Genomic DNA, 71,025 nt, shown 5'->3' on the forward strand with positions numbered 1-71,025 from the left:
GAGTAGTTCCTGAGAGGGAGAGGGCACTCTGCAAAGTTGCCGTTCCTCAGCAGTTCCTGCATTGTCTGCCCCCTGGTGGTCAGTGTGCATTATAGCCACTAGCCGGTCGGCTGGTTGCTTAGACTTTTATATATATAGATTGTATATTTCATGGTATATGGAATATCTACTTATGGTTCAGATAAAAGGCCATTGATCTAATTTTTATCCATTAAAAATAGTTTTAAAGAATTGCATGTACTAGGCTCTGAAGTTGCAATGATTGAAGATAGAAATGGTCATGGTCCTAATGTAGTCACAGCTTAGTGGAGGGAACAGACATTCAAATAACTTAAAGAGCATTTGTCTTCTGGTCAAGATGGTGGGGATAGGTAAATGCAGTACTCGAATCCTCCCACAACCACATAAAATATACAGCTAAACTCAGAACAGCCATTTAGAACCACCTGAGGACTAGCTGAATGGAAGTCCTACAATTAAGTATATAGAGAAGCCTCCACATCAAAACTGGTTGGAGGGGGAGAGGTGCAGAACGGAATAGTCCCACATCCATGTGTGGAAGATAAGAATTGGGAGAGGTATCTCACTGTCCCCGTTGATGAGTGAGGGGTGCCAGCCCCACACCAGGCTCCAAGCCCACAGTTCCAATGCCAGGAAGAGAGGTCCCTACAAACTCTAGCTGTGAAAACAAATGGGGATTGCGGCTGAGTAAGGTGGAGGCTACTGGACTCCCAGGAAGTTCCTTTTGAAGGGCTGAGCACAGACTTATTCCCTCTGTGTTCCAGTGCTGGGGCAGCAGTTTGAAATAACACCTATATTTCTTGCTAAGTGCTCCAGGCTTAGACTTAGCAGCAGCCAGGCCTTGGTTTGCAGCTTGGCCTCTCCTGGGTACCTCCAAGCCCAGCACAAGAAGTAGCTGTCTGCAGATCACTTTGTAGCTCATGCCAGGTGGCCCTGTGAAGAACATAGGCAGTGGCTGACCTTTGCCTATACATCCTGGAAGGCCCCATAGCCAGAACACCCAGTGGATAGCTTCATTTCATCTCAAAACACTCAGCCATCTCCACAAGTGACACATATCAAGGGGTGGACTCAGCTGGCACCAGAGCCCAGCTGAAGTAAGTCCTGCTTTGTGAGGTGGGCTCCTGCCCAGCTGATCCTCCACAGAGGATGCTGCCAGTCATTGCAGCTGTTTGGCCTTGGAAATAAATCCCTCCCATTGACATGCCAACAGCAATCAAGGCTCAAGTACAAGAAGAAGGTGTGCACAGCTGACATGGTTGGGGAGTGCACTTGGAATGCCCAGCTCAGCTGAATGGGGTGGCTGTACTATAGGACCCTACTGGTAAGCTACTATATTAGGCCACTCTGCCAAAACTGGGAGACACAGCAGCTCTATCTAATACATAAAATCAAATACAGGGAGGTTTCCAGAATGAGGGGACAAGCAGGTTCCAAATTAAAGAACAGAACAAAAATCCAGAAAAAGAACTAAACAAAATGGAAATAAGCAATCTACTAAATTCAGAGTTCAAAACACTGGTTATAAGAATGGTCAACAAACTTAAGTGAAAAGTGTTTGAACTTAGACCTTCAACAACATAAAAAGGACATGGAAAACATTAAAATGGGACATGGAAACCAAAAAAAGAACAAATCAGAAATTAAGGATACACTAACTTAAATGAATAATTTACGTAGAATCAACAGTAGAGTAGATAAAGCTGAGCCATTTGGAGAATAAGTAAGCAAACAAACAAACAAACAAACAAAAAACTAATCAGTACAGCAAAAAGGGGAAAAAATGAAGATAGTATAAGGAGCCTCTGGGATAACTATAATACTTCAAGTGTACCAATATTCACATCCTTGGCATCTTGGGGTGATGGAAGTTGAAGAGAGAGAGCAAGAAATTAAAAACCTATTTAAAAAATAATGTCAAAAACTTATCTAACCTGGTGAGATAGACACACAAGTCCAAGAAGCACAGAGAGTCCCAAACAAGATGAAACCAAAGAGGCCCACACCAAGACACATCATAATTAAAATGCAAAATGTCAATGAGAAAGAGAGACTCTTAAAAGCAGAAAAGGTATTTAGTTACTTACAAGGGAGCTCCAACAAGATTGTCAACTAATTTCTCAGTAAAAACTTTGGAGGTGAGAGGTATTGGCAGGAAATATTTAAAACGATGAAAAGCAAGGACTTAATAGCCAAGATTACTCTACCCAGCAAAGCTATTAGTTAAAATTGAAGGACATGCAAAGAGCTTCTCAGACTGGAAAAATCTGAAGAAGTTCAGCACTACCAAACCATGAAATGTTAAAGGGTCTTCTTTACAAAGAAAAAGAAAACAAACAAAAAGTAAGATAAAAAATATGAATACCGTTAACTATCACCAAATATAGCTAAAGTTCATTTATACAGTGGAATACCAGGCTGTAAAAAAAAAGGAAATCTTGCTTTTTGTGATGCAAGGATGGACCAGAGTGTATTATGCTAAGTGAAATAAGCATGGTAGAGAAAAACAAGTATCATATAATTTCTCTTATATATGGAAACAAAATAAACTAATAAGCAAAATAGAGATAGACTAATAGCATCCTGGCAGCTGTTCAGAGGGGAGATGTGGTGTTGGATGGCTGGGTAGGGGGTAGGAGTGGAGGGATTGAGCAAAAAAGAAAAAAGAAAATCATGAATTTAGACAACAGTGTGGCAATTGCTGGTGAGGGGGGAGGTAGAAGAACATATAAAGGTGATAAATGGTGATGGATGGAGCCTTGACTTGTAGTGGTAAACACACAATTAGGTATACAGATAATGTGAAACTGTTCACTTGAAACCTATGTAATCTTGTTAATCAGTGTCACCCCAATAAATTTAATAAAAAGAAAAAAACACAATTGAATAAAAAAAATAATGGAAACGGAAACAGATTGGTAGATACAGGGAACATTTTTATGGTTGACAGGGGTTGGATGAAAAAGGTGAAGGGATTAAGAAGTACAAATTGGTAGTTACAGAATAGTCATGGCGATGTGAAATACAGCATAGTAAATAGTGTTCTAATCATGTATGGTGTTTGATGGGTATGAGATTTATTGGGATGATCACTTAGTAAATTATATAATGTCTAATCCCTGGGGTGTATACCGGAAGCTAATATAATATTGTATGGCAACTGTAATTGAAAAATAAAAAATGATTTAAAAAAATATTTAATTACAATTGTGATGAATGTCATGAAGATAAAAGTATAGTTAGAAGGGGAAGTTGAGTGATAAGTGCATGATTGCCTTAATATTTAAAGTTTGCATGATAAAAGTCATATCAGTCCTTTCTGAGAGATATCTGTGAGTTTTATTTTTAAAATATATTTTTATAATTTCAGAGAGGAAGGGAAAGGGAAACTAACTTTGCAAAATACAAAGGTAATCCAGGAGAGATAAAAATACCAAAGATGAGAGAGCATCATTGATTGGCTGCCTTCTGCATGCCCCACACTGAGGCTTAAGCTCACAACCTCAAGCAGGAATCAAACTGTGACCTTTTGGTTCATAGGCCAATGTTAACCCCTGAGTGAGCCACACAGTGTGGCAGTATCTAGGAGTTTTAGATATTATACTTGTAGCTGGATCAGGGAAGGAGAGAGGGTGTGGAGGAAATTGATGTTTATAGACCCTTTACTGGGTACCAAGCACTATTCTTGTTCCTTCCTTCCTTCCTTCCTTCCTTCCTTCCTTCCTTCCTTCCTTCCTTCCTTGCTTCCTTCCTTCCTTCCTTCCTTCCTTCCTTCCTTCCTTCCTTCCTTCCTTCCTTCCTTTTGGTATTATTTATTTATTTATTTATTTATTTATTTATATTTTATTGATTTCAGAGAAGAAGAGAGAGAAACATCAATAATGAGAGAGAATCATTGATTGACTGCCTCCAGCACACCCCATACTAGGGATTGAGCTTGCAACCCGGGCATGTGCACTTGACTAGAATCAAATCTGGGACCCTTCAGTCTATAGGCTGATGCTCTATGCTAGGGGTGTCGAACTCAATCAGAGAAGGGGCCAAAATCTAAAATCCAGCCTAAATCGTGGGCCGAATGGTTTACTGAACAGTCATAAACTGTCATTGTGATGGAAACGCAGCGGAGTGCAGTGATGACAGCGCGGTGCGGGCCACATTGCAAGGCCTGGTGGGACGGATTTGGCCCGCGGGCCTTGTGTTTGACACATGTGCTCTATGCACTGAGCCAAACCAGATAGGGCTGTCATGCATTTTAAATGCATAGTTTTAATAACAGTCCTGAGATAAATTATTCCCATTTGCACATGATGATACTGAGATATACAGAGAAGTCAAGTTAACTTCTCCAAGGTCTCTAGTAACTGCAGGACTGAGCTCAGACCCTGCTGACCCCACCATGCAACTTGAGCTTCTTTAGCTCTCCTAGTAGATTCTTCACAACCAGTAGCTTTCTTTTGCCTTAGGCCAGTGGTCGGCAAACTCATTAGTCAACAGAACCAACGATTGAAATTTCTTTTGAGAGCCAAAATTTTTAAACTTAAACTTCTTCTAAAGCCACTTTTTCAAAATAGACTCGCCCAGGCTGTGATATTTTGTGGAAGAGCCACACTCAAGGGGCCAAAGAGCTGCACGTGGCTCATGAGCCACAGTTTGCCGATCTTAGGCCATGATCTTAGGCCAATACACTTCAGAGACAATTTCTTTAAATATATTAGAGAATATTATCACACAGGTCAGAGTTTCCTCTATTTATTGGCCCTCAAAGCCAATGGAAAATGAGACATAATTTGCATGTCCTAAGTGACTAGAAGAAAGTTAACATTCTTATGATCACTTGAAACAATTTTACTTGAAAAAAGTTTATAGATGTCAGAAAAACAAACCTTGCAAAAACAGAGGTAATCCAGGAGTATGGTTTCTTTGGTGTTAACCAGGGAAAATGGCCAATTCAATAAGTACTCTTTTAGTTCTGTGTTTTTATGCAATTCAGAGTCTTAAAGTAAATGTACAAAGTCTGGCTTTTAAGAAAATATTAAATTAAATGAAAAATATTTCCAAATAATGCAGGCATGGGAGGCTGAACTATTATATATATGTATATATATATATATATATGTATATATGTATATATATGTATAAAATGCAAGCTTTTATTCCTGTAATATTCTTTATGAATATAGATATGATTCACAGAATAGAAAAGACTGACACAAATATAGGAAAGGAGAAAAAAACTGCTTTCAGGTGCAGAATATTGAATGCATAATTCAACAGTTAAAAAGAATAAATTTATGGGCAGCTGATCAGTTAACATTATTTGTGGCTTCCTGTGGTTAAATGATTTAGCTAATTCCATTCTCTTTTATGAGCCACAAACAACATTCATTTGCCAATATGAGAATTAAACTGACACACTCAGCAAATGGGTCTAAAAACCAACTAATAAAAGTGGAAGTTTGTGAATATTAGCCTATCAGTGTCAGTTTCATGCTTCATACAAAACACCAAGCCTACTTCCCAGAAATCTCTATTCCATTGGTATTCATTTGGTATTGGACATTAGTTATTTACTTATAAAATATGTACTCATTACAAAGGTTTGTGAGTGCAGTTGCATTAATTATTCATCCTAAGATTCTGAAACCTGTTGGAGGATCTGAAAGGTAATTTCAGCTACTGATGGGAAATGTTCCACATGAGAGCCCATCAGCAAGGTTTCAGGAAGTGGGTCATGGATTTGAAGGTAGCATCCAATCAAGCACTTTTATCATTTCCCTTAAAATTCTTCACCATTTAGAAAATTAGAAGAGATAATTATGAAATTAGATACCTCTTTTTCCCCCCTGAAAAATGCACACAATACATTAAAAATCAGTCAAAGTACATACATTTATATCTTATTTACTCTCTTCTTCTCCACCGTATTCCCTTGAGTGACTATAGACTAAGAATTGAAGTGTTATAGAAATCAACTTTGTTTTACTATTTCCATTTTAATAATAGAATAATGGCATTCCATAGTTTAAGTATAGCCTATATCAGTGCAGAAATCTAGGTATAAATACAGAAAAAGTAGAAGATTAATTCATTATAAGAAATGTTTTATTTCTGAATGTTTAATATTATTTTCCATGGTACTTGTTTAAATATTATGATCTCACTGCCTTAATATGATTTATTTGTATTTTTTGAAAAATTTTAGTTTACTCTAAAATATTAGTCATTTTCACATAAACATCACATAAACATAAATATATATAATTGTTAAAATCAAAGTAGTCCTGGCTGTATAGCTCAGTTGGTTGAGCATCATCCCATGTTGGTTGCATGTTCAATTCCTGGGTAGGGCATATGCCTGGATTGTGAGCTCAATCTTCAGTAGGAGGTGTGCAGGAGGCAGCTGATCCATATTTCTCTCTCACATAGATATTTTTCTTTCCCTCCCTCTCCCTCTCTCCCTCTCCTTCTCTCCCTCTCTCCCTCTCCTGCTCTCCCTCTCCCTCTCCCTTTTTTCCTCTCTCTTTAAAATCAGTGCAAACAAATTAAAAAACTCAAGCTATTCAGAACTATAGTAAGAAAAATGCAAAAACTTTTATTATTTCTCCCACCTCCATTTACTTCCTGAGAGGTAGCACTCTCTGCAATATTATAAGCTTATTTTCTCTCTCCTTTCTATTCATTTATGTACTAACACACATGCGTATGTATTTCTTTTTGTAAAAAAAAAAAAAAAGGATAAAATACTTTAAAAAATTTAATTTATTAGAATAACCTCTCATGAAGGGATGATTATTTGCTTATAATCATTATGAATTAATTCTGTTTTCTTTTAGTTTCAGTTGCCTAGTGTAAATTTGTAGAGGTCCTTCCTTAGTGATGAATCTTGTCATCTTTTGTTCTGTGGTATATCAAATGCAAAATGCTTGGAATGTATTACTGGTTTACATTTTTACTTTGTAATTAACAATAAAGATATGTTTGCATTTCCTAATTAGATGATCGGTGAGGGCATAGTCTAAAAGTAGAGTGAAGTGCATAAATACACACTATTTGTTATGCAAAGAGAAGAAAGGATATATAATAAGAAATCTCTCACTTCCTTGGAAGACATAGTGAACTAAAAATGAGCCCTGATATTTCAAGTGAGTTACAACCCTTTTGTTAAAATGCAAAGATGCTACTTTACATATAAGGGGGATATGGGGAGGGGAGAAGGAGTAGGTTTTAACAAGATTTTTGTCTTCTTTTTTTTTTTTTTCCCCCCCTGCAGAAAGCTTTATTGTTTTATTTGGTCCAATGCAAGGGAGAGGGCTTCAGGGTGGGTAAAAGAATGGCTAGTAATTTAGGGAGGAGGTTCAGGTAAAAGCCAAACATTAGGGGGATGCAGAGGGGCCCCTCAAAAGCCTCGGGGCTTCACAAGCTCCTAGTCCTGCTTGAGGGTGAGTTTTTTAAAGAGATACTCGCTCAGCCCAGCCTGGGGGCCGGCCAGCCTGTGCAGGTGAGTCAGGTGTCGCCCATCTTCTTGATGAGCTTCCCCCTCTCATCCTGGAAGTGGTTCTCCAGGAAGTCACAGGGAGGAGCATCTGTGCAGGTAGAACCCAGGGCCTGCAGCTCCACAAGGACCTCTTCAGGCTCTTCTCCAAGCCCAGGGCGGCGTCCATGGCGTCTTGAGTGTTGCCTAGTTATCTTGGGAGTCTTGAGCACGTCCTGGGAGAGAAATCAGCCACCGCACTGGTTTTGCAACTTTCAGTGATGCGCCTGCCCTCAAGTTTCTTCTCCGCCAACTTGTTAACTTGTGGAAGAAGGCGTTCTGGTAAAACAGAAGCCCAGAGAGAGGTAGGTGTGGGAGGCCTGCAGATGCCCTGTGGCCAGGGGGTTGACTGCAGCCTCCACCTCAGTTGAATAATTGTGAGGAATTTGGGAGCTCGTTGTTTGGCAATAAGGAGTTAAGGTAGAAAAAGACAAAATGGTATGTGGGCTGGTCCTAGAGGTGGTTCTGAAGGTGGCGACTGGATAAGATGCAGGAGAGTGGCCAGGACTAGAAGAAGGGGTGTCCCTGGGTCTGTTCTGTCCAAACACTGTTGAAGCTAGAGACAGATCCCGGGCCGCTGAGGGCACTCGGTTTTTAACAAGTTTTTCCTCCCCAGGAAGACGTTAAACATATTTCTATCTTATGGTGAATTTTTACATTTTTCAAAAAAAATTTCAAAAGTTATTTATACACATGGACAAAATAATTCAAACAATACTAAATGATACTAAGTATATAGAGTAAAATCTTCTGTCCTTGACCCTACGCCTCTTATCAAACCCACTCCAAGAGGTACTTTTAAAAGTGTTTCTTTATCCCCTGAATTCTAATTGCAGAAGCTAATTCCTTTTATTTTATTAAAGCTGAATTTGAGGAAAACCAAGAGAAAAAGATCTTTTATTTTCTAATAATAGGGCCCTGTGATTTAAAGATATTTGAAACCTTAGCCATAGGTTGGGGTTTTTCAATTGTCAGAATGCTTCTGGAGTTCTGACTGTCATCACGAGGGTATGTCCATGGGAATGGATGCAGATAACAAAGGGTTACCCACATCATTCAGCTCCTGTGTTATTGTGAGCATGTCTGTGAGTAGTTAGTGGGTGAAGTGTTCATTCGACACAGATTTCTTGAGCACCTAGTATACGAAGCCAGATGAGGGCATACTGTAGGTTTTGGGGATACAAATATGAACTAAACAAAGTACCTGTTCTTGGTGGAGTTTACAGGGCAATAAGCAATAGCAAGTAAATTTATAATATAATGTGAGGTAGTGATAAGGTCTATAAAGTTATAATATATAACAGTATCCATTTTAGATAGAGTGTCAGGGAAGTTCTTTACGAGGACCGAAATTTGAATAGAAACCAAAATGAAACCAGGAAGTGAGCCATGAGGAAAAGCACTCCTGGCAGAGGAATGTCAAGTGCAAAGGTCCTGTGGCAGGAGCAGAGGGGTTTGGGGAAACTGAAAAGTCCTGGAGTAGAGTGAGTAGAGGGAGGATAGTAGGATTTTAAGAGACCAGAACTGTGACCAGGGAACAAACCAAATGGGGTATAAAGTTCGTGGAAAGAATTTTTTATGTATTTGATATGATGGGAAATAGTTGGAGGTTTTGAGCAAGAGATGGCATCATCTGTGTCACATTTAAAGAATTGACTGCTGTATGGCTATTTGGATGTGCTGGGGTTGGAAATCTTGGTATAGAAATCACCACATAGGGGTATATATAGACTTTGGAAATGAACAAATATCAGGATCATGCTGGTATATTCTATATGAAACTCTTCTTTGTAAGTTTTTTCAGGCCCAGGATGCTTTTCCTCAACTATTAAAGCTGGTCAAGGAGGAAGATTTAAAGCTATAGGCAGGCTGGCAGAGCAACAAAAACATATCCAAGAAAACACACACACTCCTATGACGTACAAGCCCGGAAAATAAAGTTTAAAAGAAGGATTGCGCATAATATCCTATATAATAAAAGGCTAATATGAAAACAGACCTAACAGCAGAACAACCGAACATCCATTTGCTATGACATGCGCTGACTGCCAGGGGGCACTCATGGAACATGGTGGGCATCGGCCATGGCAGGATAGTGAAGCAGGTGAGTGGGGGCGCCAGACCAAGGTGAGGCACTGGTGGCTGTCAACAAGGCAAGCCTGTGGTGGTTACTGCAAGTTCTTTGCTCCTGTACACCGAGGTCCTGCCCAGTGCTCATACCTGCTGCCAGCACCAGAGCCACCACTCACACCCGCGGCTGGTGCCCAGTGCTGGCCCCAATTGCTCAGCACCATCAATGGATGCAAGTGGCAGCTGCCAGCCCCAATCACCCTTCAGGGCTTCTACACCTCCCCCTGCTCCTGAGGGGTGATCGAGACTAGCAGCCACCTCTCACACCTGCTGTCAGCAACTGCCCTGCTTGCACCGGCTGCTGGCACTGGTCCCATCACTGGGTGTCATCAACAGGTGTGAGCAGCAGCTGCCAGCCCTGATTGCCTCTGAGGGCTTCTCCATCTCCCTCTGCTTCTGAGGGGCAATGGGGGCCAGCAGCTGCTACTCACACTTGCTGATGGTGCTGGCCCCAGTTACACCCACTGCTGACACTGGCCCCAATTGCTCTGCGCTGTCGCACGTGGGAGTGGCATCAACGGGAATGGGGCTGCCAGCAGACAGGGGACTGGGGTTGTTGCATGAGGGGCTGGGTGGGGGCAAGGAGGATGGGCTGAGACCCACCCCTGTGACTACTGCAGCCTCATGGCCCACAGCTCCTTTCAAGGTGCACAAATTTGTGCACTGGGCCCCTTGTTTCTAAATATTATTAACCAGCTAAAATGTAGTCTGTGCTCATACTTTGATAGCTACCCCTTCAAATTTACCTGGGAGCCAAAGTTTGAATGTAATGTTCTTGGACTTTGTTGACTTTTGTGACTGAGCAAGGCACTATAGGATTGCTCTGTTCTTGGCCCAGGACCTGTCTTTCTTTTTTTTTTTTTTACTACTGTGACTGCATGCCTCTCATGCATATATGTTTACACTACGGCCCAATGTCCAAGCCCAATCCGCACCCTCTGTAGATAGCCATTCCTTGGCAACCATTAGGCCTAGGTTGTGCACATGGTGGCGCAGTGCGATGTTCCTGGCAGTGCACGACTCGGGGATCCCTTCATGGAAATACTGTGGTCCCATTGCTGGGGGCCGGGAGTGTTGGCAGATAGGCTTCCGGTGATGCCCTTTGAGGATAACTGTTTCAGAGAGTTGCCTTACTTAACTCATACCTTTCCCAGATGGTGATCACATAATGACTAGTAGAGGCAGGTCTATGAAAGACTGAACATTGAGGCCCAGCATGAGACAGCTCTGAAAGACCATGTAGCTCCATGCAAGACTTTCTAATTCTAGTTAAGGGAAGAACAGAGAGATATGGGCCATTTCCGAGTTGAGGGAGGTGATAAAGGTGAATAGCTCTTGGTCAGATGTACCAGCCCCATCTCCAAAGCCTCAAAACTTGACTGTGAGACCAGAGTGAACAAGAGTTCATAAATGTGGTGCAATGAATCCTAAGGAAACTAGTTAGAGGATCCGATGGCATTTCTCCATGAGTACTACAGGGCCTCTTGCTCTAGAAAAGACTGTATTGTGCCTGGAGCAGTGTTTTAGAATAGCTGTGGGGTACATTGTATTTTTTTTCTGCCAAATGACAGCATTTTTTTTTTTTTATTCACTTAAATATGAACAAATAATTTCAAAAGTTCTTTCACTGGGATAAAGGCTGTATCTAGATGCCATTCAATCCAAGTCTTTTTAATTTACACTGACTTCTTTATCACCTTACACAACATTCACAAGCTTATAAAAATTGACGCTACCTCTCGTACCCAAGAGAGAGATTTTTCAGTGTTTGAGCTTCAAGTGAATTACCTTAACCTTTCCTATGTTATATAATTAAAAATAATGTAGCAAAATCACATGCAAGATTGGTTTGACATTAGATAATACATTAACATGTCAACATATTAAAGGAGAAAATATTAAAGGAGGAAAACTGCACGATCATTTAAGTAACATAAAATAAATATAAGTCTTTAGTAAAATTTAGCTTTCGGTTATGATAAAAAAGCAAAAAGACCTCTTTAATAGCAAAGGGTAGAAGGAAATTTCTTAAACTGATGGGAGTATATACAACAAATATAATATTTAATGATGAAATATTGAAAGCATCCCCTTTAATACCATGCACAGATCAAGAAACCTGGCTATTGTTTCTACTCAGTACATTGCAAAGGCCCTATTCAGGGCAATTAGACTAGGGAAAGAAGGAAAATCTCTAATGATTGGGGAAAAGTGAATTAAAACTACCATTTGTTATATGACATGATTCCTGTAAAATGTACACATTATTTAAATAAAAGGCTGATAGATATATTGACTTTGTACAATAATCAGTTGTAAAATATAAAGGCAATTTATAATAGTAGAAATATAAAGTATCTAGAAAAAAATTTCAAAATATGTACAGCTCTTGGAGGAGAAAATAATAAACTTTATTGGCAGAAATGATAAAACCTAAATAAAAATCAGAGATATCTTATAAGTATACAAAGAAAACAATTATGAAGATATGTTTCCTCAAAATAATTTCTAGACTCAACAGGTTGCTATCAGATTTCCATTTAAATATATATCTTTATTGATTTCAGAGAGGCAGGGAGAAGGAGAGGAAGAGAGAAACATCATCATTGAGAGAGAATCATTGATCAGCTGCCTCATGCACACCCCACTCTGGGGGTGGAGCCTGCCCCTGACTGGGAATCCAACTGTGAACTGGTCAATGGAGGAGTTCAACCATTGAGCCATGCAGGCCAGGCACATTTTTTTAAAAGTAATGTTTCAAAGCTAACAATGTTTTTATAAAAGAGCCAGAGTCTAAGAATAGGGAAAACACACCAGAAGAAGTCAGGTGGAGTGGGGGAATGGAGATTTGTTTTACCAAATTCTAAAAACTTATAATAAGTCCATAGAAAATAAAATGTAACGGCACAGTGGTAGACAATGGAGCAGCAGAACAGAATAGTGGGGACAGTAATGCACATGCATAAGTGGAAATCTGATTAATAATAGAATAGGCATTGGCTGTTAGTGGGAAAAGATAGGCTCTTTGATAAATGGTGCTCTGACGATTAGTTATTAATACTGAAAAAACTATTCCTTCACCACATCACAGACAAAAACCAGTTCCTATATAGAAACTAAAAATGTTAAAGCAAACATAACATAGAAAATATATTTAATAAAATGATACACAAGAACAAACTTAAAATAAATGATTACTATATGCAACTATATTATTTCCTCATCAAAAAACATGCTACAAATTATGAGAAGGTATTTGAAATATATGTAATCAACACAATTAGTTCTCAGAATATATGAAAGTAAAAAGTAGAAAGATAACCTAATAGAGAAAAATGGACAAAACACATGACTAGGTCATAGAGGCAAAAAAGAGAAAACATGAAAATATAAAATATTTTACAATCTCATGAAAACTAAAGAAATATAACATTAGAATGAGATACTACTTTGTAACCATTAGACAGGCAAAAACTTTAAATGGGATATTACAAATTTTGAAGAGGATGCGGAGCACTAAGACTCATATATGCTGAAGTGTGTATAAGCTAGTAAAATCACTTTGAAAAAGAGCATTACTCTATGACGCAGCAGATCTACCTATAAGTGTACACCAGAGAGGAGCTCTTACACGTGAACATCAGGATGCAAGAGTACTCAGAGAACTATCGTTTGTAACAGCAAAACAGTTGAAGGGGCAACAAAAACAATACCAATAATAATGACATTAACAAAAAACCTGTACACACCCCAGGTCTGTATCAACAGTAGAGTAGTAAGATAGAGCATATTTTTTTCATCTCCACATTTTTCCTCCAAATTTTCTAAAATTCTAATGGCCTTCTGATCACTTCCGTTTCCAATCTCAGTACTTTTCAATGTCTAGTCCCTTTTATTTCTATTATTTGAGTGTGATTTTAGAATGGAGGCGAGGTGAATGCGTGTAATCTGCCATCTTGAACTACAAATATTTAAAAAGATGTGAATAATCACTTATACCTTCCGAGAAATTAAGATTTGTGTGTTTTGGATGCACCTAAGTTTGAAGATATAAATGATTTGATGAGTCTGCTGCAGGTGGGAATTATGTTCAGGTTATGTTTTGATGTCATAGATATTATAGATGTATGCATCTATGCAAAAAAAAATCTTTTGTTTGAGCTATCCCAATTGTGCTTTTCAAATCTAGAAATATTTAAGAGTTCCTAAGGAATGGATTATGTTTTAATTATAGCATTTCAGAGTCACAAAATATTCACTTGTTTTTACCACTGGAATATGTTCCATAAGGAAATAAAATCTAAATTGAAGTTCTGTTCCTTCTGTTGTTGAGAAAAAATTTTCATCAAAGGCTTACCTTTTAAGAGCTGAATTTCCAGACTACTTTCTAAACAGCTCACCTCACAGCCATCATTGACTTCCATAACTTAATATAAAGAAAAATCTGTTTCTTTATAGATTCTAGTTAAAAGATTTATTAGTGACTAAAACACGTAATTACCATAAACAAGCCAGTTCTGGGTTAGATTCTCCAAGGCCAAAGGGCTCAAGTGACATTCTTCATTTCGGTCCACAGCGGCTATTTGGGCTTAAAGGATCATTGAGCTTACATTTCTAGTAGTTGACATGATCCATTTGAAGTCTATAAAATATAGGAGATGCCTCAGATGCCTTTAAAGTTTTAAAATAAAGAATTCAGACGTCTTATACTTTTTTGGGCCACAGGGTCCCTGAAACTAGGTGAATGCAAACTTGGTCAGTACTTAAATGGGAAATACTTGAATAAAGAACAAAGTGAGGACTGGCTAAAGTGCCAGTATTTTTCCTACCTATATTTCTATAATTTTCACGGAGTCATTTCTGGGATAGTATTAATATTGTTGACTAATAGTTTTTCGGGGGAGGCTTTTTAGTTCTTACATCAAAGTAATAATACAAATAAAGCAACCTACAGATTGTCCCCAAAAATGTCTATACACTTTAACAGCTAATAGCTCAATTGAGTTTCTTTTCAGATTTAACCCATTGGAATACATAATTATTCAAAATGTGTAAAGATTTGCTTTGTACACACTGCAGTTATCCTTTTAAAAATATATTTTTATTGATTTCAGAGAGGAAGGAAGAGAGAAAACATCAGAAAAACATCAATGATGAGAGAGAATCATTGATTTGGCTGCCTCCTGCATGTCTCCTACTGGGGATCGAGCTTGCAATCCAGGGCATGTGCCCATGACGAGAATTGAACCCAGGACCCTTTTGTCTGCAGGTTGATGTTCTATCCACTGAGTCAAACCAGCTACGGATATTTATCTTTTATAGGTTGACTAAAATAGCCTTTGTGGAATTAATGGAAATATTTCTAAATATTAGTAAAATGGTGTGTGTGTGTGTGTGTGTGTTTCCCCCCAGAAATTGCATTTCAATATTTTCCCCTATTTAAAAAAATATATTTTATTGATTTTTTTACAGAGAGGAAGGGAGAGGGGTAGAGAGCTAAAACACCGATGAGAGAGAAACATCGACCAGCTGCCTCCTGCACGCCCCCCACCACGGATGTGCCTACAACCAATATATATGCCCTTGACCGGAATTGAAACTGGGACCTTCCAGTCCGCAGACCGATGTTCCACTGAGCCAAACCAATTTCGGCTATTTTTTTCATTTTATGCCTGTAAATCTCAGATTAGCAAAGAAATGAATTAATCCATACTCTAAACATTTTAAATGTGAAAGTATCATTCAGACATCATATAATTTTCTATTTACATATAAATATATGTATTTACATAGGTGCAGATATTGGGTAAAATTTCATATGTTGCAGAATATAGTACTTGGAATGCCTCAGATTCTTTTTTGCAAAGTGGTGCGATATAAAGAAGTAAATATAACATCATCTGAAATTTTTATTTAGTTGATATTCATAGTGGAGGACATCATCTTTACATAGGTGCCATGTAATTGTAGGGTGGGATAAAGCAACATTAGCTATTTCCTGTCTTGCCCTTTACATTTCCTTCATCTGATCATCGATGATAAGTAGTAGTGTTAGATTTTCCCCCCCTTTTTCTCCCCTTCAATTTCGTGTGTTTAGTTATATTTTCACTAGAGGCCTGGTGTATGAAAATTCATGCACTGGAGCGGGGGTCCCTCGGCCTGGCCTGCCCCCTCTGACAGTCCAGGAGCCCTCAGGGATGGGAGGTGACCCGGCGATCAGGGGAAGGCAACACCCCCATCACACCTCTACTGCTGCCACTGTCAGCAGTGCAAGCCTCGGCCAGCCCTGGTTACTGAGCCTTGGGTGGCCCTGGGTGGCTAGGGAGCTGAGGATGGGTCCAGCCACACCGTACACCTGCTGCCATGCCCCCCCCCCCCCCCCGCCTTTCTGGGCTGAAGGAACTGTGGGACTCCGGCGGCAGGTGCATGGAAGGGCTGGGCCCGCCCTCAGGTGAGTCCAGCCGCACCACGCACCTGCCACCCCCTCGGCAGGGCTAAGGGGATTGGGCGCTACCATCTTGTGGCTATGGGTGCCGCCACTTTGTGACAGCATAATGGTCAATTTGCATATTTCCTCTTTACTAGATAGGATTATTTCTTAATCTTATATACAGTGTTATGCAAATAATATAATCAAATAAATACATGGTGCCTTGTATTGGATTAGGTCTGGTGTGGTGGTCCAAAAGGAGCTCTCCACCCATTTCATGGCTGGAATCATATAGTGGTGGTTCTCAGTTCTATCTCCAAACATGACTTTCTCCTGACCCCCACATTTCTAAGTCCATATTCTATTGCTTTTAATATATGAAAAGTACTTTAAAAATATGCTTGTTTAGAATCCAGCTAACTTCAGAAGTTTGGGTACTATAGTACATGGTTTACCCAGACAGAATAGGAGCATGGATTTGGTGGACAGTTACCAGTTTCAGACACAGTGCCCCACCTTTTATAATCTTAAAAAAAAAAAAAATTAAAAAAAAAAAAAATATATATATATATATATATATATATATATATATATATATATAATTGATTTTTTACAGAGAGAGAGAGGGATAGAGAGCTAGAAACATCAATTAGAGAGAATGATCAATCAGCTGCCTCTTGCACACCCCCTACTGGGGATGTGCCCACAATCAAAGTACCTGCCCTTGACCGGAATTGAACCCGGGACCTTTCAATCCACAGGCCGACGCTCTATCCACTGAGCCAAACAGGTTTCAGCACCTTTTATTTTCTTGAGTTAGTTGTTAATTTAGCTTTTTTCTGTTTCCAAAATTAGAAGTTTTGGATATATTAACCATTTTTTCCACAATTATTCAAATTCCACCTATCTTTTAATCTAGTTTCTCTTCTTGTGCAGCCAATTGCCTCTTACCTACCTCCTATTAATCCTGGTCCTTTTTCCACACTGATGAAACGATTATGTCTTTAGCTATTTGTTCTGTCAAAGTGGTCAATACCCTTGACCAAGTGGACAAGTGGTTACTTATTCTTATATCTAGTTAAATGTTGGCAAGGATTCTCTATGCTCCTTTGTAGCTACCATCACATTTTACTTATTTGTGAATAACACTGGTCATGTTATTTGGCAGTTTGTGTACATTTGTATTGTTAACATTTAGCACAGTAACTGGAACATTATTGATGCTCATTAAGTGTTTACAAAATTAATAAATCACCATAAATTGGTACAATAACACCATCGATTGGTTCTTGGATATGCATTGAAGCAATGTATAGCAAAATAAATTTTGCGATAGGATAATTGATATAAACAAGAGTTAAGTTCCTAGAGTATCCCATCAACATAATAGGAAATGACATTGAACAAAGAGATGTTGTTTGAGGACATTCTGTACTGCCATGAACTCATTGGCAGTACAGCTAACCCAAGGCTTTAAGATACCCAGAGGATTAAAACAAATTCTCAGTTTTCAATACTATTTCTTCCATTTAATTTCTGATATATGAATCAACAATATTTGGTGCTAAAGAATTGAACTCTGACTTACTCCCAAATTATATGATGTTCTAGTGAGGGTGAATATTGAGAAAACCCACAGTTGTGCCAATTGAGGGTCTGCCATTAACCTGGCAATGCTATGTTTCCTAAGATATAGAGCAGTATCATTCAATGTGGCTTTTAGCCAAATATTTATATGTGCCAAATATAAGAATGTGTTAAAAGGAGAGGTTGTTTTTTTTGTGTGTGTTTGTTTTGTTTTAATTTGAGGCAATGATCACATGATTGTTCATGATTAGGATTGACTTGTGTAGGCCACCTGATCTCATCTCAGTAATGCTTGTGAAGCCCCGACTCTCTTCCTTTTTTTTTTTTAAATGGGACCAAAAGGTATATGGGGGAACCCTATTAGTACCTTTAAATGGAAATGTACTTGCAGTTGGTGAGCCCCTGTTTTTCAATATTTAGTACTATTAAGCAACAATTTTAAAGACTACAATTGTTCTTATAGAAAAAGAATTTCCTGCTTCCTGTAGTACTTATTAGACCTCTAAATTCTCAGGTATTGGTGTTTGTCTATCCAATCTTTTCTGTTTTTTTTTGTGACATCCTGGGGTTTTTATATTGATGTTATGTATCTATTTTCTTTATTATGGAGCTTTATCCCTGGCCTCTTATGACCGTCTCTGATATTATATAAAACTGGAGGCCTGGTGCATGAAATTCGTGCACTCTGGGTGGAGGGGTGTACCGCAGCCCAGCCTTTGCCTTTTGCAGTCTGGGAGCCCTTGGTTGCCTTTCTGTTTTGTTGGTGGTTTCTTTTGTTGTGCAGAAGCTTTTTAGTTTGATATAGTCCCATTCAGTTATTTCCCCCTCTATTTCCCTTGATTTTTGAGGTCAAACTCATCAACTCTTTTTCCAAGACCAAGGTTCATAAATTTAGTGCTTATGTTTTCTTCTATGTAATGTATTGTTTCAGATCTTATATTTAGGCCTTTGGTCCATTTTGAATTACTTTTGTACATAGGGACAAATCATAGTCTAGCTTTATTTGTTTGCATGTGGCTTTCTGATTTTCCAAGCACTAGGTATTAAAGAGGCCTTCCTTTTTTCATTGTGCATTTTGAGCTCTTTTGCCAAAAATCATTTGCCCATATACATGTGGTTTTATTTCTGGGCTGTCAATTTTGTTCCATTGTTTTGTATATCTGTTTTTCTGCCAATACTATGCTGTTTTGATTATTTTTGACTCTTTAGTATAACTTGAAGTCAGGTAGTGTGGTACTGCCCCCCCCGCCCCCCCGCCAAGATTGCCTTGTCTATTCATGATCTCTTTTGTGGTTCCATACAAATCTTATGTATTTTTGTTGTTTTGTTTCTTTAAAAAATGCCATATTTTAACTATGTTGTTTCTTTCAATCCATGAACACAGAATATCTCTCCATTTCATTGTGTTTTCAATATTTTTAATAATGCTTTGTAGTATTCTGTGTAATTTCAAGTTTTTCACATCCCTTGTTAAGTTCATTCCTTGGTATTTTATTCTTTTTTGTTGCAATTGCAAAAAGGCATTATTTCTTTCCCCCCCGCCCTGACATTTCATTATTAGTTTATTGGCATACAGAGGATTTCTTATATTTGTTTTGTATCTTGCAACTTTGCTATATAGTTTATTATTTCTAATAGTTTTTAGGAGTCCTCTTTAGGACTCCAGCCATCTATCTAGTCTTGGACTTTTATTTTTTTGGGAGGTTTTTGATTATTCTTTCAATTTCCTCACTGTTAATCAGTCTTTTAGGTTTTCCAACTCATCATGCATGATTTATAAGCGCCTATTTTTTAAACATCATGAAGAAAAATATTTTTCTCTTTTTATTTTTCATGATTATGCATAAATAGTAATGATCTCTTCAGATTGTACCTAAACTGTGGACATTTGCATAAATCCAGTTAAAGTTTCACTGGGATTGTGACAGTTGGATGCCCTATAGCAATTAAATAAGTAGTTAGCTCAAGGATTTCCTACCTTCTTCGTCCTGGGAATTTTTTCATTCCACTCTTTGACCCATCACTGAACTTGAGATGGCACAGTCACCATTTCTTAAGTCAGATCTTATTTTTCCCCCCAATTTCTAAGGCTACCTTTTGAATGTCTTTGTTGTCTAATGAATAGATGGGCTTGTTTTTGAGTAAATTTCCAGAATGAAGGAGAGTTTGGAAAACATCTCATTATCACAAAAACATGTTTTTTTTATGAGCTGTATTCCATATGTAATACTCACTCATTTGAGTTTCTTTTCAATGTTTGGCATTTCAGTTTGTATACATCTACATATTTATATATAAATTATTCCACACACTTTAGGAGAAACTATTATGGGGGTGGGAAACATTATGTTAAATAATTATCACTTTTACAATTTGAAATATCTCTTTCCTATTTTGTTTTAAAAACACTATCCTTTAAAGCTTATGTCGTAGTGACAGTGAAGGTTCTACAATTCAGATCCCTGGAATTCAAATAACATATTTTATTCTTGAATAATTAAAGTTTATTGTAATTGGAGATTTCTGTAGAAACTAGTCTGCATATTTCCATGGTCTCTCTACCTTGTCTGTTCAATTGATGAGTTACTGTTTCCAAACTTCTCTGCGAGAAATGAACCTAACAGCTTGTGATGAAAATTATGCACATGCAGGATTACGTAGTTATACAGATAGAGCAGTATTTGTGGTGGCGCTTGTGTATGAAAGTGATGCTGATGACCTCTGCTTCCTGTCTGGTCACATTACACCACTCCTTCACAATATGAAATGAGATTCCGTGGTGTGAGAGCTAAGTTCTGCACCCACACAGGCTGTCATGCCTTACCTCTCCTATTCCCTTATTTCAAGTCTAGTAACATGTCCCAGGATCTCATGTGGGTTCAGCATGCTGGGCTTTGGCACAGGCTGTTGTCTCAATCTGCAGAGCTCTCTGCCTGTTCTGTCCCTGGCAGTCTCAAGTCTCTGAGGAAGAGTAGCATCTTTGATAAGGCCTTTCTTTATTGACTGCTCTAACTAATCTTTTCCTTTTCAGTGTGCTTTTTACACACTGTCAAACCACAGCGATTAGAGTATTTGTATTTGTTGTGATGACCTATTAATGTGGTACTGTGGTCGGCAAACTGCCACATGAGGCTCTTTGGCCCGTTGAGTGTGGCTCTTCCACAAAATACCACAGCCTGGGTGAGTCTATTTTAAAGAAGAGGTTAAGTTTAAAAATTTTGGCTCTCAAAATAAATTTCAATCGTTGTACTGTTGATATTTGGCTCTGTTGACTAATGAGTTTGCCGACCACTAATGTGGTATACTAAGAACTGAGGCAAATTTGATCTTTGCCCACTCTTAAGGCAGGTTGGCTTTGATTAAGGAGTCATTGTTTCTTTCCTCACAAGTGGTGGAAATAGCCAAAACCGGTTTGGCTCAGTGGATAGAGCGTCGGCCTGCGGACTGAAAGGTCCCAGGTTTGATTCCGGTCAAGGGGATGTACCTTGGTTGTGGACACATTCTCAGTAGGGGATGTGCAAGAGGCAGCTAGCTGATTGATGATTCTCTCTCATCGACGTTTCTAGCTCTCTATCCCTCTCTCTTCCTCTCTGTTAAAAATCAATAAAATATATATTAAAAAACAAACAAACAAAAAAACAAAACAAAAAACAAGTGGTGGAAATAGAATACTTTGGTAATAATAATAATCGAAATCTAGAACTCCTGACAGAATTCAATTAAACCAAGTGTAGTTTTACGGTTTTATTGATCTGGAGTTATTGACTCCTTCATGATTCATTTACATGAACACCAAGGACCTTCCACCAGAGAATATTCTGCTTTATTCCCTGAGATGGAGTCACAAGAGAAATGCATTAAATAATCTGTGTCTAAGTTCAAGGCCTTGGTTTAGATGCAAGACAGAAAAATTCGTGGTGAGAGGAATGGAGGTAGGTTCCAGAATCGATCTTTCTGGGCTCCACCACAGTGTCTGGCCCCTCCAAAGTGTAAAGCTGAGTGAGTGCAGAGCCTACTCTCAGATGAATCCATTCTGTCACAAGTGGTGGAAATAGAATACTTTGGGAGAGTTACAACCACACGGAACCAAATCCCAGGAATTATGACAGCTGTCCTTTTCGTTGATGTAGGTATTGGTTGAACATGGGATACAGTCACTGCATTTTGCTTTATTGTCTCCTGTGCCCCAAGGATGCTTGACCATGTTTGACTATATTTATGTAGGCAAGGGCCTCTTTTTAATTGCTCAGGACACTAAAAAACCTCAAGAATGGAGGGCGGGTCTGGGATATAGGTCCATACCTGCATAGTGTTGGATAATAGCAAGAAGTTGAGGGGAGAAACACCAGCTTTCCCCCGCTCAGTGTTTCTAGATGGAAGAAAATGATCTATATATCTAAAGGCCTAAGCGACCAGCTGACTGTTTGACCATTTGACTGATAGCAATGGCATCTACTAACCACCAGGGGGCAGATGTTCAACACACAGGCATGGAAACATGGAACAGACCGATGACAGAGGGAAAGAGGGAGGACAAGAGTTTAACCAAAGATCTTATATGTACACTAGAGGCCTGGTGCACAGATTTATGCACCAGTGGGGTCCCTCGGCCTGGCCTGTGGAAACTGGGCTGAAACCGGCCTTCTGACATCCCCCTAGGGGTCCCAGGCCGAGAGACCCCACCAGTGCATGAATCTGTGCAATCGAGCCTCTAGTCATAATATATCAATGAAACTGACAACGACCAGAGAGCATCAGACACTCTCAAGATAAAGAGCAAGCCTTCCTGATTGTGTTCCCTTTCATGAGTTACCAGTATTGAGAAAATGGTGAAACTGGTAAGAGGAGTCTAGAGAAGTCACTGCAATTTGAGAATTCCTCTGAAATGTGGCCTGACTCCTAGATATTGATTATAATAAAATCTTCTAAGTTTATGCAGGCCAAGTGAATCTGCCTTTCATATCTTTTTTCCCCCAATTTTCTTGAGACCCCAGAGACCTGACTACAGGGGAAATGAGTCCTCATTAGCAGTAAGAATATTATATTTGTCTGTTACATGCCTTTTAAATATTTTTTCCACTTTCCATACGAACATCTTGCAGGACATGTTTAGTCTTTCATTTCAATCTCTCAGCATCGAGCATAATGCTCTGGTATCCATTACACAATGAATGCCCAGTGAATGAATGATGATGCATGATTCCCTATGATGAAAAGTGAACCCATTTAAGAGACTCTGGTCTGCTTATTTGTGTAAAACGTATGACCCACATGAGTATGGCACTCTGTAAACGTTCCTAATGTTCCTATATGAATATGTCCCTTGCTAACTTTTGTTTTAAAATTCCTTTGAAGTTGTAAACTGACAAGATCAATGAAGAATTCTATGAATGCTATTATTTTTAGCATTCTCTCATTTTAGAAGAGAAAGAAACTTCCTTTCCTCACCTCCCACAGACTGAAGAAATTTTCCTTTTTGAGAACAAAATTACCATTTGTTTCAAGCTTTCCTTTCAATTATAGCAATTTTCACATGTTTTTAAACTATTCTCAGCAAAAGAAAAATCAACATTTGCATTTTTGATACATAAGCTAATCTGGTAGCCATAGGTTTAAGGCATCATGGCTTTGGTAAGTAACTTGGAAGATTTTTCTTGATGTCTCTTGGCTATTGCCCAAACTGTCTATAAAGCAGGACAAATGTTCTTTGAGTGCTGTTAAAAGAACTGTTGATCTCAGAGGGAAGGAGGGGGTGAGCAGAGTGGGTGGGGAGAGACCAACCAAAAACTTATATGCATGTATGCATAACCCATGGACATAGACAATAGGGTACTGAAGGCCTGGGGGCAGGGGGTTGGGGGTGGGCTAGAAGGGGTCAATGAGGGAGAAGGAGACATATACTTTCAACAATAAATATTTTAAAATGTCCTCATAAATTGGGCCTTGCAATGCACTGTCAGATAGCAGGACCTCTTCTCAGGGGTAAGGCAGTGTATCCACTTAGCTGCAGTTTTCTCCGTATACTTTTTATGTTTCCTGGACTTGGGTTGGGAGAACAGTAAGGGAGCATCCACTGCAATCGACCAGCTGTGGCCTGCCAGTTCCAGTTCCTGGCAGGTAGCGAGCTGGGTTCTTGGCTGTAAAGAATCTCCGTTTCCATACACTCTAGGGAGGGCAACTGTTTAGCCTAAGCAATTCAAAGGAGCCTAATTGTGCTTCACACTACACAGAAAGTCACCACATCTGTTTCATATTTTTGGCTTTTTGAACTGAACCAGAACAGAGAAATAAACATGCAGCTTTGAATATAGAGTAAAAACAAGTTCATGGTGCACAGATGAGCATATTGTACGGAACTCAGTGAAAATTTCCTTAATGAGGGTTTCTTTGGTAAAGTGAGAAATATTTCTGGTGTTAATCAAGGTTTTTAAAAAAAGGTTTAATAGGAAATATTATCTATTTAAATGTCACGACAGCCTATCATTCCCTCTTAACTCTATTACAGTCAATTGTTGAGATGTGGCAGCAGTGTTCACGTGACCTATTGCAAATATTTGGGGAGTCATCTGCACTGCATTAGCCTTTCTAGTGGTGGTTATTTAAAACAAATAATTTGGATGCAGTAGGCTAAAAACATTCAAGGCAATGAATTAGAACTTCATTAACCACCATCTTTTATTTTGGTTCAAATGTAAATGCAGTCATTTGATATCCAAGTGTATATAATATGTGATGACTGTCTTAAAAATGTAATCTAGCAGAAAATACATCTTAATTTGAATGTAACACTGTCTTAAACATAATTTTAATATTCTTCAGCATCTGGCATCTCAAAGATTGAGGTCATTTGAGGTTAAGAAACTTTTCCCTGCAAAACTAATATTAGTAATACTCCTCAGACAAACAGTTAAAAAGACAAGTACTTAACCATCAGACACCATGGCACAAAGGATAGAAAGAAGCAACATGCACTGAGGTTTTTCTTTTACTTGAGGTTTTACATTATGACACTTGTGTATTTCCTACAATCACCATCATACAGATAACATTTTTGAGATTTTTCAGATGAAGAACCTAACATAAAATAACGAGCTCAAATATCAAGCCTTAACCATACTCGACCCTCTCTTATATCCTTCTTTTTAATATGCAATTATTTATATTAGTATTTATTATTGTCTGTCTTCCTGCAATCTGTAAGCTCAATAAGATCAAGAACTATGTCCTTCATTGTGTATCGAGAGACCAGTTCACTTATTATATATATAGCAACTAGTCTATATATATAAGGGACTAAGTGACCAATCATACGTGGGTCCGCCCGTCTGACTGACTGACCAGTGTAAAGGAGGGCATGCTTTTTTGCTACAGATGTGAAAGAGATGAGAATATAAGTGTGAAGTCACATTGATATTTGTTAGCTTACTATAAAAACGTCACCTATCTGTCAACACATTGGATATTTTTGCTTACAGTTTTTGGCAATCTCATTGAAAAGATCAATACTATTTGATACTAATATACTCATTAATGGTGCAGGGCAACGTCGTCAGATTATTAAATGAACATCAAATTGTGACTCTTCAAATAAAACATGAAAAGTGTATAGAATTAATGAATGATAAGCATCTTAACAGCACAAAATGCAGCCAAAAACATTTATAATTCAATCAAAACAGTCAACGTTAATATTTGATAATATTTCTAAGTAAACTATATAGCATTTAACTTTAAATTTAATTTTTAAATATTTATAAAAGTCATTAAATTAAAAAAAAATAACATTTATTTATGTGTGCGTGGTACATATGGCGCACTCTGGCAATCCTAGATAATAAAAGGCTAATACGCAAATTGTCCCCTCAGTAGTTTGACCATGAGAACAGAGTTTGATCACTAGTACGATGTGCACTGACCACCAGAGAGCAGCGGTGGGGGCCGGGCACTGAGGGAGTGAGGGCAGGAGGAGGCGGGAGGCGGGAGGCAGGGAGGCAGGGAACCTGATAAACCTGGATCGCTGTCTAGGCCTAGAGACCCTAACCATGCATGAAATTCATGCACCAGGCCTCTAGTTTAAAAATAAATAGTTACTCCCGCATGTGTGATACATATAAAGCTCTTGCTGGTGCCAGTCACACATATGTGTTTTGATCTGTCATTGTTGATCTTGAATTTGGTGTTTTTTTGTTGACATTCAATGTGAATGATTTGTTCATCTTCAATAGAGGACACATTTCTTCATTTTTATCTTTTATTGCTCTTTTATTATTTTTTAATATGAATAACAGTAGTAGTATTTTTTAAAAATTTTAATTTGATTTGTTTTAAATATATGTATCATAGCAAACCATTTTATAATACTATATTATATATACTATTTTGACATGTAATTTTTTGCAGTACTGTAATTACCACACAAATCTTCTAATTAATTTCCTTTCATTGTGCACTGGGCCACTAGTTGATATATATTAACACTGTTAGGTGCCTGGCCCTGTTCTACACTACTTAAATATATTTGCCCATTTATTTTTTTCAACAAAACTTTGAAAGGATTACCATTATCCCTGCTTTATAGAGAAGTTAAGTAACTTGTCAAAGTCACAAATCTAGTAGGTGGAGGAAGTTGGATTTAAGCCTCTACACTCTGACTCCATCTAGGTCATACATTTAACTGCTTAATGGACTCTTGGCAAAGTAAAGATATTCATAGTTAATCAAGATTGAAAAAAAAGACCTCATAGACAAAATTACTTAGGTTAGGGTAGCCTGTCATTACCCCGTGTCATAGTATTTATTCATTTAACAAAAAATGAATATGTGGCCCTGTGCTAAGCTCTTTCTTACATGATCTCACTTAGGCCTTACAGGAATGCAGTGTCTGTGTGTGTGTGTGTGTGTGTGTGTGTGTGTGTATGACAGAGGGGGGTAGAGGAAGAGAGAGAGAGAGAGAGAGAGAGAGAGAGAGAGAGAGAGAGAGAGAGAAAAGAGAAAAATATCTTATTCTCTCTAATTTATAGATGAGAAAACTGAGGCTCCAAATGGTGTAGTAATTCCAAATGCCTGGAAACATGTTCTGTAAATAGCACATGTTTAAAAGCAGGGCTTGTCCAACTCCAGATTCCGTGCTGAGTCATTATGCAGTGCTCAAACCTCTCTCATGTCTGATTATTAATATAGCAGAGGTAGGCCTTCTTGGCCAAAATGTGTTAACATCTAGACAGATTTTAATCTTGATTTATGATTTCCTTTTTGCTTAGTTAATTATTTGGGCTTTGTGAGTAACATGGGCCTTTTTCTTCTTGCCTTTAGGAATAACAGGTGGGGGCAGAGGCTCACCTTTGTCACTGAGCTGGGCTGACAGGAATTTAGTGTGGCCCTGAAGTTACAGACCGAGAGCCTTCATGACTCTGTGCTGTGAGCCAGAAAGAATAAATTATTTTGTTCCCTTTCTCCTGTCATTTTAAATCTGTGAAGGCATTGAGTGCTATAAAAACTTGAAACCTGCTCCTCTATTGTTAACATCTCATTTTTTTATAGGCTGTCAGCAATTAGAAAGAGACGCTGCACAGTTTAAGTGTTATTTTCAATCAGGTAGCCTCACATGTTTTATATCAGAAAGCCAATGAGTATTTGTTAATTACAGCGATCATATAATCTTGCAAATGCAAATAGTCTGACTCAGATTTCAGTTTGTTTGGTACCAAGCGATGATGAAAGAATGGTATAGCCTGATCGTTGTTTTACTCCCATCTGTGTGCACCAGGCAATCACCACGTACAGATGGTTGTGATTCAGAGACAGGTTGCCACATGCGAGCAAAGTATGTTTCAGTTATTTTAATAAGATTTATTGCAGTAGTCACAGTTAAATGCTTAAACCTTAATGATAATTGCTGCTAATCTTTCAAGAAAATGATTAGAGCTTAATAAACCCGAAGAAGGATATTTTGCCGTAAACTTCAGTGAAATTACAAAGGTAAATTTTATGTTTACTCCCTCATCTAATAAATTAGAATTCTGTGTGTGCTTTTTCCAATTTTCTGAAATTGTATTTTATATATAAACACACATACCATACAATGTGTTGGGGACAAATTAAGATCTCTAGTTGCTATGAAAAACGTAATGGGTCAAGTGGCAACAAATAATTCTGAACAAATATAAAATGTTTCCTACTAGCCTTGAGCTTTTTTGTATGGTAAAATATACATGACATAAAATTTATCATTTTAACTGTTTTTAGTGTACAGCTTGGTGACAGTTAAGTATACTCCCAATGTTGTACACCATCATCACTCCATTTCAAGAACCCTTTCATCTCTGAACAGAAACCTTATACCCAATAAATGATAACTCTCATTTGCCCTCGGCCCAGCCCCTGGAAACCTCTATTCTGCTTTTGGTCTCTATGAATGTGCCTATTCTAAGACCCTGACGACCTCATCTTAGTGGAACCGTATCACTTTTGTCCTTTTGTGTCTGACTTATTTCATTTAGAATAGTTATTGTACGTAGCACACTGTGTTCAGCATTTATCCACATGTCAGAATTTCATTGCCTTTTATGGCTGAATAATATTTCATTGAATGTATAGACCACATTTTGTCTAGTCATCTGTTGACGGATATTGGCGTGGACACAGGGGATCTTTTGGCTATTGGGAATCATGCTGCTATGAACATTGGTATACATATCTGTTTGGTTCCCTGCTTTCTCTGTGTTTCATAGTGGCTGCACCATTTTATATTTTCATCAGCATACATAGTGAGGGCTCCAGCTTCTACACATCCTTGCCAACTTAAGGTATTTCCCATTTAAAATGATCATCCTAACATTTTTAAGTTACATTAGATACTTTGAGTAATTACGAAAAAATTTAATTTACTAATTTGATGCAAATTGTCACAAAGTTGGTAACTTAAAATGATCTTAACTCAAGTCAATTCCATTCTTTTTCTTTGTTGGTTAATCTACTTGACTCTGAATAGGGAAGTTTCTTTACTTAAAGGTGATATTAAAAAAAGCCCATAACAATGATATCTAACCCTTTGTGAAAGCCAACTTAGAAAAGTAGCTCAGTGTATAAAATACGGGCAGTGATAAAATTCATAACTGCTTGAAAGAGATAAAGCAATGTTTTATAATGCAGTGCATTTCTGTTGTTCAGGTAGGAAGTTATGTGTTTGCCAAATTGGTTGAAGTAGGATACACACACACACACACACACACACACACACACACACACACATATACACACATCATACACACAAATATGTAATCAGGAGGCTATTATAGAGGAGATATGGCTAGATTAAATAGGATCCTGATGGGTATCAAAACCTGGGATACCCTAGTTGATCTGGATTTCAGGATTTGTCCTTAGGATTCTGGGGTGAACTAGCAGAGAAGCGTAATCTATTTGGCACATTCTAATTATCGCTATTTCCAGTTCAATACAGGAACTAAATTTGTCTTTTGATTTCTAAGGAATTCATGCCTTTTTAGAGATTGTGCTGTGTTAAGTCTATACTTCTGGCTGGGGAAAACGTGGAGACTGGCTGTTGAGGGAAGAGTTCTGCATTGGAGAGGCTACTCAAAGGGGAACTGGGGCTTCTGTTTTTGAAAAAAAAATCAATGAGTTTTGATTGAAGATGGCTACAAACCATCGGTCAGACACATTTTAAGGTTTAGTATTTCATTTCTTTTACTAAGCACCAGCATTTTATCACCGTATAATTCTAGGTGTTTATATGGCTTTGGAGCTTCAACTTTGGGTTCATGTGTGAAATAGCAGTACTTATATTATTTATTTGTAGTTTTAAGATGAAATAATATATTTTTTTTTAGAATCAAGTCAACATATTTTATAGAACTATTATGTAGAAAAACTCATATAAGAAGGTAGGAGCAAATGAAATAATTCTTTGAGATCTATAATGTTGATAGCATTCTCATTGAAAACTAAATGTTTTCATACATTGTTTATTTATAAGTAAACTATAATAACACTTAATAAGATATTAGTGCTTAAGCAAATATTTTGCAGTTCTGGTCAGGACACTCTAAAATATAAATCAAGTAAATTGTGTCATCTTCTTAGACAACTGATACTCCAAATTACACAGGAGTGCGCTATTAGTTGGGAAATTGCACACACATTTAAATACAACCATAAGTGAGAAACCACATCGTCAGGAGTAGCCAGGATTCTCATTGTCCTGGGAAATGCATGTTAGCTTGGGTAGCTATGGAAAGGAATGAATCATAGCTTCTTTTCCAATGAATGAGTCAGGGCTGGCTGAATGGAGGTAGGCTTTCCAAGCATTCTTTCCTTGAGTGATGGGAAAATTTTTTCATCATTTTATATATTATTCAATATCTCTGTCATTATTTCTATTGATAAATGGTATGAAAAATGATCATTTATCATTTAAAATCAATTGAGATATTTACAATCAATACTTTCCTTTCATAGATCTGAAAGTGCTTCCCCCCCCCAAAAAAAGTCAATTAATTTGCACAATATACTGCTGTAAGGTTAGTCTTATTATCATCATAGTAGAGACAAATTCAAAGCCAGAGAGGTTAATTAACCCATCACAGAGTCCAAGGGCCAGAGTGGCAAGGCAAAATGGACTGATCACCAACTTGAAGGCCAGGAACTCTGCTTTTAGCATGGACTTTAATTGATTTAGATCAGTTTCTCTACCTAAAAAGCACGTGCAATAATTCTGAATTATCATGCAGCAATATAGTGTGGATTAAATAATTAATATTCTGTAATCCTTTATAAATGTGAATTATTATTATTCATTCTAGTCTTAGATAGACCACTAAGTCAGCCAAGCTACCTAGCACTGGTGACTAAAGTGTAAATTAATTGGCTAAGTGAGAAATTCATCTCACACATTTCCTGCTGAGAGATAAGAGACTCTGTTCTGATTGGAAATCTATATATACAGTGCTGCATTTTATTCTGCTTCCCTTAATGTATGTGTTTGCATCCAATTCCTTAATAAACTTGGAATTCATCTTCTACACAGAGATCCATGTTCAAAATGTCAGTATAAAAAGCTTTTGCTTCTATTAGAAAGGCATATTTTTTTCTTGCACTTTTAGGAATATTGTCATGTGGCTACCCATATAGTAGTATGTTTTACAACTCGTTCACTCAAATTTGGAAAAAAAAAAAAGGTATTTTATGCAAGGATATGCTGTCTTGGGTTATAAGCTTTGTGCTTATGTTTGGTGCTTTTGCAAGAAATATAGTTAGAATGATTACAATATTAGAATCCAGGATTTGCTTTATTAATACTTTTGTCCCTCTAACCATTTGATCAATTTTTGTTAGAGAGGCAAAACTCCAAAACACTTCATTTATAGATCTGAATACTAAAATATTAGCTTTATGCCTTTTTAGAGGAAGAATATTAAGAATTCATATATATCTTAATATATATGAATTCTTAATATGTGAATGAATGAGTGATCATAGAATTCTTAATATAGAATTCTATAGAATTCTTAATATATGAATGGATGAGTGATAATAATTTTCAAAATTGTGTTAAGATAGCTTTTCAGTCATTCGTTCAACAAATATCTTTTGATCACTTATTATATGCCAAGCACAGTTCTAGATGCTGAGAATAAGGATGAGGATTTTGCCCTCTATCATTTACAGTAAACAAAAGAATAAATACATGTATGTATGTATGTCTGAAATAGTTTTCCTCCAAAATTTATGTTCACCCAGAAATCAGCATGTGATCTTTCTTGGAAACAGGGTCATTGAAAATATAATTAAAGATAAGGTCATACTGAATTAGGATAGACCTCAAATGCAATAATTGGTGTCCTTATAAGAAGGCCATGTGAATGAACACACAGAGAAGATCTACACACAGGGGAGAAGGTTATGTTTCAAGTGGACTCAGTTGTCATACTCGTATCTTAAAACTGGTGGATGGACCAAGTTCTACAGTTTTTTACCATAGACAATACTTTGTATGAGTGAAAATTTTGATGCACTCTTTCATTTGAATAATACCTTTATTCTGTGTATTTGTGATTATATAGAGTTAAGGTTTATATGTATTTAAATATTTAATAGTTTATCTTCAGATCATGATCTAATTCCTGGACAGGGAGACACTTTCTAATTGCTCTGATGTATTATCATAAGACATCATATTTTATAAGACATCATATTTTATAGTGCCTCCATATGTTTCAGGTCCTAGGAAATGTTGCTAGAATTTTGGTAGGCTTTTTTTTTTTTTTTAAAGGAGACTGAAGAGTGTAAAAAACATGGGTTTGGCAGTTTATTAAATCATGTTCTAATGTTCTGGTACAATCAAAGAGTTGGCTTAAAAATGAGATTTACTAGTATATAACAAGCCTTCCTTAAATAGCTCTGTTTCTACCATTTTTGTCACTCTGACAGACTTATTAATCTCTTTATCTTCCTTTAAAAAAAATCCTCACCTGATTTTTATTGATTCTAGAGAGAGAGGAAGAGAGAAACATTGATGCAAGAGAGAAACTTTGAAAGGTTGCCTCCGTATGTGGCCCAACTGGGACTGGAATCCACATCCTTTTGGTGTATGAGCTGATGCTCCAATTTATTTTTGTTTCATTATTTTCTCTTATCAGTAATGGGGAATGATTATCAATTCATACAAGTGAATATTACTATTGTAGTATACAGATAAGTACAGCTAACATTTACTGAGTGAATTTTATTCAGGCTTAACACGTGCATAAATTAAGTTGTGTTTTTCAAATTTCTTTATGAAGTTGTTATATTATGAAGAGTTTCTATGCTAAAGTCATTTTATTAACTAACTTTGTTTTTATACTTCTTTATAAATACACCTATGCGGATTACTTCCCTTTCCTATATTTTAGAAAGAATTATAAATAGAAAATTAATTGGAAGGATGTGCATGCATCTGCATGAAGATATAGTTAAAGAGAATATTATTGTACAAGTATTCTAATGTGAGATTGCATGCAGAGCATAATAATTATGTTTTTACACTTTGGGGTTGGTCAGAATTGTCAACTTTTAAAAAAGGAATAATAAGTCAAGGGAAATGTGTAGAGGGTAGACCAATAAGAAATCTTACTGGAGAGGTAGTAGTTTAGTAGAGAGAAATGAGCTGTCTACCAAATCATAACTTCCTCTTCTTATTATCCACACAGTTAAAAGCAAATTTTCTAGTTTTCTTTTCATTCAGGTATAGCCATGTGTTGGGCATATATTCCTTATCATGTGAGTACAAGTGATAAGCTCCAGTGTGCAACCCCATTATTTTACAGATGAAGGAAATTATTCCTTGGGGGGTATGCATTCATAGTGCTTTATTATTTACATTACACTTTATAGCATCTCATTTATTCTTTATAACTTATCATCTACAGAATTATCTCCATATTTGTAATTGAGAATTCCAAGACTTGAGGTTTAAGGCTTCTTACTACTTTGAAGATAATGATCCCTTCAGTAACAGATTCAAGTGATTTACACACCTAGTGGCAGATAAAGATATTACATGAGGAAGGACAGATGTGGCTGGTCTTGTAAGGTCATTTCCTTCACGACCTACTTGTCATGGAGAAGGAGTGAAATTGCCAAGTAGAGCAAGGGCAAGATAATGGAACTTGTTAGCCTGCTTGAGTCAATGTAACCTCACCTCATGGGATATGCCCAACAGGAGTTGTAGCCTTCACAACTGTCTTAGTCCATTCAGCTGCTTTAACAAAACAAAAAGGTGGCTTACAAGCCACAGAAATTTACTTCTCACAGTTGCAGAGGATGGGAAGTTCAAGATCAAGGAGTCAGCAGATTTCAGTGTCCAGTGAGGATTTGTTTCCTGGTTCATCGATGTGTTTTCTCCCTGTGTTCTTACACGTTGTAAGGGGCAACAACTGGAGTTTCATGAGGGCTCCATCATCATGACCTAAATATCTCCCAGAGGTCCTACCTTCAAATACTTCCACACTGGGTGTTAGCATTTAACATGCACATTTTGAGAAAGACAGAGCAGGGTGGAGAAACACTTTTGGTCCGTAGCAGGGTGGAGAGAAGTACAGAAGCTTTCTCCCTCAAGAGAATGGAAGACTAAGCTGGCATTCTCTTTCTTCTCTGTGTTTCAAGGAAAAGACAAGAGGGGGAAAAGGGGCCTTTCTCTTTAATACTGACTCTAAATTGTAGAATTCAGGACGGAACTTTCATATTTAGGAAAACAGAATACAGCATGACATGGCTTTAGACATTAGAGGGAAAGGAATAACTTTAAAAAAATTATTATAATTGGTTGCAGCGTGTTCTTTCTCCCTGAAGACTTTGAGAATAGGTAAGTTCTCACACTGCCTGAAGGCAAGAGAATGAGATAGGGAATAACTTGAGAATTGTTTCTGCCCAGTGATACTAAGATTGCACAATACTGTGTTGAGATTTACAAGTGTAAAATAAATACTGTAATTGCTTATTATCTTTGCTATTTTAAATGGCTTCCAGTGGGGGGGAAATTGTGCTATCTGAACAATCCAGAATTTCTAAACGGTTTTCATTTTCTTTGAACTTTAGAAAATCTACTTGAGTGTTTACATTTAAAGCTCTTGAATTCATTCAATGAAGAGCCATTTGTTTTTGGGTGTAAACTAGAGTTTATTTTACCCAATACCAGCACTGACATTTATATTCCTAAAGAATCATATTTAGGTTCATAAATGTTGAGGAAAGATTCTCTCTCAGAAAAAAAAGAGAAAAAAAACATCTTTGAAAAGAAATAGATTAAGGTCATCTTTGAAAACTTGATCATTCAGCAAGCCCTAGTTTACTTGAAGAAGCACCTATACAGGCTTCTGAAATAAACTCATGCTCACTGTGACAGTGGTACAAATCTCTGTCTGATTACACAAGTTCTTGCTGAGAGATTGTCTTTATTGAAGGCTCCTAGAGACTCCCCTAGCCTGATAATATGTGTTAAATCTAATTGTGATTTAACACTTCTAATCTTAGCCACAAGCAAGCGACCATGACACATCAGCAGATCTTATATCTTTTGAAGCATCAAGGACATTTGAAAAACATTTTTCTTTCTCTTGCCACTCTTCTTCTTTTTTATTTTTTAGGATGAAGAAAATACATTTCATACCAATTAGCCCAGATAAAGTTAAGGTTCATCACTGGTTCATTGCATATTTCCCTGCTTTTTAAAATTTAAAGTCTAGTTGACATACAATATTATATTGGTTTCAGGTGTACAACATGGTGATTCAATATTTATGTGCCTTATAAAGTGCCCACCATAATAAGTCTAGTAACCATCTGTTACTGTACCACATTATTACAATATTATTGACTATATTCCCTAGGCTATACATTCCATCTCTATGGCTTATTTATTTTATAACTGGAAGTTTGTACCTCTTAACCTCCTTTACCTTTTGTTACTCATTACCTCACACCTTTCCTCCCTGACAACAGTTTGTTTTTGTGTCCATGATTCTGTTTCTGTCTTCTTCTTCTTCTTTTTCATTTTTTTAGATGCCATGTAAAAGAAATCACATGGTATTTGTCTTTCTCTGTTGACTTATTTCAGTTAGCAAAATACCCTCTATGTTCACAACCCATTGTTTTTTATCCTAATTTTACTTGAAATAATGGTTCTTAAATAGTGGAACTGTCATTATATTAAATGTAGATTTAAGACAACCATAAATTATGCAGTCACGCCAAAGCCGGTTTGGCTCAGCGATAGAGCGTCGGCCTGTGGACTGAAAGGTCCCAGGTTTGATTCTGGTCAAGGGCATGTACGTTGGTTGCGGGCACATCCCTGGTAGGGGGTGTGCAAGAGGCAGCTGGTCGATGTTTCTCTCTCATTGACGTTTCTATCTCTCTATCTCTCTCCCTTCCTCTATGTAAAAAAAATCAATAAAATATATTAAAAAAATTATGCAGTCACATAATGAAAAGCAAGGGAAATTTTAGATAAATATAAAAACACACCATAAACTGATAGAGTAGCCCTCTTATCAACAGTTTCACTTTCTGTGGTTTTAGATACCTGTGATCAACCCTCATCCAAAAATACTAAATTTCACCAACCATTGAAATTGTGCCTGATATCCAACCATCAGCATTGTCATGGCTCAATGATCCAGGACTGACATATCATCAGAAAGTTAATGGTAGCCTTATACTACATCATAATGCCTACCACATTCACTTCACTTCATCTCACCACGTAAGTATTTTATCTCACATGATCACAGAAGAAGGGTAAATATAATACAATAGGATATTTAAGAGAGAGATCACATTTACAAGTACTAGAGGCCCAGTGCACGAAATTTATGCACTCTGGGGAACGGGGTCTTTCAGCCCTGCCTGCACCCTCTCACAGTCTGGGAGCCTTCAGGGCATGTCCGCCTGATGGCTTAGGCCCTAAGCCGGCAGTAGCTAAGGAGTCGGGAGAGACTCCCACCACCGCCACTGCACTCAGCAGTCATGAGCCTGGCTCAGGGCTTCTGGTTGAGCTGCACTCCCCCAATGGGAGCTCAGTGACCATCGGGGAAAGCTCCTGCATTGAGCGTCTGACCCATGGTGGTCAGTGCATGTCATTCTGCCATTTGGTTGATTTGCATATTAGCCTTTTATTATATAGGATATTGTTATAATTGTTCTATTTATATATGGGCTTTGAAACTATCTGTGGTTTCATGAATCCACTAGGGGGTCTTGGAGCACATCTGTAGATAGAAGGGACTACTGTATTATAATTTTTAAGGCTATAGAATAATACCTTAAAAAAAAAACCATTACAGATATATCTCATTTTATTGCCCTTTGCTTGATTGCACTTCACAGAGGTTGTGTTTTTTTATTTTTATCTAAAAATATTTTTGTTGTTGAAAGTATTACACATGCTCCCCTTTTCTTCCATTGCCCTCTACTCCCTCACCCCCCAGGCCTTCACAACTCTATGGATTATGCATATATGCATTTGAGTTCATTGGTTGATCTTTTCCCTCCTCTTCCTCCCCTGCCTTCCCTCTGGGGTTTGACAGTCTGTTCAATGTTTCTATGTTCTTGGGTCTATTTGTGTTCTTCAGTTTATGTTGTTCATTAGATTCCACTTATGAGTGAGATCATGTGATACTTAATCTTTCTCTGACTGGCTTCAGAATAATACTCTCTTTAGAATAATACACTTTTGAAATATCTGATGCTAAGATACTGAATTTGAAAAGAACTTTTAATAGACTTTTAAGGTTATTAAATTATTAAGAATGTAACTGATCAGTTTTAGAGTCTAAATTACTGTTAAAATTGGTATAATGCCAGAAAAGGCATGACTCTCTTAAAAAGTTCTTTTTGGTAAAGATTAAGAATTAAGGAAGTGAAAAGAGGCATTGTTTTTAGTGGAGAGTCTCAAGCTTTGGTAGGCAAAATAATTATTTTATGAGTTTATAAAAATTAGAGATTTGGGCTTAATCTCTTCCCTCCTCCCAGAGTTTCAGATTTCTAGGACTAGGTTGGGGTTTGGGGACCTACCTTTTAAAAAATGAAGCATTCTCAAATAATAGTAATGCAGGTGATTATAGGATTGCTTTAGCATTTATTAAAAGTATATTTCCTGGTAATTTGGATACATTTTAATATGATGATATTGGTCAGAATAATCTAGGTCCAAATTATTATGTAATATATAATTTCTTTTTTAAAAATTTTTATGAGTTTATTTTAGCCAAACTGATTACACATGCCAGGGAGTAAGATCTCAAATGATCCTGAGAATAACTAACAGCTTTTCAGCTTCTTTTAGGCATTTGGAATTAAGGAGAGAATATAAGAAAGATTACAGGGAGGTAGGAGAAAGCAAGGCAGGGATTGGGTTATAGGAAATTGTATTAAAGGTGGTCACCCTTTAGAACAGTGGTTTTCAATCTTCCTAATGCTGTGACCCTTTAATACAGTTCATTTTGTGGTAACCCCCAACCATAAAATTATTTTCATTGCTACTTCATATCTGTAATTTTGCTATTGTTATGAATCGTAATGTAAATATCTGTGTTTTCTGATGGTCTTAGGTGACCCCAGTGAAAGGGTCGTTCCCACAAGTTGAGTACTACTGCTTTAGAAGGAAGGGTCTGAAAAGAGGCATTTCAAAGTGGCATTAACTTAGATGAACAGAAACAAAGGACAAGGCTTGCTAGATGAGCCTTTTACTAAAATGTTATATCTTGGGGTGTGACTACCTACCATGATATACCCAGTTAGGAATTTATGATTAGGTCACCTATGAGGTAACTTTCCATAGAACCCCATTTTTCACCCAGACTTCCTTTTTTCTCAGAAATCTGAAGGATGCATCGATGACCAACCTTTTGGTTGGATAGGGTCGTCTCACAGTGCTAGGAGCACTTTTTCCTAAGAATTCTCAGTATCTATGTCAGCTTGTTGACCACTCAGGATGGGACAATACCTTAACTTGGCGATCTGAGTTGAGGCCACATTTTTCCCCCAAAGAGAAGGAGGTAAATCAAAAGCAGTCAGGTCTTATGTCCTTCATTGAGAAAAAGAAATCACTCTGGATCCGTTCTATCCTGTGAACTATCATGGTCTGAGTTTTGCCTTCCTTTTCATCTTCTCTATTGAGCATTTAATATAACATTTACATAAGCTATGAAAGGACTAGTAATAGTTATATTATACAGTAGGGGCCTGGTGCATGACATTAGTTCACTGGGTGTGGGGGGAAGGGTCCTTAGCATGGACTGCGCAGTCTGGGAGTCTTTGTGGGGGGGTATATCTGACTGACAGCTTAAGCCGACTCCCTGCTGGTGTGGAGACCTGCTGCTGCTCTTGCCAGCCATCAGCCTGGCTTGTGGCTGAGCGGAGCTCCCCCTGTGGGAGTTCACTGACCACCAGGGGTCAGCTCCTGTGTTGAGCATCTGCCCCCTGATGGTCACTGTGGGACTGTTCCACCATTTGGTCAATTTGCATATTACCCTTTTATTATATCGGGTGTTCAGTAATCATAAATAGTTGAATTATCGATATGTAGAAAAACTTAAAAAACAAGTATAACTAATATTATGACTAATAACAGCAGACAGGTAAAGACAATCACACAGATTTGATTTTGAGTTCAATATCAACCTATAAGGATGCAGGCCTTATTGATGTCTTGGAATAGTTACCTGCCTCTTGTGTCAGTGACTTCTTATCCAGAGGAGAATTTGATGCCTGTAGACAGAGTAGATGGTCATTCCCAGGAAGATGCGTGATAAGGCCCCTTATAATTAAGTTATTTTACTAAATGTTATTGCCAATAAACAAAATCTCCAGGTGGCAATCAGTGATCTTTAAAGTCTTTGTCCCCTGGGAGCTTGCTATGAAATGCAACAGTTACGGACCTGGCATTTTCTTAAAGTGGTTCAATCAAACCCTGGCAATAATGTAAGATGTCTCCTTTCAATAATATTGGCTTAGAAGTTCCTTCATCTAAGTGCAGCTTAAATGCACTATGATGATGAACAGATGCAACTTGCCCCCCCCCCCCAATAAATAAATAAATAAATAAATAAATAAATAAATATAAATAAATAAATAAAAGGGTGTCAGGGAGCCAGGAGGAGCCAAGCGACAGTCTTGGGTTTCCCATAGCCCCAACTATTCATCTAATTTATAACCCTTGTACCCTAGGAGTTTTTCATCTCTTATTTTACAATGTTTCACATGCAATTTAACATATAAACAAATCTCTGAAATATTCCAGAGGCCTTTCTGAAGCACCAAGAGTGATTCCTCCATATATTCAGGTTGGGGAGGCAAGTATCCTTTCTCTTTTGGGACTAAAGAGAGTTCAGTCTCTCATTTAACCAGCAACCATTATGTCCAGACTCTCAGTAAGCAACCCAATTTAAAAGCTGAAATTAAAAGTAACAAACTGTGTTTTTGTTTTGTTTTGTTTTTTTTTCTTTCCCTGGGTTGTCTCAACCCTTATCTATCTCGGCGATTTTATAAAAAGCTCAAATAAAGTCATGGCCTGCTCCTTAAAGCAACGAGGCCTGCACTTCCTAGGGAAACTAACCAAGCTCACGGAAAGGGAAGCAGGGAGCCAGTGGGCACAATGGGCTCCTGCTTGTATCTGACACTGCCTGGCTGAGCAGGGTGGTCCTGGGTGAGTTTCTTCAGCATCTTGTCACATCACACCAACTGCACATCAACATAAGAAATGTCCAGCCCCATGGAGAATTTTTATCAGAGGTTATCAGAGCCAAACTGATGACATACGCCGGGGAGTTAGATCTCAAATGCTTCCTGTATTATTCCTTTTCGTAAGTTCAAAACAAGCAGAGTTTATGCTCTGTTAGAAGTCAGAATAGTGATTCTCTTTGGTGGGGGATTGTGAAGATAAGAGTACGAGGGAAACTTCTGGGTGCTGGCAATATTTTGTTTCTTGAAAGGTGCTGGTTATTTTAGTGTCTTTATTTGTGATGAGTGTACTTTCTCTATATGTTACACTTCAATTAAGCTAGTTAATTGCCGGAGTGTCTATCATCTTAGAAGTATTTCAGAACATACACTTTTTAAAAAGTATATTTTTATTGATTTCAGAGAGGAAGGGAGACAGGTAGAGAGATAGAAACATCAATGTTGAGAGAGAATCATTGATTTGCTGTCTTCTGCACACCCCACACTGGGGATGGAGCCCACAACCCAGGCATGTACCCTGACAGGGAATTGAACCATGACCTTCTGGTTCATAAGTTGGTGCTCAACTGCTGAGCCATATCAGTGGGTCAGTGCACTTTATTTTGAGAAATAAGTCAATCTTCCTAAATAGGTGGGCCCCTAATCGTTGTCAATGATAAATTAGATTTAATAATGAAGCAAACAATAAATTTGGAACGTATATAAATAGATGACTGTAAAACTAAACTTCACTTAAACAATCCAGTGTTACAGTACCACTACTTTATAGCCCTAATATGATTTTTATGTAAAGTTGGATATGTTTTAAAAACTGATTTAAAGATTTCAAAAGTATTGGAAGTGATTCCCTTTTAAGAGTATCATTATTTTATTATTTTTCTAGATATTTTTCTTTGTAACATCCATAATGTTGTGAACATTTTTCTTTGCTGGGCATGTTGTTATGAATTTATTTGAATTATTTGCTAAATTTTAAATTATAAAATAAAGGAGGAATTATAATATTTTTATAAAGTCAAGCAATGATGAGATATATATTTCTGACTGAGATGTCACAAATGGAGGACATTTTACTCAACTGCACTGTAATCATTAATGGTTTTAAACATTTAATTATTATAAATATAAATCTTCCCTCAAACACAGCATGTACTCAGGATGGATTGGAATAATTCTATTATTTCAGTTTACTAGAATTATTAGCACAAATGACTTGGAGGTAATAAAAGATATTTTAAAGGAGCAATATAAACTAATTTAAGATTTAGATTGCTTGATATAAAATTTTTCTACAAGAATTCATTGGCGATGGTTATTTTTACATTATTGTGATCACAAAGCACATATTCATTTTCTGTTATGTATAAAGTGTTGTGTTATGATAGTGGGGGGTTTTGATTTGAATTTGTTTTAAACTCAGTCTTTACTAAGAGGAAGGCATAAAATAACTATAATTGTAAAGATAGCAGCAAATTGTGGGAAAAATCTCAATAAAGAAGGATCAATGAAACCTAATAGAGTAAGGCTACTTAACTTTCTAAGTAATTCCTTTGATTTGATTTGATAAAGAATAGTATTGTAGCCAGGCTAGTGTTGCTCAGTGGCTGAGCATCAACCTATGAACCAGGAGGTCGTGGTTTGATAACTGGTAGAGACATATGCCGGGTTGTGGGGTGTGCAGGAGGCAGTAGATCAATGATTCTCTTTCAGCATCGATGTTTCATCTCTCTTCCCTCTCCCTTCCTCTCTGAAATCAATAAAAAATATACTAAAAAATAGATTAGAGCAAATTTAGAGGAGATATAGGGGAAAAAGCCTGATTGGAATAAGTCTGTCTTAGACCACGTGGGCTGCTATAGCAAAATCCTATAAACTGGGTTGTTTAAGCACTTATTTTTCACAGGTCTGAATTTGGAAGTCTGAGATCGGGTGCCAGCAGGTAGGGTTCTTGGTGAGGGCCCTCTTTCTGGCTTACAGCCATCTTGCTGTGTCCTCAGATAGGGGAAAGAGAGGTTGCTAGTTCTCTGGCCTCTTCTCTGGCCTCTTGTTGTAGAGGCACTAGTCCCATTCATGAGGGCTCTGCCCTTATGATATCATTACTCCCCAAAGGCCCAGCCTCCAAATACTATCGTATTGGGATTAGGGTTTCAACATATGAATTTTTGGGGAATACATTCAGCTTATTTTATTTTGCCCCTGTCCCTCAATTCATGTCATTCTCAGTGCCAAAGGCATTCATTCTATTCCAACAGCTCAAAGTTTTAAAGCATTTCAGCATCATCTCATTTAAATATCATCTTAATCAAATATGAATGAGACTTGAGGTACAATTCATTCTGAGACAATTGCTCTCCAACTGTGAACCCGTGAAATTAAACCTTTTATGAGTATTAATGGTAGGTCAGGCATAGGACAGACAATTATATTCCAGAAGGGAGAAATATTAAAGAAAAATGGGGTGGTGGGTCCCAAGCAAGCCCAAAACCTAGTAGGCAAGTGCTATAAGATTTCAATGCTCAAGAACAATTCCTGTTGGCTTGTTTGGCCATCCGGACTCACTACTATGGCAGCCCTGCCTTTCAGGACCCACTGGGATCAGGTCCTGTCCCAGGTAGCAGTACTAGACCTGTTGGGTGGCTCAGCCCAATGACTTTGGGTAGAGGTCATCTATCTTCTTGAAAGTGAGATGATGGTAGCCCGTTTTGAAGCTAAGAAGGCATCTCTGTTCTCTGAGTTACCTTTGGGGTAATTCTTCCCTGGTCTTGCAGAATAGTGCAGATTTATAGCCGAACAGATCTATAGTCCTGCCCTGTAAAATGCAAGGAGTTTGTCACCCTTCATTTATTCCTTCCCATTTAGTTCAGTTAAATATATTAGGAGGTATATATTTAGTGGTTTATAGTAGAGTTGTTGAGGATATATGATGAGTGAAAACATGCTTGTTTGGAGCAGTATTTAGTGACTCTATTTTAGTGTAAACAATGAATCAAAAAAAAATCAAAGCTCCTAGTAACATATAGATGCTTGCATATATATACATATTTATTTATGTATGTCTGTGAACAATGGGAAATGTGTGAAAGTTACCAACTGAGTTATTAATGCCAGTCGCTTATTATGATAAGGGGAAATGAGGGATCTATTGGGGGACATGGGCATTGTTGGGAGGAAATGTTATTTAACTTTCCTTTAAATATTTTTGTATTTTACCATTTTTGCTTGCTTCAAAGAGCATGTATTAGAGTTGAAATTTGAAAGTTTGCCTTTGCTATTGAGGTCTCTGATATTGCCACTTTGACTCATCTTTCAATGAGGCCTTACCTCTTCCATGGACAAAAGTCCTTTAAAAATGTTAAAGCTTATTACCCTACCCAAATATTAATTAGGGTTACATATTTCTTATGTGTATGGAAATATTCTAACGATTCCTTAAAGGTTGATAGGTTTTCCGATCAATTAGGCACTCACACAGACTTATTGATTAATGTCTTAAAAAGCTAATGAATTGAAAAACTGTTTAAGGCACAGGAAGTGAACCAAGTCTATGACTTTTCTGGAACAGGTTTTTTCTCCATCAATAGAATTTCACATTTACAATACTATCATAAATAATAAATAACAATTGGTGACAAACCCAGAGGGAGAAAAAAAGCAGGAAGTGAGGCATTCTATATTTTTGCTGTGCATTATCTTCAACACATTTGTTGCATTGTGGTTTTTTGAGGACTAGGTTTCCAGAGTGTTGCTTGCTAATGGATACTAACTAGAAGGTGAGAAATCTCCCTGTCATTTACTGTGGTCAGAGAAGGAAAATATATTTGTTAAATGGTTAGGCACAAATCCAGTAGTCAACTGACCGCCTCATGCAGGATTTACCGGAAAGAGTTGAACCTTCCCACTGGACAGAACTTGGTTTTAAGCATGTGCTGTATTATTCCTAAATCAAAAAGCAGGTGTTAGGAAAGGTGTCCTGGGGTTGAGAAAAGAGCATGGACTTTGGATTCAGCGAAGACCTGGATTTAAATACCAGTTCTTTTACATATTTACCTTGGGAAAGATATTTCCAAGCTAAGTTTTTTTTTTCATAATAAAATATGGACAATAATGGCTCTCCCTTAGAGGATTCTTAGTGAACCGATGGAAGTAATGTCTGCAAGATGCCCAGTTCCTTCCAGCCCTTTTCTTCTTTGTCTCCTCTCCTCTTCTTTTCTCTCCATTTTCCTTTCTGATTTTCTTCCAAATGCTGCATGTTAAATTTCACTATAATGCATTTATGTATTTCCATACACACAAAGTTAATAGTGAAACTAAAAATGACCCTACTCTCCTCCCTCTGTCCCCCCAAACCAAAGTGTGGTGATTGCACACTCTAGGCTTGGTTGTACATTCCCTCTACTGGGTACAACTCCAGATGTATTTTTTACCTAGATCATTCTTATGAGGCCAAGAAAATAAACATTCTAGCCTCCCTCAAATTTGGAGTCCTAATTTTACTAAGACATCTTACTCTTAAATCCACTAATACATTCGAAACCAGTTTCAAGCATTTAGGATCACATAATTACAACTTCACATACCCTTCAATCAAACATATATACTGTATTTTATAACCCAGAGCATCCCCCTCTCCCAATACAATCATTTTTCCATTTCATGAATACTTCTCTGCAGATAGCATCCCATCCTCTCTGCTGGTTAAATGTGCACAACACCCAGCACAGCTATTGCCACATCTGAGAACCTTTCCTGGAAACCACCAGACAAAATTGATCACTGTTCTCTGAGCTTGAAAGCACTTCTCACTGAGTATTGTGATTAATAGGGTATGTTTCTGTCACCATTGCTACATTTTGATCTCCTTGAAAGCAGGGATCAAATCTTTTTCATCTCTATAACCTTAGGGCTAACAACACTGTACATGATGGAACTCGATAAATGTCTGTTGAACTGAATTCAATGAATTGGGTTCCTGCAGGTTTGATGGTGAGCAGGTGACAGAGAAGTAATCCAAACTCAGTTCTGTTCCTCCTTCTGGGTCCACAGCAACACTTCAATGTGCTGTTTCCTTATTGTGTCACAGCAGTTGTTGCCCTGATGGGTGCACGTTTATGTTTGTTCATGTTACATTTGCCCTATATTCTAGGAAACTGATTATTTCTTATATGGATTCTCAGATCCAATATACATGCACATTGAATAGTTTTGTGTTCTTTGTACAATAAATCCAAATAAGAGTTTCAAAACATGCCACTGAGAATATGATTTTCAAAAAGCTTAATTTCTATCGTGGTGTGTTTTTTTTTGTTTTTTGTTTTGTTTTTTTTTACCTCTGGAGGGGAGTGAGAACAAAGTGAGAGGCAGAGGTAAATAAACTGTTCCCACTTTCCCATAGAGAGCCTGATGTATAGTAATGGGCCCAGGCTCATAAACATCTCTCCTGGCACTCTCACCAGTGTCAGATTATTACTATGTTCTCAGATTCAGCTGAATGTGTTCAAGGATCTTCTTTGGTCTGAAAGGTCAGCTGCTTTTCGTTGTGCACTGGTAGAATACTAATACATCCTTATTCAAATTACCTGCTCCAGCACTTATTAAATTGATGGCCTTGTGCTCTAATTTAATACTGGTGTCGTTCGGAGGCGGACTGTAGCGGCACTCTGTGCTGAACTGGGTGACGCCAGGGCAAAGTTCAAGCTGAATCCGTGGTTTGGGGCTGCATTTCCCCACTAAATTAGCAGTCAGATGCAGCATATAATTAATTAGCACAAACCAGGGAAAGCTTGTCATTTAATAAACCTTTTTTATTTCCACATTACACAAACAGTGGGAATTGATCCATTAAGTGCTTGGCTATTAATGCTGTTTAATGTATGTCTGGTTGTTAAATTGAGATGTCTAGGTACATACATCCAGGGTTTAAGAGCTCAGTATTTGTTCAGTATTTGCTCAGGTTTGAAGTCATGCTCCATAGAATCAATAACAGCTTCATTACTGAATGTGAACCTGATTCAAACATACATGTGGATTTGAACTGATGGTTTCAGCACAGCCTCAGAAATAAGTTTTCATATGTATCTTTATATGTTTTAAAGTTTAGACAACCCCCCTTCCCCAATATTAAGTATTGTATCATATTTGCAGCATTCTCTTTACTTCCATCCCCTCCCCATACGATCCGTGCTTGGAATTGCCTAAGGCCAAGGATCACTTCATCTTTGCACCATTCAGTGTAATATCATGAAACTGTAGAGTTGGAAAGAGCCTTAATGCAATACATATGCAGGGTGAGATTTCAGCTACCCTGCCAAGTCTTACCTGTGGTCGAAGAATCACTCAAAGAGTTGGATGTTTGAAACAGCCCATATTTAAGTATTTTTTCTAAAACATGATTAAGGATGATTCACAGTGTTTTGTGAACTGGTTGTTGGTAGATATGAGGTGATTAACAAATGTGTTCTTTATAGTAACTATCATTACATTTTATATGCACAAATGAAAACATTTAAATGCCTTTTCTTTTTAGTAAATGCAGATAGAACAACTAAAAATCTGAATGTTAAATTACTTCAAGAGTGGAATAATTTGTTATTAATGATGAGAGCCATTGGCCACATAGAGAAATTATTGTATTTGCCAGTGTCTGTAATTTAAATTTATGAAATTAGTCCCTGTATAAATTAGTAAATATCAAAGAAGTTAATTGTGTGTATATCAAAGAAGTTAATTATGTGTTTATGTATATATATTAAATAAGTTAATTATGTGTATGCACACACACTATATATATATATATATATATATATATATATATATATATATGAATATGAAAAAGTACCTTGAAGATTCTTAAAAAGACCAATAAACATAATCACAAAGCTATGTTAGCTTCTGTTTTTCTTTTTCTTTCTTATAAACTGAGAAAATTTTCTGCAGGTTTATATAGGGAATGTTAAGGCTGCATTTTTTTAAAAACATTTTTATTGATTTCAGCTAAGAAGGGAGAGGGAGAGGGAGGTAGAAACATCAAAGATGAGAGAGAATCATTGATCGGCTGCTTCCTGTATGCCCCCTCCTGGGGATTGTGCCCTTGACTGGAATCAATCCCAGGACCCTTCAGTCTGCATGTGGACACTCTATCCACTGAGCCAAACAGGCTAGGCCTAAGGCTGCATTTTTTATTAAAGAATATGACTTAGGATTATTTTTTCTTCTGCAATTGGAAGAAATATTTGAGCTACAAAATTTTTGTTTTGAAGAATGATGAAACAAATGCTGGTGGCACAAAATAGTCATGTTTTGGGAGCAGTTCATTTCTGTTTTATTTCATTTATCTCATTCTGCTCTGTATTGCAATCCGATGTTTCCATGCTTGTCTCCCACCTTACTGAAAAGCCCTCTAATACTGGAATGTGAATATGGCATAGTACTTTTAATTTTTAAAAATTTTCTGCATAATCAAAAACAATATAACACATTTTGGCAGTACTGAGGGGGAAAACTTGTTCAATTGAATGGACAATTAATTATCTTGAAAGCAAGTTAGGGAAATATTTTATTTCCCCATAAACCTGAAGCCAAAATTAATTTTTTTGTGCTGGTATATGCATAATTTTGGATCTTTTATTAAATTTTCTGACTTGCCTGTTTCTCATACAATAATAGAATTGCCTTCATGATGTCTCATCCTTTTCTCAATGAGGTTTATGATAATTATTCACTTACAGACTCACTCCTTTATTTACACAGTCATTAATTATCGAACTTTAAGAGGAGCCTATTTTATGCCAGGAATGTACGAATATATCGAGGTGTGTGTGTGTGTGTGTGTGTGTGTGCGTGTTTTAAAACCATTTTTCTTTATTTTGTATTTATTTCTTTTTCACTGACATTATTTACCCAATAAAATGTATTTTCATCCCTTATTGAGCTTGTTAAGTTTTTGTGGCAAAATTAGAGCTTATCACCAGATATTTCCAGTTCTTTACTGCCTCCTCATAGTTAAGCATGTACAGTATAGCTTTGGAAACAGGTTGTGAGAAGCAGGTGATTTGTCACATTTTCTCCCCTCTGGCCTGTGTTGGATATGACCTTCAAAAGCCTGGGCCCCTGAGTCTCCACAATAAATAGAACTTCCTATCCACCTGTTGACCAGGTTATGTGAGCCAAAAATAAGATTTTGTTTTATTTTTATTTTTTTAATATATTTTATTGATTTTTTACAGAGAGGAAGAGAGAGGGATAGAGAGTTAGAAACATCAATGAAAGAGAATCATCGATCAGCTGATGCTTGCACACCCCCTACTAGAGATGTGCCCGCAACCAAGGTACATGCTCTTAACCGGAATCGAACCTGGGACCTTTCAGTCCACAGGCCAATGCTGTATCCACTGAGCCAAACCGGTTTCGGCAGATTTTGTTTTATTAAGCCACTAATATTAGAGTATTGTTTGTTTCTGCTACATAATCTTGCCTGTCCTAATCTATACAATCATTATAAATACACATTTTCTTTTTGAATGCAGCACTTGAAAAGTAAGCTAAGATAAAAGAAAAATTTTGAGATATATGTTCAAGAATATTTTAGCTCCATATAATAAAATTTGGTGGAATATAGCCTATGTCCTAAAATTTAAATACTGTTGTCATAATTTTTTATTTTTATTTAACCAAAAAGTGCTACCTCTAAAAGCCCAACAAAATTGTGACCTACCTAGTTCTGTGAATGGCAGGTCTAATTTGTGTTACCAGGCCAAAGGAAAGAATGATAGTTTTTCTTTTTCTTTTAGTAGGTCTATTTAGCAGTGTTTTCCAATATACTTAGGTAATTTGGATAATTATTAATCTAAAAACAAGAACATAAAACTTATGAATAACATTATGTTGGGATATAAATAAAAGTTACCTCACAGTGAATTCTGTCAACACTAACCTTTGGTTTTTAGTATTTACTGATGTTCACAATTCTAATTCAAATTTCCACTAGTAGTAATATGATCTAGAAACAACTGTCCTCTTGGTTTTTACACTGATTAAAAAAATATCACTTTAATATAATTATTTGTAAACTTGGCACCTGTAAAAATGTTGAAAATTAATCATAATAGTTGACTACTATTGGTTTAATGTGAGAATATTTGAGTTTTAATTTTTTAAAATGTCTCTGGAGTAAAGGACAACTTTATCTGCATGTATAAAGTAAATAATAATATTTAAAGTGAATTTTAAATTAATGAATGTTGATAAACAAACAAAGGGAAATATAGAAGGACTTAAACAATTTTTATTTAATTCCATACTAGACAACACAAAAATAAACTCCTTTAATTGGGGTTTGCTTTATGTTGGGATTTGGAAATAATGAGTTTTTATGTTGAATTCCCTAACTAAGCTTACTTTAATACATTTAAAATTTGTGGTCTGGGATGTATTAATTTTATTACTATACATTGTACTACTGAATAATACACAATCTCAGTAATGGAATCAAATTTTGTTTTTAAAATGGCTAAAAACTTAAAAATCTAGAACATTCTAAAAGGGTATATATTTATTACATTTTATTCAACCTCTAAAAGCTGACGAGCTCTCAAATTCCATTCTGTGATTGAGAAAGTTTATCTCCAGTATGGCCCATTAAAAATAACTTTTTGCACAAAACAGTGAGTGAAATGTATTAGTTTTTGACTATTAAGAAAAGTATTAGAAAATATAAAACCTACTATGGTAGTGTATTACAGTATTTGGGAAATTACGTGGTTAAAATGGTAAAAAATGTTTTCATTCTTTACTTTATAAAGTTTACAATGAAATTTTCATATTTTAAGAGATTATTCCTCTACTCTGTCTGAAATTTCATGATTTTTTTTGTATCCTTTGAGCTTTTGATTCTTTTTCTAGGATTTTTTTTCTAAATAAATTTTATTAAAAATGTTTATCACAACCTCACAGGTAATAGTAATGAAAGGGCAACAATTTTAATGCTAAAGAGGAGGAAAAATGTCTAACTAAATTATTGTAGTAGATAAAGTGAGTTTTGCTATTCTTAATATGTTATAGAATACATAAAGATATGCAAAGATATTCGTAGTATATTTCTAAGTGAAAAATGGTTAAAAAATAGTATATACCACTCTCACCGCATTATGAAATATGCTAGGTTTTTTGAAAAAAAAAAAAAAATAAATACAAGACTAGATTCATAGATAAATAGGAGATAAGATTAAAGGTCTTTTTATTTTTTTTGCTTATTTGAATTTTCTTTTTTCAGAATTTAAAAATATTTTCCAGCTTTATTGAGATATACTAGACATATACTATTGTGTAAATTGAAGGTGTTCAGTGTTAATGATCAGATATACATATATTGTTCAGTGGTTACCACATGAATGTTAATACTTCTGTCACCTCACATAATTATTATTTCTTTTTTGTGGTAAGAACTTAAAGACCTGTTCTCTTACCAACTTTCAAATATTTAATACAGTATTGTTTACTATTGTCACCAGGATGTACTAAATTTTATTAATTTTGTAAAATGAATATGTTGTTTTTTTATTGTAAAAAGAAATATACTTTATTATAAGTTTGTGACTTGTTTGTGAACTTTATTATAAAAACTTTATTTCAACAGACTATTTGACAACTTTATTACAGTAGTGGTTTGAACCTTTTAATAAAGTTTTCACATAAACCTTGACTAAGGGCTTTGAAAATATGAAGGGAATGATGTTTCCCCTCCTTTTTATTTTATTTTTTTAAATTTTATTTTTAATTTTCTTTATTAACTTTTTATTGTTTCCCCTTTTTAAATTTAGATATTTCAAAATTAACATATCTAAGGAAGTTTTCTATAGACATTTTCCACAATTACAAAAAAAAAATTAGCCCATTTGCTCTCCAGACTAAGTGATTTTTTTTTTTTTATTGAGAGAAATACAGTACTCGAGATAATTTCTATATAGGGCACTGAAATCAGCCTTAAAAGGCCTTGAATTACAGCTGATGAGTGTGCAAGGCTGAAAAGCAACATTGATTTTGTTTAAAAGGTCTAAAAGTCTAAATTTTGAAGATAAGAGCTGCATTAACAGATTCATACATTTCTTCTTTTAATACTTAGACACATAAAAGAAAAGACAATGGCCACACATATTACTCTTTTTATACTTTAGCACAATTTGAGGAAATACTTACTAGAGAAATTTTAAAAAACCCACTTTTGAAAATGTTTTTTCTTGGTCATACTGAAACATGAACAGTTATTTATATTGTGTACCTATTATGACTACAGGCAAAATAACAATCTAGCACATTTTATTCTGGCCATTGCTTTATGTTAAATACAATGGCAAAAGTCAAAGTATAAACACATTGTGTTAGTCATTCAAATTGATCACATTATTTGTAATTTATTTAGTAGTATTTGCAGTGCAAAGTTAGAAATGCATATACTTTCTTTTCTGGCTAATTGTTTTATCCATGTCCAGATGAACTGAACTGTATTTCTAGTAAATATCTTAAGCCTGCAGGACAGAGCATGGGAAAGTTATTGTGAAAAAAACATTTTTGAACGATTTTTGAAACATCCAATCGTGTCGACTCACATTCTTGTTTAGTGTGTTCAGCTCACTAATGCTATTTTTGCTAAGAATAAACCAGTGCATTTAGTTTAGTTGCTTGCCTTATTTTCAAAAGCCTTGTTATTAATTGTCTTTCCTTTTTTTTTTTTGCTATAGATCATTAAATATTTGGCTTACAAAATCATTCCCACTGGGAAAGAATTGCAGAAGAATCGGTCATTCTCCTTTTAAGATAATTTTGGTTAAAAGGTAAGTTCAGGCCTCTGGGCATCACACAGGTTATTGCTGCACAATGAAATTGTTCATATCAAAATTACTGACTGTTACCCATTTTGTTTGCTTTTAAGGCAAATGCTGTTATTGAAAATAAGTCTTTTGGAATTATACAAATATAGAATAGTTTATTTTTTATCTTTTAGGATAGTTTATTTTTAACTCATTTTATTTATACTTTAAAATAATTGTCTAAAATAGTTTGAAATAAGACTTCTGAATTCATTGTTGTCTTAAATATTTTGGATTAAGAATTCTAAATATTATGTCTCCTGTGAAAAGAGGGAGTGGAAGGCAGAAAGTTCATATTAGAATGCTTTACCTGCTAGTCAGCCAGAATGGAACACAATAAACTATTTCAGATATCCTTCTACTAATAAAGATAGGGTATAATTAGATAAGTTTACAGAATTTATTTCATTTTACTAATTGATTGGTGTATTCATCATCCACAGATATATTAGTGGAAGCTGAATTCTAAATGACTTTCCTATGATAAGCTTTCCAATTAATTCTTCTCACATTGTTTTCCTGGTGACATCTGAACTTCTTTCATTATATAAACACATCTGGAATGAGGCATTGTGGAATAATAATCATGGATGCTAACATATTAAAGATTGGACCCCCTGACATAGTCGAATGTGTTCTGGTTTAAAACAATGACCTCAATTAATGCTACTTTAAGTGAGCTACATTTAGAAGGAATATATAGGCATGTCTGTTCAACCTGCCTATCTTGTGCTGGAATTGGTCAAAAAAGAAAAAAAAAAAATCAAATTGCAAATGGTGACTTTCTTGTTTAATAAAGTTGACTGAATTAAGTCATATTTTCCCTCCTATCTGCAAATATTTTTTCCTTTTGCTTGAATGAAATGAAAAATGTGATCAGTAAATATTAAAAAAAGATTTATCTAAAACATATTTCAAGTCACCTATTGTAATTTACATTTGTATCACAGGGTTACTGAATTTTTTTTCTGCAGTGCCTTTCTTAAGAGAAGATGCTGCTAAGATCCCGTTTAAATGGCTCGCTAATACAAGAAGCAGATCATTGAAAATGAACCTTACATCTTTATAGGATGTTAGAAATGAAGACATTACCTCAAAATGTAGGTAATTATTGCCTCCTCTTTTATCAGTGCTATTTTCTGAGATATTATCATAAGAGAGCACTTTAGTATTAAGCAGAGCTTTTTGAGTGGCAATAAATCAGTCCAACTGAGTCATCATTGTCTAAGGCATCTGAACTACTGCAATGTTGTGGATCCTACAGAGAGTGTGAAATCACTTGACCCTTGGCATTAACCTTTGCTGAATGAATAGACACTGCTTTCCACATCGAGGAACAAAGCAGAAGACTATTGATTAAACACCACATTCACTTGATATTAAATACTGGCTGAACTCACTTCTTGCTTCTAGCTCCAGAGGGAAAAACACAGAGTTGCTGAGTCTCACGAGAATGGATGTTTGTAATTCAGAGCAATGTTTTTTTCGCAAAGTACTTTTTTCTCTCTCCTTCGATCAATAACTAGCAGCCATGATCAGCCATGAGTATGTATTGTCAATTCTGACCTGTGTATTTTATCACTTAAGGTGAGAGGTCGCAGTGCTGCAACTAATATTTTAGTTCTAAGCATGAATTGTTTCCTGACTTCAATATCTGTTTGAAAAAGCAATTTGTTTTATTTCTTGTTTAGGAATGATGATTTTTCTACATTAGTAAAATACATGATTTTTCTTAACTTCTTTTGTTTAAACACTGCGTTTACAGATGTTGACTTTTCTAGAATCTACATTATTAGAAGAAATTATAATAAAGGGATATCTGACATATTTTTGGGGAAAGAAAAACATCATAGCTAAATAAACGCCTCAAGTAAGAAGAGAGCAAGAGCTTTGGAAGAGACTGTAGCAATACATGTGAACATAAAGAGAACAATAAAATATTTTATAAGAAGTCTGATTCATTGCCCATGCCTACACTATTGACAACATTTTTACAGCTATTTTTGGTAGGTCTACTTTTTCCAGAAGGAAAACATGCATTATTGACAGATAAATCAATTCAGTTCTTGGAACTAGAGTTAAATTTAAAATTTTGGCCTTAAATGAAAGAATCATTTTAATTTTAAATTTAAGTAGTTTCTGTGTGCTTTTATATCAGAAATTATTTTAGGAGGCAACATAAATATCTACAAGGTTCTTTTTGTCTCCCCAAGGTTTCATATTATTTTGGACCCAGAATATTATATCAGTAAAATCTTATAAATAATTGTTTTCATTACTAGAGGCTTTGACTGACTTGTGTTCAACACCAAGAATTCCAATAAGCCACTTGTGACTCTGTCATGGTTGAGCAAGGATCATTCGTTGCCTGAATGATAGAAAATATTTCCTCTAAGTACCTAATGGTGTAATTTAATACATACACCATCTCACACAGTTTGCACAATTTTTGAAAAGGAGTATTGGAAGTCTGAGTGAGGGAAGTTGGTAAAGTGAATCATGCTGCTAAACTTAATGGTCAATCCTTTTGATTTGATGTTTTCTTTCTCTAGGATCTGTAGCTCCTGAAATATTTCTTTGAGAGCTACTGAAGCTTGGAATACTATGAAAAACATTCTGTTTAAACACTATTTTGGTTATGTATCCTATGTTCCCCTTTCTTCATTGCTAAGGACATTTGTGTAGAAGCCATTTTTATTTCACTATTATTTTGTACACAGTTATATGTGCAAAAACCTTGGAAGTTACTTTGGCACGTGGGAGTACCCACAGACAATTTATTTGACTGATATACTACCAACTAGTTCTGTACATGCCAAATAGGATAAAGTTAACTGTCTGCAAATACTACTATTTTATGAAACATTTAACTAGAATTTGTTGCTTTACGGTATCAAATAAATGTCTTTTATTCTGTGGTACATGTTAGTGAATGAGATACATTTTGCAATATTATAATCATACTGGATATAGAAGTGGCGGTGTCAAGGTCACATGAGCTGTGATTACAATCATGTAGGACATACCACAGACCCTTTTATAATCTCTTTGGTGAGTTAGATTAGTGATGTACAATACATTATAATTGTCATTTTATTGTAACAGAAAAATTGGGACTCCATGATCAGAATTGGGAGATGGAGGAAGAGAAAAAGGAAGAGGAAGGTGAAAAGGAAGAGTAATAAGAAAGAGGAAAGCATTCTTACCTCACTCCTACAGATGTCAACGACAGGTAAGAACCTCACTTGAGACTTATGCAAAAATAGTGTTTATGCTAACAGGGATGAAGAGTTTGTATTTTTTTTTTTAATCTTCAATAAAGTAAGTAGGTTTTCATTCAAATTTCTGTTCAATTAAATCCCCCATCCCTGTTATTAGAGATTATCCAGCTATAATATAGAACACACTTAGGTAAAGTTAAGAGTGAATTTTTTCTACTGTTTGAAGGAGAGGTCTGGGATGGTTACTCATGAAACTATATTGTTTTTATATTAAAAACAAAAGTCTCAGGGAGAGGTTGAAAGTCGGGATAGTAAAAGGTCCCAAAGTATTCTACGTAAGTAGATTATACAAAATTGATCTTTTCTTAGGAATGCTTTGCCATGGTTCCTATTTATCTTATTAGTCATTGAAACTTATTTTAAAAAGTTCTAACAGTTCATAACTAAGAAAAGGACAGTCCTCAAGGTTTCCATAGCCTGAACGTAAGAACAGTCTCTAGCCTCGAGTAGGAATATTTTTAATGAGAGTCTTTTGTTTCCTTGAACTGCCAGAAGACTTTGAAATTGACTACACATTGTTAAATCGTTGCTTGCTATCTAGTATATGGTCTATCTGACACAGTGGAGTTTATCTTTTTACATTTGTCATTCCTCATAAAAGATATCGACCAGAATTTTTGTGACTTTGACCAGCAGGAAAACTTAGTTGACATACCACTCAAAGCTGAAATACAATCAGTGGAAATGGAAATACTCCTTGCCCCCGTGGCAAGCATGGCTTCCCTTCAGACAAGATTGGTTAGTTTCTTTGTGGACCCAAAGGGAGGTACATGTGCTGGGCATTGCGTTTTTGTTTTTCTGACCTTCCTGCTACTTAGAGCTACATCCTAAGACTGCTGTTTGTGTAAAACCTTTCAGAACTCTGCATCATTGATCTAGCCAAAATCACATCGATCTGTTGGCTTTTCACTAAACTTTACTTAAGTGAAAACTAACCCTCTCTTTCCTCTTTGGGGTTATGATGGACTGAATGTCTTTTGAATGTTTTGAAACTGCTGTCTGTGAAGCTGGAATGGTGCTTTTAAATGTCTTTAAAAGAAGGAAAGATAAATGTGTCCCCTTAACCACTATAGAGCAAGATAAAAAAAAAAAAAAAAAAAAAAAAAAAACAGCCTGTGTACTGTGTTGTCAATGTTGACCTCTAGAGAATCTTGAAACCACTTTTCTCCTTTCCCCCAGATTTATTAATTCCAAATTTATTTTTTTAAACAAGAATTTTACAAAGGTAAATTTTAACTCACTAATGCAAATTCCATTTATGCCACACACATATTTATTGAGAATTACTTCACTATTTTAATATCATGGATAACAAACAGATGATACATTCTGCCTGAGAAATAGCATCAGAATATGCAAATAAAAGAAATAGTAATCAAAAGGCCATGAGGATGTGAAGGACTAGAAAGAAAAAAGAATGACCGCAGAAGGTATGGACATGGGATTGCCTTAGAATGTTACTAGTAACCTGCTCTCCATTCTGACCCACTCCTTATTCACTTAGAGTCGGTGGACTTGATATGAAGGTATGCTTCATAAACATTATATGATATAAAAATGCATAATAAAAATGATGTTGTCTTTTATGTGGGAAGAGTTGATTTTAGAGGCTAAGCTTTTATAGTATTTATAATTTCATGACACTAGGGTAATCTAAGTACTTAGTAATGTTTATGGTCCCAGCCATTTCTCCCAGTACACACCATGCACGTATGTAATTTTTCTACAACTAATAGCTTATTCTTTTATAAGCAATGTTAATAGAAATGGGTAATTATCATCTGTTTGCTTAGGACTGTACTTTTGTGTGTGGAAGGGCAGACCTCTTGCTCCACCTCTCCAAACAGCATTCCGAAACACCGCAGTGCACTCAGAACTGCTGAGTGGGGACATGTGTGCTGACCCGGATATTAGCAAATCCATCTAGCCAGAAACACTATGAAATATTTTCCACTTTCACATTGCACATATTTTATGTGAAAACACACATTAACAATGGCAGTTTTAATCAACAACGTAGCTCTGTTTAAGAATTAACATTTGCAATCACAATTTCCTTTCACCTTATTCCGGTTCTAAAATTAGTAATAATAAAATAGCAATTACTGATCAGAACAAATATTTTTTAAAAAGATCTTGGTTTCTTTCACATTTTTTATTTTTCAATTTTCCATAAAGGTTGTTGTAAAAAAAATACTGTCTGATTGGGTATAAAAATGATCTAATTGAGAGACTGATGTGTCTCTTCACCATTATTCTCTAGTGAGTTCAATAAATAGATTTAAGATCATGCAAGAATCAAAAGTGCATGTCTAATACATTTACCCAAAGGATTTTTTAAACAACAAATTAGTCTGTTATGTAATAATCAACTGTGGTTCTTGTTAAGAGGAAAAAGTTACATCTCATAATGCAAGGAATGATATCTACTACCTAGAGAAGAATAAAGAATTTTAAGAACATATCATTTTTATGTTTTCTCTGGAAAAAGAACCTGGTGACTGACTATAGCAAAGAACTGCTATTCTTCCATTTCTTCAGTGTTCAATCTACTCCATTTTACATTGTTTAATTTTATTTATCTTATGGTTTTATTAAAAGGTTCCTCTTATGATTATAAGGATGGTCATGATTCTTAAATTAGGTTACCAGATATTATTAAATTAGGCAATAAAATTATCTATTTTGAGTTAAGTGAGGTAATGTCCTTCCTAATTTGTATATTCTAGAAGATATTTCTAGGATATGTTATTGTCATGAATATAAGTAATAAAGAATATAAAAAACAGTTCCTGGCAAAGAAGTTTACCATGAGATATTCAATGTAAAGAATTAGCTGATATCTAGGGGAAATGGTGAACAACATAGACTGATTAACAAGAACAGACCCAGAGAAAAGGAGCCATGGGTCACACTGTTGGACTTCAAAGGGAGGGTGGGGATAAAAGGGAGAGATGAACCAAAGGACTTAAGTGCATACATATGAGCCTAACAGGTGGTCAAGGACAATAAGTGGGTAGGGGCATGAGTGCAGAGGGGTGGAGGGTTGGAATGGGGGGATGAGGACAAATATGTGATACCTTAATCAATAATAAAAAAGAATTAGCTGATATTTATGAACATCTTATAAAGAAGTCTCAGGATTTTGTGTGAGAGATAGCCGTGGAGATATGTTTGGGTAGCTCATATACTGGAATACAATCTCAGCCTTACTCTCAAATGGCATTCTCATCTTGTTTGAGTAGCTATTTTATCCACTGAAGGGGACCCTATAGCAGATGTACAATCCACATCTTAGTCCATATCACACTTGATTATCATTGCTTTCCATTGCTTCCAATAAGCCGTGACTCCATGAGAGGAAAGAAGAGCAGGTTCATCAGTATATTTAAATCTCATTTTCAGAAATTGAATGTTTGTATATTCACCTGCATCTTTGAAGGGGCCTGAAATGTCAAGCAACCTAGGGAGTCCCAGAACATCAGACCAATTTTAAATGTGCAGGCATGGCAGTGAGACTTCCTTTTCTTTTAAAAAACCTTTGTCATTCTCAACTAGTCTTATCAATGGTCTCAGAGTCATTACTCAAAGTCTCAGTCAAGTAAAATATTTTTAAAAGACATTCATTGCAGGAATAATAGCTTACAATGAACAAAAAAGAAACCAAATTATAAATGTATTTGGCTCTAATGGAGTTTATTATAAACTATACATATAGTTTTTAAACTAGTTAAGTTGTATTCCTTAAGGCATTAACTATACAATATTTGTCCAAAGTGGGTTGAGTGGTCGTCAGTACTATGGGAACTTGATTAATTATTGTTGATGCTAAACACCAGTTTTGATGGTGATCATAGCTTGGCTGTGAGGTGTGGTCTGCTTGCTTGCAAATTAGCCAGTGTTCTTTGGTGTGTGGGATGAGAAATGTGACATTGATTTTGGAATTATGATCAATAGCCTTTGATCACACAATCCTCTGACTCTTTTTGCAAGTGGTAACTGGCACAAGAAACACTTTCTGTCTGTAAAGAAAAGATATGGAGCTAGAGAGAAGTATATCTCTAATCAGTTAATTTTGTTATTTAAGGGCTAGAAAAAAAAAGCAGAAGCATCTCTATTATAAAGGTTAATATTTGGAGAATAATGTAGGTAGGACTCTGTTTTTTAAATTGTTAAAAACAAAACAAAATAAAAGTTCTTTTAATGAGACCAGTCTTACATTACCAAATGGTATGTCATAATTGCTCCCTGTGTTTCCACCCACAAAATATTTAGTTAGGAATTAAATATTCTAGCATAAAGTTACAATATTAGAGACCTTTCAAAAAGCATTATGAAAAAAATATAAATGAGAAATTTGATGGAGAACAGTCTTCATATTTTTGGATTCTTTTATCTTTTTGATGTTATTCCATGTTGCAGTTTTGATTCTTGGCTTTATCTACTCTATTCTTTTTTTTTTTTTTTTTTTATTTATTTATTTATTTTTATTTTTTTATTAAATTATTATCTGTGTACATATCTTTTTTTTTTTTTTTTTTTTAAATCAATCTTTATTGTTCATATTATTACACAGGTTCCTCGTTTCTTCCCCCCTCCACCAGGTTCCCACCCCACCCTCTGCCCCCTCATCCTCATCCATTGGTGCACAGTTTATGTTCAGTCTCTTCCTCCCTCCCTTTCCCCGATAGTAAATCCCTTTTCAGATAGCAAATCTGTTACTTAGCATTCTCTCATATCAATAATACCTCCACATGCCCAATGATACACTTCACACAAAAGACATTTCCTAATAGGACAACCAGCCTCATCCAGGCCCCACTCAAGGCACTCACAGATCAACACCCCAGGACTATACTAACTCAACACATCCAGATATAAGCCTTCATCACTTGATTCAGCAGACCCTCAAGTTCCCGCAAAAGTTTCCAGCCATGTCTGAGAGGCAGCCGTGGGGCAGGGGCAGGTGAGGAGCGAGCTGTTTTGGGCCAGGCTGCTCCGGGCCTGGCCTCTGTTGCTCTGGTTTGTTCCACAACCAGCTGCTCCGTGTCTGGTCACTGCCGCTCCTGACCCAGTTGCTCTGGACTTGGCTGTTGCTGCTACAGGCCTGGCCACACCTGACTCGGCTGCTCTGGGCCCAATTGCTCCGGGCCCGGCCGCTCCGGGCCTGGCTGCTCCCAGCCTGTCAGCCGCTGCTCCGAGCCTGGCCACTCCCAGCCTGGCAGCCACTGCTCTGGGCCTGGCCGCACCAGACCCGGCTGCTCCGGGCCTGGCCGCTCCCAGCCTGGCAGTCGCTGCTCCGGGTCTGGTCACTGCCCCTCCCGACCTAGTTGCTCTGGACTTGGCTGTTGCTGCTACAGACCTGGCCACACCCGACCCGGCTGCTCTGGGCCCGGTTGCTCCGGGCCCGGCCACTCCGGGCCTGGCTGCTCCCAGCCTGTCAGCCGCTGCTCCTGGCCTGGCCGCACCAGACCCGGCTTCTCCGGGCCTGGCCGCTCCCAGCCTGGCAGCCGCTGCTCCGGGCCTGGCCGCACCAGACCCGGCTGCTCCGGGCCTGGCCGCTCCCAGCCTGGCAGTCGCTGCTCCAGGTCTGGTCACTGCCACTCCCCACCTAGTTGCTCTGGACTTGGCTGTTACTGCTACAGGCCTGGCCACACCCGACCCGGCTGCTCTGGGCCCGGTTGCTCCGGGCCCGGCCGTTCCGGGCCTGGCTGCTCCCAGCCTGTCAGCCGCTGCTCCGAGCCTGGCCACTCCCAGCCTGGCAGCCACTGCTCCGGGCCTGGCCGCACCAGACCCGGCTGCTCCGGGCCTGGCCGCTCCCAGCCTGGCAGTTGCTGCTCCGGGTCTGGTCACTGCCACTCCCGACCTAGTTGCTCTGGACTTGGCTGTTGCTGCTACAGACCTGGCCACACCCGACCCGGCTGCTCTGGGCCCGGTTGCTCCGGGCCCGGCCACTCCGGGCCTGGCTGCTCCCAGCCTGTCAGCCGCTGCTCCTGGCCTGGCCGCACCAGACCCGGCTGCTCCGGGCCTGGCCGCTCCCAGCCTGGCAGCCGCTGCTTCGAGCCAGGCCACTCCCAGCCTGGCAGCCACTGCTCCGGGCCTGGCCGCACCAGACCCGGCTGCTCCGGGCCTGGCCGCTCCCAGCCTGGCAGTCGCTGCTCCGGGTCTGGTCACTGCCACTCCCCACCTAGTTGCTCTGGACTTGGCTGTTACTGCTACAGGCCTGGCCACACCCGACCCGGCTGCTCTGGGCCCGGTTGCTCCGGGCCCGGCCGTTCCGGGCCTGGCTGCTCCCAGCCTGTCAGCCGCTGCTCCGAGCCTGGCCACTCCCAGCCTGGCAGCCACTGCTCCGGGCCTGGCCGCACCAGACCCGGCTGCTCCGGGCCTGGCCGCTCCCAGCCTGGCAGTTGCTGCTCCGGGTCTGGTCACTGCCACTCCCGACCTAGTTGCTCTGGACTTGGCTGTTGCTGCTACAGACCTGGCCACACCCGACCCGGCTGCTCTGGGCCCGGTTGCTCCGGGCCCGGCCACTCCGGGCCTGGCTGCTCCCAGCCTGTCAGCCGCTGCTCCTGGCCTGGCCGCACCAGACCCGGCTGCTCCAGGCCTGGCCGCTCCCAGCCTGGCAGCCGCTGCTCCGAGCCTGGCCACTCCCAGCCTGGCAGCCACTGCTCCGGGCCTGGCCGCACCAGACCCGGCTGCTCCGGGCCTGGCCGCTCCCAGCCTGGCAGTCGCTGCTCCAGGTCTGGTCACTGCCACTCCCCACCTAGTTGCTCTGGACTTGGCTGTTACTGCTACAGGCCTGGCCACATCCGACCCGGCTGCTCTGGGCCAAGTTGCTCCGGGCCCGGCCACTCCGGGCCTGGCTGTTCCCAGCCTGTCAGCCGCTGCTCCGGGCCTGGCCGCACCAGGCCCGGTTGCTCCGGGCCTGGCCGCTCCCAGCCTGGCAGCCACTGCTCCGGGCCTGGCCGCACCAGACCCGGCTGCTCTGGGCCCAGTTGCCCCAGGCCCGGCTGCTCCGAGCCTGGCCGCACCTGGGCTGGATGCTTTGGGCTTGGCTTCTGCTGTTCTGGGCCTGGCTGCTCCCAACCCGGCTGCTCTGGGCCCGGCTTCCTCGGGCCCGGCCACTCCGGGTCTGGGTGTTCCTGGACTGGCCACCCTGGGCTTGGCCGCCTCTGCCTCAAGCCTGGCTGCCCCTGCCCCAGGACTGGCTGCTCCAGTGCTGGCTGTTGATGCTCTGGTTCTGGCCGCTGCTGCTCTGGGGTCTGGCCGCTGCTGCTCCGGGCCCGGCTGCCACTGCCTTGTGCCTGGCCACTCTAGGTCTGGTCGCCGCTGTTCCAACATTCTGTCCCTTTTTCTTTCTTTCTTACTTTCTTTTTTTTTTAAAAACGCATTTATGTTGCAATGTTGGCTGGTGAGTTGAGTTCTGACTTAGTCTTTGATTTTTCAAGATATACTTTGCATTCTTTCTTAAGTAATTTTACTATCATTTGCTCTCACTTGATTTCTTCACATTGAGAACTTCTATTGTTTCTTCCTTCCCGTCCTGGAATCTCAGCAGGTTGGCCTGTGGCACCCCTTTGTTCTCCGCGGGCTCCTGCGCTGCTTCAGCCTGTCGCCAGGGTTGGCGCCTCCCAGGAAGCATCCCCGGTCCTTGGCTCTGTTGCCTGCGCTCAGCGGTCGAGGGCTCAGGGGCACCCCCCCCCCTGGAGGCCCCGTCGCCCGGCTCCTTGCTGGCACCCGGCTGGCAGGTGTCCAGCGGGGGCTCCTGCTCCTCGTCACGATCCTCCAGTCTGGAGCTTTCTTTCTCTCTCCCGCTAGGGGAGTCCAGGATCAGAGTCAACAGACTGTCCTCTGCGCGCAGTGTGCGCGACTCCGGGGGCTCGGCCTTTCGCCGCGCTCCCAGGACTCCACCTCACAGCCCCGTCTCCCCCTGCCCAGCCTGGGTCCCCAGGGACTGGCCCAGACTGGGAGTTCGGGGCGGTCTGAGGCTCAGCGCCGCCGGAGGCTTTGTTTCTTCTGGCTAGGGTAATCCAGCATCAGAGTCAACATTCAGTCCTCTGCGCACAAAGCGCGCGACTCCGGGGGACCCCGCCTTTCGCGCCGTCCCCGGGATTTTGCCTCACAGCCCCGTCTCCCCGTGCCCGGGCCTGGGTCCCCAGGGACTGGCCCAGACCGGGAGTTCGGGGCGCTCCGTTCTGAGGCTCAGCGCCGCCGGAGGCTTTGTTCCTTCCGGCTAGGGTAATCCAGCATCAGAGTCTACATTCAGTCCTCTGCGCACAAAGCGCGCGACTCCGGGGGCCCCCGCCTTTCGTTTTTCCCCTGAGATTCAGCCTCCCAGCCCCGTCTCCCCCTGCCGGAGCCTGGGTCCCCAGAATCTGGCCCATAATGGGGCTCAGCGCTGCCAGTTCGGGGGTTCAGCCCAGGCTGGGGGTTTCATTTCCTTCCTGCTAGGGAACGCCAGGCAGCACCCAGCCCTCTCCTCCTCTCCGGCTGCGACCTCTCGGTGCGCGCGAACGTGCGAGCGCGCAGCATGTCTCCGTACCTTAGGCTCTTTTTTCAGCTCCTCTGACTTTCCCTCTGGCTTTCTCCCACCTTCCTATTGTAGAGTTTTCAGTCAGTCGACCACCTGTAGGTCTGGGCAAGGTCCACTCTACATTTTAGTTGTATTCCATTGAAATTGTTGTGAGCTGCTGCGGTTAGGTGTCTACCCGAGCAGCCATCTTGGATCCTCCTATCTACTCTATTCTTGATCTCCTGTAAATCATTCATCATTTTAGTTAGTGTATAACTTCATTTCTGACTGTTTTTTTTAATTTTATATCTACTATGTCCTTTTAAAAATGGTTTCTGTGTCCTTTCTATGCTGTTGAAGCTCTATCTAAGCTCTACTTTTCTTCTAAGTTACTAGCAATTGACCATCCTTATAACTAGTATTTTGAATTCTGAATGTAGTAGATTGCTTGTCTCCATTTTGTTTAATTATTTTTCTGGTGTTTTGTTCTGTTCTTTCTTTTGGGACACATTTCTTTGTCTCCTCATTTTGGCAACTTCACTGTGCTTGTTTCTACGTATTAGGTAGAACTGCTTCATCTTCTGTGCTTGGCCTAATATAGTAGGTATTTTACAGGGTCCAATGGCACAGCCTCCATGATCACTCAAGTTGGGCACTTCAGATCCCCCGCCCCCACCTCTCAAGTTCCTCCCCCTGCCGCCAAGTGGACAGTGTACACACTCCTGTTGTAGTTGCGTCTTGATTGCTGTTGGCATATCAATGGGAGGAAATTATCCTTGGGCCAATGGCTTGCCTTCTAGGACTGACCACTGTGGTGGATCAGCTGTGCAGGGACCCACCCCACAGAGCAGCACTTACTTTGGCAGGGCTGTGGTGCCCACTGAGTCTGCCCTTTGAGTACATCATTGTAGAGGTGTTGGGTGGTGCTTCAACATGGTTTGAAGCTGTCTATTGGGTGCACTGGTTCTGGGGTCCCCTGGGAGGTACAGGCCAAAACTAGCTGCCTCCTGTGTTCTTCTCTTGGCCGCCCAGCATGAGGTACAAAGCAATTTGCAAAGGACTGCTACTTGTGCTGCGCTTGGAGGTGCCCAGAAGAGGGCAAGCTGGGAACCACAGCCAGCAGCCACTATTGCTGGGCCTGAGGTCACAGCACGAGTTACGGGACATGCTGAAGCCAGATGCTGGGGTTTTTTTTTTGAGGAAATTTTAGGAAAGTCTGAAGGTGAGCCAAGACAGGCCATTTGTATGAAAAAGCCATTAGAAACAGTCCAGGTGGGCCCAAAAGTTAAGTGGGGTGGGTGTCTCAGGGACTCACCAATGTGGGGCAAATGACATGAGCCAGGTTGATGGAGACTCAGATTTAGTGCCCTTCTGGCAGCTCTATGAGGGATGGGCTCAGAAAAGGAAACGGGCCTCTGTCAGCACTTCTGTCTGGGAGAAAGCTGCCCCTCCAGCTCTCATCTTAATGCAGATCACTTCAGTTCTGCCCCATATATCTCTAGTACCTTTTGAGCCACTTCCCCAGCACTGGAACACAGAGGGAGTGAGTCTGAGTAAGTCCGTGCTGGGGCCCTTTAAGAGGAGAGCCTGGTACTTCAGCAGCCCTCAGTCTTAGCCACAATCACCACAGGTTTTCACATCCAGAAGTTATGGGCACTCTCTTCCTGGCAGTGGAACCATAGGTTTTGCTGACCTAGTGTGGGGCTTGGACCCCTCACTCCTCACGAGGTCCTTCAGAGCTGAGATATCCCTCCCAATTTTCATCTGATTTCTGTGTCTCTGCCTCTCCTACCAGTCTTGATGTAGCTGCTTTTTAATTTATTTTCATGTGTGGCTACTTCTTTAAATCTCTAGTTGTAGGACTTCTATTTAGCTAAATTTTAGGTTGTTCTGAATGATGACTGCTCTTTAGTTTAGTTGTAAATTTGATGTGGTTGTTTGAGAACATGAGTACCTCGTTTACCTATACTGCCACCTGGACCAAAGCTGTGTCTTTAGAAGAAACATTTTTTTTCTTCCCTTGGGAATATATCACTGGCTATTATTGATAAGAGAACATCTTGATTCATTATATATATCTTAAAACAAAATTTCATAAGTAATCTCATTTATATATTGAAGATTACTAATGTCTTGGAAGTCTTTTGACAAAACTCTGGTAGTTCATAATTAACTTATTTCCTCAATATAGTAAAGGATATGCACTAATATGGGAATCTGCTATTTAGCAGACTAAATAGAATTACGTTTTAAGGAATTAATCAATACAAAGACTATCCCAAAGCACTATATCATTATATCATTAATCTTTGTAATAACTTCGCTCTCAGCTTTAAGTCTGTACCTTATTAGAGAGAGATGCTAAATAAATAATCAGTAACTTTTTGATAATATGCTTCAATTTATAACAGGAGAAAATTCATTGTAGATGGCTAATACATTAATTTGAAATTTATGTTGATTTTCTTATAAAACAGTAACAAATGAATTTCCAGTATACTAGTAAAAGGTGCACCAAACTAATTTGGTTTGAGTGATAATGCTGCAGAAAGATAGAAAAATAATGTACAGTGAACATCCTTACTTTTATACCTGAGCATAGTTGTCTAAACCTTGTGTATCTTCTTCTCTATCACCATTTGCCCTTAAGATAAATTTTCTAGATATTCATTTTTTTAAAATAAAAAATCCTTATTTAAAAAACTTTACCATTAATATAAATATCGATAAATAACATATCACTATGCTGACCCATTATTTCACCAAGAGAAAAGCATTGCTTATTTTAATTAATCAATGGAGCAGTTACTATTATCTGTTAGGTACTGATCTGGCATTGGGTATATGACCAAACTAAATAAACAAATAGTTCCTCTCTCAAGGAATTTATATGGCGATAAACAAGATTGTAAAGCACCTAGTATGACACGTAATGAGTACTAAGTTTGTTGTTTACTTGGCATTGTGTAACAATTGACATTATTGTTTGTGTCCTGTTATCAGCCCAATTTTAATAATTTTCATATTTCTGTGTATGTCTGTGCTTTTTAGGCTCCCTTTCCCTTTAATTGATGTCTAGAGAATTTAGAAGCATTTTGTTAAGTGTTTTGATAAGAGTAGCGTCCTTGTCATTCAACTTCTTGGCTTCAGAATATTGAGAGACAGAATCTGGACTACACTGTTACTGTCCTGTTAAGGAAATGCATAATGTCAGAAGACTAGGGCATTCTCATTGTCTCTTAAAGAAGACAGTCCCTAAATCTCATCTTATTAATTATTGCATCCAACTCAAGGTCCAGATTTTGTAGGTTATGAACAATTCTCTTCATTGGTCAAGATGTGGTTTCTCTTGACTGAGCTACCTAAAACCAAACTTATCTGTTCACATTCCCAACACTCAATGGTGGAGAGAAATCAGATTTACAACTTGAATGAAAATACTTTATTTAAAGCATGGTGTTATATATGTTTATGTCTTCTAATATGTATCCCGTGTGGAACTGGTTAACATTTGAAGCACTTTTGTTGGCAATCCATCCACCAGAACTCACCCTGCAGCTATGATAAGCCCTTTAATTATCTTTATCTCACCACCAACAAAGGGATTATTAATTTAAGATAATTTGACTTTAGAGATGATTACCCACTCGTGAAATAAGTTATTTTTAAGATATGTGAACTGTCTAGAAATGTTAGACAGTCACCTCTGCCCTTGCATGAATAAGATCTAACAATCTAGTGACTTAAGTAGCCTTTTCTTTCTGTTTGTTTCCAATTCATTTGGAATGGCACTCAAGGCCTGGGATTTTGATAGCTCTGTGTTTAGACATATGGAGGGGCTCACTGACTTAATCCAACTCTAAGTATAGCTGAATCTTGCTATTCATTTGTTTATAGTGGGTCCTTCCATGCATGGTGTGGCTAGAGCTTCCAAAAGGCACAGAAACTGAAATTCTATTGGCATTCATAGGAAAGGTTGTATAATCACATAACAAAACGCATGTATGACAGAATTTGATCTTTCTTACAAATTTGTAGGAGGTGAACATTTAGCTTTCATTTACATATGACTGGAGGCCAAAGATACTTATAAAGAAGAATCTAAGAATGAGGTTCGTTCACAATTACTAGAGTAGAAAAGTCCATTTGAAAGGGGGAGAAGGGACACACGTGGCAGTTACGTGGGTGTAGCTGTGACTGAGCTTCATTACAAGGAGCAGTGGGACTTCCTGCTCTAGCAGTTTCAGGTCCTGCTTTCTCTCTGCGAGGAGCTTCCACGCCCGAGGTCATGGTGGCCACACCTGCTCTTGACCTTGGTGGTTGTGAGTCTTTCTTCTCTTTTCCTATGATGCAGATCTGGAGGCCCTGGGGATTCCTTTTCAGAGTGTGCAGTTATAAGCAGTTCTCTGTCAGTTTGTTTGTTTAGTAAATCAGTTCTCTACAAGCCCTAGGAGGAATTTAGTTTGTTTCTACCTCTGAAGAAGCACAGCTGAAGATCTTGCTTACATGTAGCCTTAAATTTGATAATTTTGGCTTTGGGGGTTGGACTCTATGCTCTGACCTTCTGTTCCCTTTATTAAAGACCCACAACTTTGAAACCAGTTGAAACAACAGGGTGCTCTGGCAGGACCCTTACCTAATTTTTGTTAGGCTGGGCTTGTTCCTATTGTTAATCAGAACACTCTTAAGGGAATGTGCTCCTGGACAAATTTTAGGATATAATTTTATCTATTTAAAAATATTTTTATTGATTTCAGAGAGAAAGGGAGAGGGAGAAAGAGAAATATCAGTGATAAGAGAGAATCATTGATTGGCTGTCTCCTGCACTCCCTCTACTGAGGATCAAGCCTGCATCTTGGGCATGTACCCTTGACTGGATTCCAACCTGGGACCCTTTAGTCCACAGCTCTATCCACTGAGTCAAATCAGCTAAGGCAATTTTACCTATTTCTAAGCCTACCATTTTTTGAGTAATCTTTTCATTTTAGAACAGTTTTAGATTCTTGAGAATTTATGAAGATGGTACAGAGAATTCTATTTTTCCAGTACCAGGGTTTTCCTATTATTAAGTTTTTAGTTTAGAACTATGCAGTTGTTATAATTAATGATCTTCTATTAATACATTATTATTGTTTTTTATTTTTAATCCTTACCCGAAGATATTTTTCCATTGATTTTTAGAGAGAGTGGAAGAGAAAGGGAAAGATGGAGAGAAATGTTGATGTGAGAGAAACACATCGATTGGTTGCCTCCTGCATGTGCCCCGACCAGGGCTTGGGGAGAAGCCTCCAACTGAGATATGTGCCCGTGAACGGAATCAAACCCGGGACTCTTCAGTCCAGAAGCCTACGCTTTATCCGCTGAGCCAAACTAGCTAGGGTGTATAGATACTGTTCATTTCCAAAATGAGGTCACATACAATTACAGTACAGTTAGACCTTTTTGTCTATTCTGCATCCATCTCCTGATCCCTTAAATTATTTTTAAAAACTTGTATACATTAGGATTTATTGTTTGTGTTATGCTTTCTATGAGTTTTGATAAATATGCAAGGATGGGTAAAAGTAAATTTACAAATGTAAATATGTGAAATATAGTTTATTCTTGTATTATTTTTATTCATGGTATTATTTTTCGTATGTACAACTGTAAACCTACTTCTGCCCCACCCTGTATAGTGTCATGCATCCATCATTATCATATAAGAGTCACTGTTCTAAAACATTGCCTGTGATTTATTTATACTTATATCTCTTCTGCCTCAAACCCTGAAATCGCTGATCTTTTTACTGATTATGGTTTTGCTATTCCAGAATTTCATATAATTGGAATTATGTTGGATTCTTTCATTTAGCAATATGTTTTTCAAAAACTGTTTTATTGTCCTAGCCAGTTTGGCTCAGTGGATAGAGCATCAGCCTGCAGACCAAAGGGTCCTGGGTTCAGACTGGTTAAGGGCATGCACCTCAGTTGTAGGCTCCTCCCTGGCCCAGACCCTGGTCAGGTTGTGTGCAGGAGGCAACCAATTGGAGTGTTTCTCTCACGTCTATAGTTTTCTCTCTTTCCTTCTCTCTTCCATTCCTTATAAAAATCAATGAAAAAATATCCTCAGGTGAGGATTAAAAAATTAATAACACATTTAAAATATGTTTTATTGATTTTTTTTTTTAAGGAGCGTGAGAGGAGGGAAGAGAGAGGAAACACACACACACACACACACACACACACACACTCTCACAAAACCCAGCTGGTTCCTGCATGCCCCTGTTGGGGATTGTGCTCACCACCTAAGTGTGTGCCCTGATCTGGAATGGAACTAATGATCTCTAGGTACATTGGAGAATTCAACTGATTGAGCAACTCTGACCAGGGCTAGCAATATGTGTTTAATATCCACCTAAGATACATTTTTTTTGTGTGCCTTGATAGCTCATTTCTTTGTATCACTAAATAATATTCCACTGTATATATGAACCAAATTTTGTGATTGGAGCATTGTCCCATGCACTGAGCATGGTCAGGGTACATACTTATGTTGTGGGTTTTATCTTTAGTCAGGGCTCATATAGAAGGCAACAATTGATGTATTTCTCTCACATCAATGTTTCTCTCTTTGTCTCTCTCTCTCTTTCCCTGTCCCTTCCTTCCTCTCTGGAATCCTATATAATAAAAGCCCAATATGCAAATCGTCCCCTTGACCAGGAGTTTGACTGCTTGCTATGACATGTGCTGATCAACAGGGGGTGGCATGGAACATGACGGGCATTGGTGACGAGTCTCTGGCAGCTGGTGGCAGTGGAGGCAATACTGGCCCTGATGGGCCCTGATGAGAGTGGGACCAGGGCAGGATGGTGGAGCAGGTGAGGTGCGGCGCTAGGCCAGGGTGGCTGTGAGTGGAAGCCAATTGCCCTGCTGACCATGGTAGTGACGGGGGCAGGGCCTACACCCAGCTCCAGATGATTGATTGTCCTATATATAGCAACCAGCAGCTGGCAGGCCCTGATCACCTGATTGGGGGCCAGAAAAAGAAGAAGAAGAAGAGAGAAGAAGAAGAAGAAGAAGAAGAAGAAGAAGAAGAAGAAGAAGAAGAAGAAGAAGAAGAAGAAGAAGAAAAGAGAGAGAGAGAGAGAGAGAGAGAGAGAGAGAGAGAGAGAGAGAGAGAGAGAGAGAATGAATATGGGTTTTAATTGAATTTTAAGAAACTCCAATTAGACAATTTAACCTTAAGTTATACAATTAATTAAAAATTTAAATAGATGAAACTTTATAAACAATAGTTGTTTGGGCATATTATAGCTGTAATTTCCATCTCAACATATTATCATTTTTGCCCTAACATCAGCAAATACAGGTTTGTGAGATGAGCAATTTGTGATGTCATGTAATTGCGATATGTCATAATACAAAAAATCAGGATATTAAAGGAATTTACAGTA

At 38.2% G+C, this 71,025-nt stretch overlaps 1 long non-coding RNA gene across 1 annotated transcript; it reads right to left on the minus strand.

Annotated features, from left to right (window-relative positions):
• Positions 1-27,860: 27,860 nt before the first annotated feature.
• LOC118703895 lies at positions 27,861-37,823 on the minus strand. The gene is made up of 3 exons (XR_004983181.2): positions 37,639-37,823; positions 31,334-31,337; positions 27,861-27,881 (listed from the first exon to the last, which is right to left on the minus strand). It is a non-coding gene; the product is annotated as an uncharacterized LOC118703895 (long non-coding RNA).
• Between the last annotated feature and the right edge of the window lie 33,202 nt (positions 37,824-71,025).

Source organism: Pipistrellus kuhlii, unplaced genomic scaffold (assembly GCF_014108245.1).
Source record: "Pipistrellus kuhlii isolate mPipKuh1 unplaced genomic scaffold, mPipKuh1.p scaffold_m20_p_4, whole genome shotgun sequence".
NCBI lineage: Eukaryota > Metazoa > Chordata > Mammalia > Chiroptera > Vespertilionidae > Pipistrellus > Pipistrellus kuhlii.